The following is a 72089-nucleotide window of genomic DNA, read 5'->3' on the forward strand; positions in this document are numbered from 1 at the left end:
TCCCTCCTTGCTCCTTGTTGTTGTTGTTTGACCATGTGGCTGGTGGCCATTTTTTGCATCCAGTGTAGTGCTTCACTACTTATCTAGTTTTCAGCACTTACATAACATATCAGGAATGCACTTCTGAGTTCAAAGAAGACTTTTATTGTTGTTAATTCTTCCCCAACCGCTATTTCGTAAATGACGAATCAGTGGATTTCAAGCACACGTTAATGCACAGTTTGCAATATACACAGCAGGTTATATTTATAAGATATTGAATGCAAAGCAAAACAAATACTTCACCGTGTGAGAAACTATTTACAGCTTCATCTTTCTAGGGTCTGCAAGCTGATGACTCCTTGTCAGCTGTGAGAAAGAGATTTATCTACCCACACGGGATGCTGGCAACTGGCGCCTAGTTCCAGCACGAAGTCAGGCAGATTCAAATCTAATTCTCTGAAGCCTGTGACATCCGTTACAAAGGTGTGCCCCATCCTCTCAGACTCGGGAAAACTACACAAGCCTTTGGAGATTGGCCAGATCTCCTAGACTGCTTCTCTTCCCAAGCTCAAGCGGAGAGAAAAACACTCAATGTACCCTCTCTTATCAGGTCTAGTCTACTGTGAGAAGAAAACAGCTTGGTTCATCTTGTGCAAAAACACAGCTTGGAAAAATACAGCTTGGATTCTCAACTGCAATGTCTAACTTCACGTTAAAGGCAATAGGCAGCTAACCTAAATATCAAATGCAATGTCTAAGGTCATGTCAAAGCCAATAGGCAGCTAAGCTGGATACAAAATGCAATGTCTAATATCATGTCAAAGCCAATAGGCAGCTGAGCTGAATACAAAATGTAATATATAATATCATGTCAAAGCCAATAGGCAGCTAAGCTGGATACAAAACGCAATGTCTAATATCATGTCAAAGCCAATAGGCAGAATACAGAATATAATGGCTAATGCAATGTCAAAGCCCATAGGCGGCTAAACTGAATACATCATGTCAAAGCCAATAGGCAGAATACAGAATGTAATGACTAATGCAATGTCAAAGCCAATAGGCGGCAAAACTGGATACAGAAAGTAATGGCTAATGCCATGTCAAAGCCAATAGGCGGTTCAACTGAACAAAACATACAATGTGCTACTGGTGAACATTGAGCAACTAATATGCGCAGTAGTGAAACACAAAGTCATTGGTCAAACATGATCAATAGTATCACATTCCATCCTTTGACCAATGAATTTCTGTTTTACATATCTCTTGTTTCAAACAAAAACAAAAAAAAACATCAGCACAAAAAAAACATTATCAGCAAGTCAGATTTGAATGATCAAAGCAGTCCCTGTAAAGCAATGGAAGTGGATTAACATATAGATGCCATAACCTTTCACATCAGATACGTCTACACAGAAAAGACTGATAGTGTCTCTAATTCAACAGTGTTAGCAATTTGATGTGGCATGAGTTCTACTCATGTAAAGGTGCACAGTCCACCTGAAAGGTTTGCTGGAAGGTAAGCAAAAGTCAGAGTTCCATACGAGAAGGGAAAAAAAAAAAAAAACACAGCTTAGTTCCAGTGGAAGAATGCAATCAAACAAGTTGAACTTGAACTGAAGGCGCCATTTGCGCAAAATGGATCCATGGTGATGGCACTTTACTCAGCCAGGTTCAGGTTGGGGGTTCGGTCCCTTCCCCGACCCCTCACTCACACACCCGAAGGGGGACCACACAGCACACTCAGGGACAGTGGCGAAACGTGGTAGGATCTGCAAAAGAAACAAGTATGACTTTTCTTGCAAATAACATTTGTCATTTAAACTGCACCCTTCCTCTTTCTTTCCCTGTTTTATAATCAGCAGGATGTTTTTGGGGCCCTTTATTATGATTTCTGCAGGTTCTGGAGGGTCACTTGGGGTTTCAGCCCACACCTCAGCACAGAGGTTTTTATCTGCTGCGCCACATCTTCCCTTTTCTTGCACTGTCAGAAGGGCTGGGGCAGACTCCTTCTTTACCAAACCTCCATTCACTGCATATTTGCCAATTTGGGCCATTCTGTCTCCAATTTGTATGAATAAATCAGATTATTTTCTAGTTATCAGCATAATTTCGATTTCTCCTTGGTAATTTGCAGCAATCACTCTCCCTAAAACCTGCTCAATTTGCCATTTCTGTTCTGGTAACTTTCCTCTCCCCAACTGCTCTGTGACTGCTTGCATGACAGATTGCTTTTGTGCATGCTGCACAGTTTTTATCAAATCTAGGGGAATGTGCATCTCTCTCATCTCTGCCCACCTGTAAGTGGCTTTTTCTTCCAGCTGTTCACATTTCTGGGGCACCCACTTAGCCATCCCCACTAAGGCAGAATTCTGGGTGTACACTTCTCTCTCTGAATTTTTCTCTTTAACATCTGAAAGGGAATTGAACCAGTTAGGTGCAAGCCATGTGGAAAACCAAACGGCTAAACCATTGGCAATGAACCAAGAAAAATGACACATCTCACGTAGCTCTTGCTTTAAAATCTGACACACATTGTACAACGCTGTTCCTTCTCCTGTGCCATAAAATAACATTTCAGTCAATAAATCATTAGTAAAACAAACATGCTTTTTATCTTCAGTGGACACGAATTCAAATGGTGCACACAATTTCACTAGTGACTCTTTTACCTGTGGTACTCTAGCCCTGTCTTGCAAGTACCAGATCCAATGTATGATCCTAGCTAGGGGCACTCTTTTCTTCCCTTGTTCTTGAATTACATGTACATCAGTGTTTGCACTAAATTTCACTGCGCAGAAACCTAAAGTCTGCATCATTTCATTTGCCAAATCACAAGCGCGCAGCTGCATATAATTTTTCACAGTGACCATATACAAAAGTGTTAGGATTTCACTCAAATGAGGGCTATTCTGTTTCCAAAAATCAAACAAGCTAATGAAACTCGGTGTCTCTTGCTTAGTGCAAACAGTAAGAAACTTTGAAATCCTTCGTTTTACTTGTGCATTTTGCAACGGTAACTCGTAAATCACATTCTGAGCTCCGTCGTTCTCATCCGTGTTATCAGTTAAGGAATGCGCTTTCACTGCCAAAAACCCTGGCTCACACAAAGGCTCAAAGCAGCTCGAAGCTGTCTTAACCCCCTCATTACTGGAATGGGAAAAGAAAGATTCTTCTAAAACAGCATTTTTATAACTTTCAGCATTATCTTGAATTAATGTATTCTGGCTAATTTGCTCACGTAAATTCTCATTTTCATGTTCCAACTGCCTACATTTCTCCTGCATTTCTCTGTAAGCAGATAAAGGTATCCAAACCTTTCTGTCATCATTACTTCCAAAAAGCACATTTTCTAAATATGCTTTATCGCAATAAAAACTATTTCTCAAAGCACTATCAGGCAGTTTAGCTACACATGCATTTTCAAACATGGTCTGCCGTGCTTCTGTAATTCTCCAAACAACAGAAATCAATTCACAGTTTTTCATAGCACCATCGGGCAGTTTAACAACACATGCATTTTCAAACATCGTCTGCCGTGCTTCTGTGAGTCTCCAAACAACAAAAAAAACAATTTCTGTAATTCTCCAAACAACAAAAACAATTACACTTTTAAAGTGTGCACGTAGAAATCCACTAATTCGTCAAACCCCTTAACCGCCTCTTAACCACCCCACTTCTGGTACCAAATGTAGTGCTTCACTACTTATCTCGTTTTCAGCACTTACATAACATATCAGGAATGCACTTCTGAGTTCAAAGAAGACTTTTATTGTTGTTAATTCTTCCCCAACCGCTATTTCGTAAATGACGAATCAGTAGATTTCAAGCACACGTTAATGCACAGTTTGCAATATACACAGCAGGTTATATTTATAAGATATTGAATGCAAAGCAAAACAAATACCTCACCGGGTGAGAAACTATTTACAGCTTCATCTTTCTAGGGTCTGCAAGCTGATGACTCCTTGTCAGCTGCGAGAAAGAGATTTATCTACCCACACGGGATGCTGGCAACTGGCGCCTAGTTCCAGCACGAAGTCAGGCAGATTCGAATTTAATTCTCTGAAGCCTGTGACATCCGTTACAAAGGTGTGCCCCCTCCTCTCAGACTCAGGAAAACTACGCAAGCCTTTGGAGATTGGCCAGATCTCCTAGACTACTCCTCTTCCCAAGCTCAAGCGGAGAGAAAAACACTCAATGTACCCTCTCTTATCAGGTCTAGTCTACTGTGAGAAGAAAACAGCTTGGCTCATCTTGTGCAAAAACACAGCTTGGAAAAATACAGCTTGGATTCTCAACTGCAATGTCTAACTTCACGTTAAAGGCAATAGGCAGCTAACCTAAATATCAAATGCAATGTCTAAGGTCATGTCAAAGCCAATAGGCAGCTAAGCTGGATACAAAATGCAATGTCTAATATCATGTCAAAGCCAATAGGCAGCTGAGCTGAATACAAAATGTAATATATAATATCATGTCAAAGCCAATAGGCAGCTAAGCTGGATACAAAATGCAATGTCTAATATCATGTCAAAGCCAAAAGGCAGAATACAGAATATAATGGCTAATGCAATGTCAAAGCCCATAGGCGGCTAAACTGAATACATCATGTCAAAGCCAATAGGCAGAATACAGAATGTAATGACTAATGCAATGTCAAAGCCAATAGGCGGCGAAACTGGATACAGAAAGTAATGGCTAATGCCATGTCAAAGCCAATAGGCGGCTCAACTGAACAAAACATACAATGTGCTACTGGTGAACATTGAGCAACTACTATGCGCAGTAGTGAAACACAAAGTCATTGGTCAAACATGATCAATAGTATCACATCCAGCCAGTGTGTCTTTGCCATAGGCTTGCACGTGTTCTTTGTTCTCCTTGCTCCTTGTTGTTGTTGTTTGACCATGTGGCTGGTGGCCATTTTGCGCATGAAGTGTGTGTTCCTTTGCCATAAGCTTGCATTGGTTTATTTGATACCAGTGTATTTTGATATGCTTGGGGATTGTTGTAGCATATATATATATATATATATATATATATATATATATATATATATATATATATATATAATAAAAGACTATGATTCCGATGACTATTGCGTATATTATTTCCTTTCTTTTTTTGCACTTTTTATTTTGTGCCTCATTTTTCCTTTCTTCACAAAAGGTGTTTTCTTCTTGTCCTCCCATACAAGCATTGGCAATTATTGATCATTTGTTTAAATTAAGTTTATATTTAAATTTTTTCTTATAATTATTTTCTTATAATGTTTTTATTTTAATTGTGTATTTCTTTTTCTTTTAATTTTTTCTTTTGATGCTTTATTAAATTCAATTTCTTGCTTTTTGTTTAAAAAAATGTCCCAGGACCATGTTTGTCAGTGAGGCAGCCACTGCAATCATGGTGACACCGATGAGTAGTGACATTGAATTGGATTTGTCTCTTTCACAAAGTAGTACCCAATCATTTCAGGAAACAGAGAAAAGTGGACAGCAGTTGCAGCCAGCAAAAGTAGATCTTACTGAATTTGGAACTGAACAGGAGGTTGAGATTCCTGCCAAGCAAGAACCTCCTATTTTAAAAACAATGGCTCCCGGATTTGCAGCAAGAAAAAGGAAGGGTACTACTCCATTATCTTCTCTAAGCACTACTTCTGATGATGATGATAGGGATATGGAGTGGACCCGGGCAGAGACCGGGAGATGCCAGAAGAGTCAATAGAAAAGAAAAGGTCCAGAAAGCCTTAGAATCATGGAAAGGGATGATGATGAGGAGGATGATGACGATGAGCCAGTCATCATGGAAGCTGGCACAGAGGAGTCTGGCATTGCTATCCAACCTGCTCCAAGGGGTGTGGCACAGGCAGCACCGCCAGCTCCCATATTTGTAAGGCTCCAGCTGAGACCTGCCCGAACCCCTACCTCAGTAGAAGTATGCACTGCAGAGACCCATGTACCCCCAGTTCTTCTTCAGGCATTGGCAGTGGCCCAGTAAGAAAGTACTTCACCCCAGTTTGGGACTTTTTTACAATTAGCAAACAGGAGGTGAACATTGCAATATGCTCCATTTGCCACAAGAGTGTTCATCGCGATTAGCCTAGTTCACATTATGGTACTGGAGGTCAGGTGACCCATATGAAAAAACATTATTCAATGCAGTGGGAGGAGCACCTTAAAATTGCTGAACGTGGTTGTAGTGGTGAAGGTGAGGAAAGCTGGGAACTATCAGCTACAACTAGTCAGATCACAGTGGAAGGTGAGGAAGAAGAGGGTGACATCCTCATGCAAAGCAGCCCTGTCCCCAGCAGTGCATCAGAATCACCTGTGTCAGCGACCTCACAACGGCACATGAAGATTCAGAGTAAGATGGAGATTCCACGGCTACAGTGACTACGCAGCAATAAACATTGAGTCTACCATCAACTAGTTCACAAAAGTTGCCTGCGTCAGTAGCCCTGAAAATAATAAAATCCAGTCTACTGTTATGGGCATGTTTAGGTAGGAGTGACCTTATGACTCCAACCACCCAATGGTACGTTTGAACAATAGGAAGCTGGCAGAAATGTTAGTGCTGGACCTCCTCCCTTTTTTTTTTGTGGAAGGAGTGGGATTCTTAGAATTTGCAGCAGCTATCAGCACAAAATGGAAGGTTCCAAGACAGATCTATGTTCCCAGAGTTGCTGTTCCAGCACTGCATCACAATGTGCTGCAATTGGTTGAACAAGCTTTGAAAGTGTTGTCCACACTATCCACCTGACAACAGTAATGTGGGCCAGTTGTCAGCTACTGATTAAATGTGCACCACTGCACACTGGATGTCTTTTGTGTGGGTAAACCAAAAGCTATCTACAGGTCTTGGCCCTGAAGACATTGTTAAGATCTTTCAGTGGCATGCAAAAGTTGCTAAGTTTTCCATGGAGAAATCACATACAGATGCAAACATCTTGGACAAATTTAATAGCAAGGTGTCTGAATGACTGCGACCCAGAGATCTCTGAATAGTATTTATTGCCACGGACAATGGCAGTAACATAGTCAAGACCATGGCAGATGGCTATCTTAGGGTCCTGTGTTTGGCACACTGCATCAACCTGGTTGTGAAGACTTTCTAAAAAAACAAGAGATAGTCAGCAATATACGGACCACCAACATACTGACCACCTGCAGATGAATCTGCACTAATTTCAGCCATTCTTGTAAAGCTTAGAAGATGTTGTAGATTATTCAGTGTGCTAACAGAGTAGCAGTTAAAGCCCTGTTAGAAATTGGGTCTTTGATTTGCAGTCAGGTTACCCCCTGTCCAAACAAGGACCCTCACTCTAGTCAGGGTAAGTCACACACAATCCAAATTATCCTATGCCCACCCTCTGGTAGCTTGGCACTGAGCAGTCAGGCTTAACATAGAAGGCAATGTGTAAAGTATTTGTGCAATAAATCATGCAATAACACAGTATAACACCACAAAAATACACCATACAGTGTTTAGAAAAATTTATAATATTTATCTGGTAAGATGCAGGTCAAAACAATCAAGATTCAATAAGTATACGTTGAGATATAACTGTAAAAATGATATAAAGTGTCTTTAGTCTTTTAAAAAGCAACAAATGTCTCTTGCAAGCACAAAGTACCTGGTTTGCGTTCAAATTCTCCGCAAGAGACCATAGAGGAGGAGATGCGTGGAAAACAGGGAGGTGTGCATCGATTTTTCCGGCACACACAAACAATGGGTTGGTGAGTTTTCACGCAGGGCAGGCTTTGTGTCAATTTCATGCGCGTAGACTGTGATCCTCTTCGGGTTGTGGGGTTTTTGGGCACCTCAGGGATGATGCGTTGAAATCCTGCGCGTGTAGGACGAAGTCACAGGGGCTGTGTCGATCCGGTGGGTGATGCATGATAATTTCTGCCGCACAGCAGGCGCTGCATCGATTCCTCTAAGGAAGTTGGGATGCGTTGTTCCAGCTCGGCTTTGCGTCGATCCAGTGGGATGTGCATCGAATTTCCGGTCACACTGCTGCCGCTGCGTCGTTCTCTTCTTCAGGAAATCAGGCTGCGTCAATCCAGTTCGGCATGCGATGATTTTCTCACTGCGATGCAGGCTGTGCGTTGTTTCTTGCAGGCTGTGCATCAATTTTTGCCACACAAGGAGTTCTTTTGCAGGAATGAAGTCTTTTTGGTCCTGAGACTTCAGGGAACAGGAGGAAAGCTCTATCCAAGCCCTTGGAGAGCACTTCTCAGCACAGCCAGAAGACAGCAAGGCAGCAGGGCAATAGCAGGGCAGCAGTCCTTTGCAGAAAAGCAGTCAGGTGAGTCCTTTGGGCAGCCAGGCAGTTCTTCTTGGCAATTTGCAGGTTCTGGTTCAGGGATTCTTCACCAGTGGTATCTTGTCCAAAAGTGTCTGTGAAGTAGAAGCGTCTACCTCAGAAGTGTCTGAGTTGGTAGGGTCAGAGACCCTGCTTAAATACCCAAATGTGCCTTTGAAGTTGAGGAGACTTCAAAGAGTGGCTTAGAAGTACACAAGGTCCCATTTCAGTTCCATCCTGTCTGCTAGGGTCCCAGTAGGGGGTGTGGCAGTCCTTTGTGTGAGGGCAGGCTACTGTCCTTTGACATGTCAGGCCCTCCACCCTCCCAGCCCAGGAAGACCCATTCAATATGCAGATGTATGCAAGTGTGACGGAGCATCCAGTGGTTGGGGTTTGTCTGAGTGAATGCACAAGGGAGCTGTCAACTAAACCTGGCCAGACAGGGATTGTAAGGCACAGAAGGAGTTACGTGCATAGAAATGCTCACTTTCTAAAAGTGCCATTTCTAAAATAGTAATATTAAATCCAACTTTACCAGTCAGCAGGATTTTGTATTACCATTCTGGCCATATTTAATATGACCTTGTTACTCATTTCAGATCAGAAGCTACCACTCAAACAGTATATGATGGTAGCCCTACTGTTAGTCTATGAAAGGAGCAGGCCTCACAGTAGTGCAAAACTAATTTAGGAGTATTACACTACCAGGACATGTAAACTACACAGGTACATGTCCTGCTTTTTGTCTACACAGCACCCTGCCCTATGGGTTACCTAGGGCCTACCTTAGGGGTGGATTATATGTAGAAAAAATTGAGTTTTAGGCTTGCAATACTTTTAAATGCCAAGTCGAATTGGCAGTAAAACTGCACACACAGGCACTGCAGTGGCAGGCCTGAGACATGGTTAGGGGGCTACTTATGTGGGTGGCACAACCAGTACTGCAGCCCACTAGTAGCATTTAATTTACAGGCCCTGGGCAGATGTAGTGCACTTTACTAGGGACTTACACGTAAATTAAATAAGCCAATTGGGTATGAGTTAATGTCACCATGTATATGGAGAGATCATATGTACTTTAGCACTGATTATCTGTGGTAAAGTGTGCAGAGTCCTAAAATCAGCAAAAATGAGGTCAGAAAAAGAGAAGGAGGAAGGGAAAAAGTTAGTGGGTGACACTGCAAAAAGGCCATATCCAACAGCTTTGATACAGAAGGTGCCAGTAAGTTAGAACTCAACCTATTATATGTTGGAACATCTGTTTAAGCAGTACACAAAAGAGCAATGACTATATCATTCAAATAGGAAGGGATGCAATTGGGAAATCTATGACCATGGATGCGGACAAATCGGTCCTAGTCAAATGCCTGACACAGATGCTGCTCTCTTTTGAGGTTTTTACGCAGGACGTTAGGGAGGAGGACAGTACGATGAACCAAGTTATCCCGCTGTCGCATCTGCTACAGGAGCAGCTAAAGAAGATGTCTAAAACTTTTGCACTCAGAGGTGTGAATACAAATTCAGAAGTGCATGCCTTGGTTGAGAGCTTAAGCTATTGCTTCACTTGTAATGCAAGGCTGCAAAATGACATTATCTTATCCGAAGAGTACGTCTGTGAAACCCTTCTTGATCCATGCTATAAAAAAATTGTCCCACTTTCATTCTTTTTTCTCAAGGGGATGCTTCAAAATACAAGAGATGGATTATTGAGCAAGCCAGAGAACTGGAAGAAGAATCACTGGAATTTAAAGTCCCACTCCACAGTTCTGGAGTGCGCCTTCCAGTTCCAGAGAAGGCAGTCTTGTCTCACAGCAGCCAACACCGGCAACAACAGCATCAGAAGAATCTGACCCAAATTCTGCATTGGCTTGGTTTGAAGTGGCAGGTCTTAAGTCCTGTGCAGAGATGAAGGCAAAAGAGGTCGAACAAGTGGCATCAACAATGGTACTTCAAAGGTTGTTATGGGAGTATCTGGATGCCCCAAAAGAGGTGTATTGGATCAAAACCTGCTGGAGTATTGGTACGGGAAGATGCGTTGTTGGCCACAGCTCAGCAGGCTGGCAACAACCTATCTGGCTTGTCCTGTAGCCAGTCTGTCTGCTGAATGTGTGTGCAGTGCAGCTGGTGCAGTTGTTACAGTGAGAAGGACCAGTCTATCACCTCAAAACATGGAGAGATTAATCTTGATCAAAATGAACCAGCATTTTATACCACTTGATTACACTGCTCCCAAAACACCACAGGAGGAGCAAAAGGATGATTGGTGACAATCAAGTGTGTTTGCTGACCAACTTCTGGCTGAACCACCTGAGTTTGAGCGTTAACTCTATTTCATGGCCTGAGTATGCCATTACCACCATAGATTTTTTAATTATTTCTCGTTAAACTTCTTTTTTTCTTTCTTTACAGATTTTTTTTTATAGCTAGTAGAACATTATGTTTGTGTCTGATTTATGCTTCCCCACCATTTTCTAGTCACATATATGACCAAATTAGACTTGGAGTCATGTGCAGTGATGAAGCCCACATATTCTCTTCAGGACAATGTAGTCAATGCCTGCCTCGCTCATATGCCATTACCTATCCTTTTTTTACATCAAGTAGCAGGGTTGCCCCAGAAGATCTCTGATTAAAAGACTGACAGTGCCAATGCCAAAGTCCAATATGTTGCTACCATCAAAGAGGAAATAGTATTTTGTAACAACTACTATTCTTGGATTGGAAGAGGTCATTACTAACTATTGCACGAGTGGTGATATACTGAGGGATTGTGAGTGATGATTGATGATGTATGTGGTGGCTGACAGTGAGGGAGAGAGTTCAACTAATTTGTAAAATTGATTTCAATGATTTGCAATGTTTGGGGGCTTATGGGTGATAATTGTTTTCTGAATGTTATTGGCCTTTCATACTCAGTGAAACTTACCTGCATGGTCCACTCCCTTTTTTTGGTTCCTCAGAGACCAGACCAGTCACTTTCGTTATCAAACACAAATCTACACAAAATACTCCAACTCTGTTTCTCTATTTCACTGCCCAGGTCTGGGAGGGAGCTACTCAGAATCAAGAGGAGGAGGATAGAATGATTCAGGGAGGTTGGAAGGTCTCAGAGTGAGACCACCTGAACAGCTAGAAGGAGAAAGTTGTTGCCTTCAAAGAGAAACCATGATCATGGCGAAGACTCTGAGTCCTAGTACTCACTAATCCCTGCGGCCTGGAGAGAGGTCTGTTGATTTGGAAAGTGCTGCTGGGTGTGTGTTTGCTGCACTGCTGGCTCAAATGTGAAACTCTTCCTGGTACTCCTGTCTCCTCATGAAGCTTACCTTTTGTCCTTCTCGTTTACTGTATAATACAGTTATTGTTTTTCAATACGCAGGCCTTCTCCTAGCCCTTTCCTGCACAAACAAAACTTGATGAAAGCTCAACAGTCCACCCAAGAGTGATGGACATTTCAAGAAGAATGGAAATTCTTCACCCAATTTGGCGATACAGCATAATTTTCCTTTTAACAATCATCATTTTTAGAACTGGGTGGGTTAACGTCAATCCTTCATAATTTGTATTTTTCAAACCTAGAAGACGTAACATTTAGAGATATACTATATTTGGTTTCTCTGGGGCTAAAGGATTGTTTGCAAAGCATTTAACTGAACTGTGTTATACTTATCCATTCATTGTTTCCTTCCACAACAGATTGATGATGGTGTGCTGCTCAGCGCCTCTATGAATATTGTTGTGGTTTCTTTTTTGTAGTGTTTGTCTATGTCACACCTTTCCCAAAATCAACTTTCCCATCCATTCATTAAACCTCTAACCCTCTTCCCCCAGGCTGTGTGATTTTTTGAAGCGTGACAATTTTACACTATAAATGGATCACACGCTTGCTGGAGCAGATGTGATGAAAGCAACACCAACTCATTGCATGACTTTCATTACCTAAGCAATATTCCACACCAGCCCCATCAACATCATTATTAAGGCCTTGCCTTGTGTAAACACTTTACCTTGTCCAACCACACCTGACTCTGAGCCCACTTCTCCTGACTCGAGAATTTCATTTCCTAAGTTTATTTTTCATGAAATACTATCTCTCCATTGCTCAGAAGAAGTTGATATTGTTAGTTTTTATTATCATACCGGGTCTTCTTTGTTGTGGGTCAAATACTGTCATTGTGGTTGTCTGTCCCAGTATTCCTAAAGTTATGATATAATATATGACCCACTAACTCTCCACCTAGTTGGCAGTGATGGATAACCCGTTGCTTAATCCTGCCGTTGGAGTTCATGTAGGTGGGACTGGCACTTCGTGTCTTCCCTGTTAGCGCGCTAGCCTGCTACTACTACTACTACCACCCTCTAAAGATAAGATGCCACCTTAGGAAAACTCTGCAGTAAGAAGACTTAGGTATCAGCCCTCGCTTCATCTATTCAGAAGAACTATGGATTGAAGTGAACTTGTTTAGTTAGTAATTAACTTCTACTGAAAACTATGTTGTTTCTGTGCATCTATATTTTTGTAGGCAAACTAGGAATGCAAATCATCCCCTAGTGGTCAATATAGTAACAGAGCACTGTAGAGCAAGGATATAAGTAAATGACATACACTATTTTTAGTATATTTAAAAAACAGACTACACTAAAAGAAAGCAGTTCAAACTAAAACACCAGAATAAACATTTGAGGCAAAAATGAAGTAAAATAAATTATCCCCTTTTTTTTACAAATTGAAAACAGAACCTTTCCACCTACAACAGGCCCACACCTCTCCCCAAACAAATGGCCCCGTACCCAAAATGTCTAATGAAAGTTCAAAGTGAAACCTGCTCCCCAACTACCTTCCCACCCTCTCTACCAACAAGTCCCTCCCACTAAAGCAAGAAATTAAAAAAGGACTCAGAAGAGGGCCTTGTCAATTTGGGTCCATAACTGGTCCAGGCTCTGCTCTCTCCTGGCAATCTTGCTCTCCATACTGTCCATCTGCTACAGGATGCACTCAAGTAATTACCCATCAGAGTGGGAGGGGGCAGCAAAAGGTCTAGTCAGGATTCCTGACAGCTGGCAATGGTGATGTAGTGGCCAAAATGCTGGAGGCTGGGGCTGGCATGCTGATGAACTGGGGCCCGGGTCACAGGCAACTATTTCCACCTCTTCATCCTCCAGGACCACCAGCCACCGGTATTCCACCTGAACAGTCTCCAGCTTTTGCAGTAGCCACTATCTCCTGCCTGGTGGGCGGTGCTGGTGGACCAGCAGGAGTAGCTGTATCCAGAAAAAGAAAAAAGACAATTTGTAAACAATGATTTGTGCACACACTAGTTTAAAATTAAGTTGTGGGTGGCACAGGAGCAGTACATTGCCGATCCCCTATGGACATTGGACTTTGATGTGTTTATGATTAGGAGAGTCACAGGACCAATTTTATTCATTTACCCACACATGCCTCTCATAGAAAGCACTAACTGTCTGGTAGAAAAGAATGAAAGCAGAATAAGACCAGATTAAAAAAGAGTGAGTTGATTGTTTTTCTTTTAAAGTCTTTTCTAGTAACTAAACAGACACTTTGAGTGGAAAAATAAAAACACATTACCTCTCATTTATGAGTAAGACATTATGCACTAAGTATGGAGTACAAGTAGATATGCTAGATTAATGGAGGCATGATAGCCAATGCTTCAGGTACTTTGCTACTGTGTGCAGCTGGGGCAGCTGTAGTTGACAATTATCTATTGTTAATTCCAATTGCCATGCTCTTCTCCAAATGCCTTTCACTTTCTACCCTGACTCCAAAAAGGCAGTTGAATAATAAATAATATACTATGTCACATACATCACATATAAAATGCATTTATTATTATCCTGTCTGCTGTAAGTAGATAGTGGGGAAAATTATGCACTGCACTGCAGGGAAAGGAAGCGGCTATTTAGATTGTATTTGGCATGTTCATCACATAGTATGTCTTACACCAAACTTGAAATCAACTCATATACTTAGTCCCACTTTACTCACTGGCCTCACCCACCCTAACAAAATATTTCCAACAAATTCATCCACTGGGCAGTCAGAAAAGGGAATTTGACTTACTGTACTGCAGGGAATGGTAGAGGGATTAGGTGGGTAGGTGGAGCTTTTCCTACAGACTAGAGGGGTGTCACTGATCATCGATTCGACATGTGCATTTGGTTTGGCTTATTCAGTTCTGCATTAGATGGAAGTCTAAAGGGAAAGATCTTAGGTGTAAAATACATCTGTTATAGGAAAACATGACATGTATTTTGGAATCACTTCATATGGCCATAAAAATGTGGCACATGCCAAGAAAGTTTTTTTCAAATTTTTTGGTAGGCTGGTATGGAAGGAGTTAGAAAAGAATAAAGGTGTGAAGTGCTAAGAGGTGACTGAGTGGGTAAAGGGAAACATACCATGTGTGGTTGGTTTACAATGCATTGAAAACATTGTGAATGCTGCATTATCTGTAGCAGACACACACTGCACAGCCGACACTGCAGTCACAAATTGAACCATACTGTATTTCTTGGTCATGGGTGGTGTAATGCCATGGGCAGGGAGGGGGTCGATGAATGATGATGGGTGGAATACATATCTGCCTCGCTTAAGAAATACTGTGAATCAAGGAATTAGAACAAAAATTTAAATACCCCTGCTTTGATAGCCATAAAACAAAGTAATCAAAACAGGTGAGCTCCCTTGTTTATTCACCCATGCAATTATTCAATCACCCTTTCATTCTTCCTACTATATTTACTGATAGCCACCATGATTTAAGCTTAACTTTCTCTCATCCATTCTTTCACCAAAATTTCCAATCCATTATCCATACATTCAGCATCCACCCTTTCTTTCAATCATCGTTTTACCCATCCATCTATTTACCCAATACTCACTTATGCATCCTTTCACCTACCCATGCATCCTTTCCTTTCATTCATTCCATCCATCCTTTCTTTTAACCTTCTGTTAATTTCTGTTTCCATCAAGCCATCATTTTTAGCGTACATTATGTGGGCTTTTGCTGAGTTGCAGATAGAAGAGGCCATAACTCATCCACCGCTGTAGCTGGTAAAGTGAGGGGTTAACGATCACAAGTCATGACAACACCCTTGTAGCTAGTGAGTATAATAGTAAGTGTCAATAAGAAAGCAATGTGACTTACCACTGCCCGTCCCTGTCACTGCTTCTCCCCCTCCAACCGAATCTCCTCCTGTAGTGGCACTTGAGCCGGCGGTATTTATACATTATTTAGATGCCAGATGCAACTTCCCTTACTTGTTTTAATCCAAAAAATACAAGTGCAGTACATCGCTACATTTCGGTTAGCACTGCAGTATCTTCTATCAAAAATATCACTCTGAGAATTTTGTTGGTTCACAATATTAAAAAAGCCAGGTAATCAAGCCACCAAAAAACATTTTGTAATGGAGGGACCTATGATGATGATGATGACTCTGAATCACTGAAGTACAATGAAGGTGTGGAATAATAATGGTAAATGAAAGACATATGTTTTTTTTATGGCAAATGCAATGGGACCTCATACTTTCCAGCCATGCTGCACTATCATGGTAACTGCTGGTATACTGTATAAATTAATTACACAGCACAACATTGAGGGTTGGGAGGGTGATCCATGACCATGGCCACTCTCTTGTTAACTGTTAGAGCATAAGCAAGAACAAGAAAGCCTTTTCAACAAACATGCATGGTAAATATTATTTCAAATACTAGCTTACTTGGGCTTGCAATCTTCAGAGTAGACGTGAGAGTATTGAAATATTTTCTTAGTCTTGCAGTACCACAAGATGTATAAAGGAGAGGGAAAGATTGCCACTAAAGGAGAATACATTTACAGACTAGCTCAGAACGCAAAAAGTCAGCTACCAAAAAAAAGAACATGAAATAAGGAAAAAAAAAGATAATGCGGGGATAACAGGAATTAAACAAAAATTGGATGAGGGAGTTGGAGATAAAAGAAGACAGTTTAAAAAAAATAACAAGGTAAAATTAAAAGTAGTATAGCAGTTGACAGAGGTAAAATTTAGGAAAATACTAATAATAAATAATAGGATTTACTGGAGTGAGCAGAGCCATCAGCAGTGGCTTTGGTGGTCAGCGCCTCCTCCTCCCCAGCTCTTTCCGGACCCGCCTCGGGGCTGCTCCTCTTATTGCGGGTAGAACAGGTCCTGCTCCTGTTCGAGGATATCTACCCAGCAGTGTGTCAACTGGTGGGTGGTGCATTGGACCTGGCTGGGGCACCGCACACACCTGCTCACCTTCTTCATTGTCAGGCCTGCCGCCTGTTGCCAGCATAGAGGTGAGGTGGCACTGCACGTAAAAAAGCAGTGCTGCCAACTCCACCTCACAAACGATTGGCTGGGGTTGTACCCCTTGGCAGCGCCTCTGTCCATAAGGTAGGTGGCTGCTGCTACTGGCTGTTCGGGGCGGCCTGATACCACCACTTCCCTTGTTGTCGCCCTGCGCTGCCATGGTGCTGGGTGGGGTAAAGAAAAGAAACAGGAGAAGTAAGGAAAATAGGAAGGATGAAATAATGAAGTAAAGGGGAACATAAACAAAAATACAAAAAGTCACAAAAAAAGCAAAAATAGGAACAAATCCCATAAAATACACAGACACAAAAATACACACTAATACAATAAATAAAAAGGAGGGGTGGATTAATTAGGAGGATGGAGGATTGAAAAGATTCACAAGGGATTCAAAAACAGGTCCAGCTCCTTGAACGGAGTGAGAAAACAAGGTGGGCGTGCCCATGCGAACTGCGTGGTGCTGTTCGCACATGATTTTAAATATACTCCGCATTGTGTTTGACATAAAACACAATGCAAGCGGGCACGATGAGGAAACTCCACCCACCCGTGGAACTCTGCGTATCGCGGCTGAGTTTTTGAACCACTTTTGCAGAGTTCTACATAGCGCGACTCCAGCCAGGCCTAGGGTACATGGGATGGTAGGCCCTGCTGAGTGCCAGAAATTGAAAAATATAATGGCTGATGACTTTTCAGAAGCCCTGTTAAAATTCAAAGAGAAAGATCTTAAGGTTAAGGGTCCAGGCTTATTGGTCGAGAATTTCAATAACTGGGTGAGGTCAGCCATTGAGGAGGTTGTTCCTCTGGCCCAAATCCACCCTAAGGGTAGGAAGAAACCCTCTGCCCCTTGGTTTTCCAAGGAGCTCAAGGAGCTTTAAAGGCAGTGTAGGAGGCAGGAACGCAGTTGGATACTGGCACCTAGATAGGAGGACAAAATGAAACATAGGGAGCTCATTCTTAAATACAAACAGGTGATTAGGAAGGCAAAAGCTGTGTATTTCTATCAAGGTTTAGGTCGTCTATCAACATCCTGAAGGAACGTTTTAGCACCAAGTGGTGGAGAACTGGAAGGCTTTTTGTAATAAGGTTGCAGAATCCTTCAAAGATAAGGTCTTGAAGATATTTGCTGATTTTCCTGTGCCTAGGGGCAGTCCTGGTAGTTTGCCTGTGGATAGTTATGGTAATTCCAGGTTGGTGGAGGGGGAGGATAGGGCTATGGCTCTCTATGAGGAAGCTGGGACCCCCGAACTGCTTAACCCCTAATGTTTAATTAGGTTCTCCCCATTGTTGGTGCCCAAAATTAAGACGTTCCTGAGGGGTACTACTTCAGTCTTCCCGGATGATCCCTGCCCACGTAGGGTCCTGCAGTTGGTCCCAGACTTGATTGTGGAGGCCCTGGAGAAGGTCTATTCTCAGGTTCTGGAGAACAGAGTTTATCCGCAGGGTAGGATGGAGGCTGTCATCATTCCTCTGAAGAAAACAACGGAGGGAGACTATAGTGATTTAAAAAAGTTTCACCCTATCTCATTGCAGCCTGCTCCTGCTAAAATTTTGGAGAAGCACATAAACCAGGAATTAGCCCAGTTTATCCTGCCTCAAGAATTCCTCGACCCCTCTCAAAACTGGTTCAGGAGGAATCACAGTACTGAATCAGCACTTATAGCAACTGCTGACTCAATTTGCAGGCAATTTGATCAGGGTGGTGCAGCTATCTTGGTGTTGTTAGACCTGTCTGCTGCCTTTGACACCATGGCCCTCAATATGACATTGGCGGTGGAGGACTGAACACTGACAAGTCAACTTTTAACAATTATCACCCCCCATACCTGCATTCCAACACATACCCTCACTCCCATCACACCACCACATCACAAACACCCCACCATCACATCTCACTAATCCCAATGCCAAGCCCTGTATGCTGTACCAATGCATGGGCACCCCTCACAGCCCTGCATGGACACTTATCACTAAAGCATGCACAGCAAAGAGAACTAATAATGCCACCATACACCAACATACACAAGTAAAAGCTGGCAGGGCAACACCAACCAAAGTGCGGAAGCCAGGGATGTACAATATGTCATACACATTAACCATAACACATCATTTACATCCCCACAGGTACCCCAGCCAATGTCACCGTAGACCGAGGTGCCAGTACTATCCAGTCCTCCAATAGAAGAGGCACACAGTGATGACAGTAACTCTGGACTTCAGGATCTGGACAATCTACCTGGCCCATTAGGGACCATTGGACAGCCGGTTACCCAAGCCCTGTCACAGACCACCACACAGCCTCCCCCATCAATATCTAACACCAAAGCACCCACCCAGAGTTCCCAAACATCTGTCCCCAGGACACGTCAATCAGCAGTGTGCCCACCTGTACAGGGACCCCAGGCTACACCTCGCGCCAAAGACAATCAGGGACCTGGGGTCAGTGGCAGTGGGCACACGGTTCAGGGGCCAGAGGCACATGCCTACAGGGACACTGGGAGGACTCCTGTGCACCAGGGGGAGGAGAGGCCCAGGGAACCGACTCTCCAGGATGTACTCTCCAAGATCCTGGGAGCCTATCAACATTCCCAGGGCACAATCGACCAGATCCTAGACAATGTACAGGAGAACAGGCGGCTGAAGGAGGGACAGTACCAGGGGATCAGGGAGGACTTGCAGGCCATCAACAACACCCTGATCTCTATAACAGGGGTGCTGGCAGACATGGCCAACATTATGAGGGAGGCAGTCTCACACCAGTGGGCCCCTGGCACTAGCCAGTCATCTGAATAGCCTTCCACTTCTGCTGCCGCTAGTGACCAGAAGGCCCTGCCACAGGATTCACAGGCCACTAGCACCCCTCCCCCTGCAGAAAGTGAACCACCCCCAAACATTCCCTGCGATCCAGACAGAAGCCAGAGACACTTGCCAAGATCCCTTCCAGGAAATGAGACCCCCCTGTGTCCCACTCAGTCACCCTGTCCACCTTGAACTGCCATTGCTCCTTTTCCTATGTCCCCTTGGACAATGCACCTGTGCTACAGACTGGAACAATACCCCGAACTTTCCTCCATCATCACCCATCCCTTTGCACTTTCCCTTCTATATGTTAACACCCCTTGATAAAAATCGATTTCTAGTATGTCATATATTTCAAATATGTATTGATTAAAACAGGTACAACCAGTGCAATTGAACTGTACATAGAATTAATTACCTGTAGCTGGCTATTGTGATCACACCAGGAGTATTTGTCAAATCACCAACATCTGCTAAATGAATAGCCAGAGGGAACATTAAGTGGACATAGAAGTAGGAAATACCAGCATGCAAATGCCACACAGAATACACCCAAAGTCATTGAAATGTAAAGTTACACTGTCTCACCTGTGTGTCATTGGAAGTACTGACGGATTACAGTTGTTCTGTTGCCCTCATCCTCTGACTCCTCATCCTCACTGTCCACAGGGTCAACTGCTGCCACAGGGGCATCTCCAGTCTCCTCCTCCTGCAGAAAAGGGACATGGCATCTGAGGGTCAGGTTGTGCAACATGCAGCATACCACTACTATCTGGCAGACCTTCTTGGGTGAATAGCGCAGGAATCCATCTGTCAGATGGAGGCACCAGAACCTGGCCTTCAGGAGGCCAAAGGTTCTCTCAATTATCCTTCTGGTTCGCCCATGTGCCTCATTTTAATGTTCTTCTAACCTTGTCCTGGCATTCCTCACAGGGATCAGCAGCCATGATAGGTTTGGATGACCAGAGTCACCTGCAAATATTGAGGGACAACATTTAGCCACACACTATCCTATATGGCCAACACCATACCCATACACCAACATATACTGTGTGGGAACCAGGGTTCACCTATAAGCCACAACCTGTGCTTCTGTAGTTGGCCCATCACATTTGGGATGCTGCTATTCCTCAGAACAAAGGCATTGTGCACCTGACGTGGGTGATATACTGGCCCGCCAGGCACACCATCTGCACATTCATAGAGTGGAAACTCTTACAATTCCTGAACACCTGTTCATTCTGGTGGGGGGAGGGACAAATGCAATATGTGTTCTGTCAATCGCCCCAATTATACTGGGGATATGTCTCATTGCTTAAAACTTGGCCTTCACAGTGGCCAAATCCTCCACCTGGGGCAATGCAATGTAGCTGCACATGTGTTTTATCAGGGCAGACAACACTCTTGTCAGCACTATTGAGAACATTGTCTGTGACATTCCTGCTGTGAAGCCCACTGTCACTTGGAAAGAACCAGTTGCCAGGAAATGGATCAGTGATAGAATTTGCACAAGAGGGGTGATCCCAGTGGGATGACGAATAGCAGATATCAGGTCAGGCTCCAATTGGGCACACAGCTCTGTGATTGTGGCCCAGTCTAGTCTATAGGTAAGTATAATGTGCCTGTCCTCCAGTGTAGCCAAGTCCACCAGGGGTCTGTACACAGGGGTATGTCTCCATTTCCTATTCATCCGCAGCGGTAGGAATCTAAGGGACAAAAGAGTGAGGAGGCTGTCACAAACTGAACAATGGAGCCACAACAGTAGTCTGCAATCTGTAAACATGTATTGGGTCAGTGTGATTTGTCCAGTATATGCCTGTTTCTCCTGTGACACAGCATTATTCCAATGACCTGGCCCCCCTGAAATGGTGTCCGCCAGTCCTGTGTGGAGGGACGGATGGAAGTGAGGTAATGCCGCTGACATTGTGACCCGTGGCGGCAGGAGGTCAGGAACCACCTTGCAATTCATCATTAGTTAATATTGGGCCGTATGGAGTACAGTGGCCAATGGTGATCTACGCCGGTGGTGACGGTATGCCCTGCTGCGGACGTGACCGCCATTTTCTATCTGATTCCTCACTTGTTTCCTGACCTTCCATAGGAGAGGACCTACACTGCATGTGTTGCTGTGACCTGTGTCTGGAACCTACCATGGCCCGTGTGACCGGGGAAAGGGCCCCAGCCTTCACTTCTGAGGAGTTGGAGAGACTAGTGGATGGGCTCCTACCCCAGTATGGACTGCTGTATGGGCCTCCAGACCAACAGGTGAGTACATTGTGGGCATGATGCATGTGGCATAAATTTATGGAGGTGTGTGTGAAGGCATTGTGTATGTGGGGAGGGATGTCCTCCTGGCTGGGTACACATTGAGAGCTGGGCTATGTGTATGCCAATAGTGCTGGAAACGGGTATAGTGGACCATTTGTGTTACTGGCTGGACTGTTTGTCTAATGGTGTTCTCCTGTCTGTATTGCCTCTGCAGGTCAGCGACCATCAAAAGAATGGTATATGGCGTGCCATCACCAAGGAGATGCAGACCCTGGGGGTCTATGGCAGGCGGTGCACCCACTGTTGGAAATGGTGGAAGGAGCTGAAACGCTGGGCACGGAAGACCGCAGAGGCCCAGCTGGGGATGGCCTCCCAACGAAGAAAGGGTGCCCGTCGAACCCTGACCCCCCGATGGCCCGCATACTGGCAGTGGCCTATCCCGAGCTGGATGGGCGCTTGAGGGCAACACAGCAGGCACAAGAGGGTGAGTACAGTGGCCATCATTGAGGAAACAGCTGGAGGGGTGGTATCAGGGTGGTGGGTGTGTGTCAGTGGCCCTAGGCCAGGCCAGACATAGCAGTGTAGGTCCTCTGGTGGCTAAGGGTCTGAAGGGTAAATACTGCCTACTTAGCTTGTTAGCATCCACTGCTGGTCAGGGCTGCGTGGGTCCCTAGTGTACTGCAGTTGCGGTGTGTGCTCCTTGTCATGCCTTGGTGGCTAGCAATATCACTGGTAGTGCAATGCATAGTGCATAGGCCTGTACCCTGTGTGTGAGGGTGCTGTGCATGCCAACGGTGGTGTTGGTGCAGTCATTGACCCAGTGTATCCTTTGTCTCTCTCCCTCTCTTCTTGTTTGGTCATCCTGTCCTTATGTGCATTAGCATCATCTGGCGGAGAAGCAGAGGCACCGGTGATGGAGGGCGCTGCATCCCACAGGACCCAGGAGGCAGAGTCCACCGACGCTGAAGGTACCAGTGGGACAGAGGGCGAGGGGAGCACCACGGCGGAGACTGGAGGGGACAATACAGACTCAGATACCTCCTCCGAGGAGAGCTTCCTGTTGACGGCAGACACCTCTGTGACCACCCCAGCTACAGGTACAGCCGCCACCCCCGTACCAGCACCGCCCTCCCAGCAGCCCCTCAGCGGGTTGCCCGTGACAGCTCACCCAGGAGGGTGGGCATCTCCTTCACCCCAGGCACCTCAGGCCCTCCCCCAGTGAGCCCTGCTGCACTGAGTGAGGAGGCTATTGACCTCCTGAGATCCATATCTGTAGGGCAATCAACCATTGTGAATGCCGTCCAGGGGCTGGCAGCCCAGTGGCAACAGTCTAATGCATTAATGGAGGGCATTCACAGTTGATTGGACGCCCAACAGAGATCGATCCAGGCTCTGGCCTCCTCTCTGATGGCAGCCATTGTCCCTGTTTCAACCGTCCCCCCTCCAGCTACCACTTCCCAGTCCCAGTCTCCTCAACCCCAACTCTTCCCAAGCACACAGCCAGATGAGCATTCACACAGGACAATACCCAAAAGTGTCACAGGCAAACACAAGCACCACACTTCATCCGCAGGCACTCACACAAACACCATTCAGTTGCAGACACAACAACATCTGTATCCTCCTCCTCCACCTCCCATCCAGTTACGTCCACACTCACACCTGCATGCACTACATCATCATCCACTACCTGCATAATCAGCACACCAAGCAGAACCCACACCTCACTGGCAGACACCTCCACAACATCCATGCACACGGCCCCTGTGTCCTCTCCCACCATGTCTGTCCCCACCACTAAAGTACACAAACACAAGCACTCAGACACCCAACAGCCATCCACCTCACAACAGCATACAACCCATTCATCTGCACCCAAATCCATCAGACAAACACCTCCAACAAACACTCCCTCATCCTCCACTCCCATTTTTTCTCCCTTTCCCACCCCAATTTCCCTAAAATGCTTTTCCTTTCCACCATTGACTTCTTCTCTACCCCTACCCCATTCCTCCACGTATGGCCAGGGTATCAAGAACCCAGCCAAGCACCTCAGCCAAACAGTGCACGGGCCCAGTTCCATCAGCACCTACTTGTCTTGGAAAGGATTCCAGGCCACAAATAATGAAGGGGAAGGAGTCTGCACCAGCCATCAAAAAGGGAAAGGAGCCTGCTTAGCCAGCAGAAAGGGGAAGGATCCTGCACCAGCGAGGAAAAAGGGGAAGGAGCCTGCACTAGCAGCTGTCACAGAGCCCCCACCACCAGCCATGGTTGTGCAGCCAACAGTGAGTGCAGTGGCTGAGCAGGAGCCTCCCACTACCACCACGGTGCAGCGATGCCATCAGAGGGTGCAGGGGCTGAGCAAGAGCCTCCCACTACCACCACCACCAGAGTGCAGCCATCGGAGGGTGCAGGGGCTGAGCAGGAGCCTCCCACTACCACCACCACCACAGTGTAGCCATCAGAGGGTGCAGGGGCTGAACAGGAGCCTCCCACTACCACCACCACCACAGTGCAGCCATCAGAGGGTTCAGGGGCTGAGCAGAAGCCTCCCACTACCACCACCACCACCATAGTGCAGCCATCGGAGGGTGCAGAGGCTGAGCAGGAGCCTCCCACTACCACCAACACTACAGTGCAGCCATCGGAGGGTATAGGAGGCCCTGGCTTATAGTGGCCACCTTGTGGTACTTACACCTTGTGCCAGGTCCAGTTATCCCTTATTAGTAGATTATAGGTGTTCTAGAAGCTTAGGCTGATAGAGGTAGCTATAGCAGAGCAGCTTAGGCTGAACTAGGAGACATGCAAAGCTCCTACAATACCACTTATATCACTTAGCACTATATCATAAGAAAACACAATACTCAGAGTTACTAAAAGTAAAGGTACTTTATTTTAGTGACAATATGCCAAAAGTATCTCAGAGGATACACTACTGTAGGAGGTAAGTAATATACACAAAATATACACACACAAACCCAAATTAGGTAAGTAACAATTAGAAAAGTAGTGCAAACACTGTAGAACACAATAGAATGCAATAGGGAAAAATAGCCCATGGGCAACACAAACCATATACTCCAAAAGTGTAATGCGAACCACGAATGGACCTCAGGCTTAGGGTAGTGTGTAGAGGGTCACTAGGAGTGTAAGAAAACACTAAGGGTGTCTAAAATACCCCACCACAAGACCCTGAAAAGTAGGAGTAAATTTACCCTACTACACCAGAAAGACAGTAAAGTCGAGATAGGGGATTCTGCAAAGACAACAACTGACTGCAATGCACTGAAGACGGATTCATGGACCTGAGGACCTGCAAAGGAAGGGGGCCAAGTCCAAAAGTCACACAAGTGTCCAGGGGGGGGAGGAGCCCACTAAACCCCAGATGAAGGTGCAAAAGGGCTGCCTCTGGGTGGAAGAAGCCAAAGATTCTGCAACAACAGAAGGTGCCAGGAACTTCTCCTTTGGTCAGAAGATGTCCCACGAAGTGCTGGAGGACACAGATTGTTTATACGCAGAAATACCACAAACAAGCCTTGCTAGCTGCAAGAGTCGTGGTTGAGGTTTTTGGGTGCTGCAAGGGCCCAGGAAGGACCAGGAGGTCGCTCCTTGGAGGAGGAGACAGAGGGGGTGCTCAGCAACACAGAGAGCCCACGCAGAAGCAGACAGCACCCGCAGAAGCACCCGAACAAGCACTTAGAAGATCTGAGGATGGCGGTCGGCTCAGCAACACAAAAGAAGGTCCCAAGGAGCCGGAGGTCAACTCATTGAGTTGGGCAATGCAGGACGGAGTTCTGTGGACCTGGGCTAGGCTGTGCACGAAGGAAGCCTTGCAAGAGTGCACAGAAGCCCTAGCAGCTGCAGTTCAAGCATTACACAGGATTGCTGTCTGGCGTGGGAGGCAAGGACTTACCTCCACCAAACTAGGACAGAAGGACCACTGGACTGTGGGGGTCACGTGGATCCAGCTCCTGTGTTCCAGGGACCACGCTCGTCAAGATGAGAGGGGACCATGAGGACCGATGAAGCAGAAGTTTGGTGCCTGCGGTAGCAGGGGGAAGACTCCGTCAACCCACTAGAGATTTCTTCGGGATTTCCAGTGCAGGGTGAAGGCAGACAGCCCTCAGAGCACGCACCACCAGGAAGCAGTCGAGAAAGCCGGCAGGATTAGGCGCTACAATTTTGCTGGTAGTCTTCTTGCTACTTTGTTGCGGTTATGCAGGTGTCCTGGAGCAGTCAGCGGTCGATCCTTGGCAGAAGTCGAAGAGAGAAGTGCAGAGGAACTGCTGACTGCTGGTCAGGGCTGCGTGGGTCCCTAGTGTACTGCAGTTGCGGTGTGTGCTCCTTGTCATGCCTTGGTGGCTAGCAATATCACTGGTAGTGCAATGCATAGTGCATAGGCCTGTACCCTGTGTGTGAGGGTGCTGTGCATGCCAACAGTGGTGTTGGTGCAGTCATTGACCCAGTGTATCCTTTGTCTCTCTCCCTCTCTTCTTGTTTGGTCATCCTGTCCTTATGTGCATTAGCATCATCTGGCGGAGAAGCAGAGGCACCGGTGATGGAGGGCGCTGCATCCCACAGGACCCAGGAGGCAGAGTCCACCGACGCTGAAGGTACCAGTGGGACAGAGGGCGAGGGGAGCACCACGGCAGAGACTGGAGGGGACAATACAGACTCAGATACCTCCTCCGAGGAGAGCTTCCTGTTGACGGCAGACACCTCTGTGACCACCCCAGCTACAGGTACAGCCGCCACCCCCGTACCAGCACCGCCCTCCCAGCAGCCCCTCAGTGGGTTGCCCGTGACAGCTCACCCAGGAGGGTGGGCATCTCCTTCACCCCAGGCACCTCAGGCCCTCCCCCAGTGAGCCCTGCTGCACTGAGTGAGGAGGCTATTGACCTCCTGAGATCCATATCTGTAGGGCAATCAACCATTGTGAATGCCGTCCAGGGGCTGGCAGCCCAGTGGCAACAGTCTAATGCATTAATGGAGGGCATTCACAGTTGATTGGACGCCCAACAGAGATCGATCCAGGCTCTGGCCTCCTCTCTGATGGCAGCCATTGTCCCTGTTTCAACCGTCCCCCCTCCAGCTACCACTTCCCAGTCCCAGTCTCCTCAACCCCAACTCTTCCCAAGCACACAGCCAGATGAGCATTCACACAGGACAATACCCAAAAGTGTCACAGGCAAACACAAGCACCACACTTCATCCGCAGGCACTCACACAAACACCATTCAGTTGCAGACACAACAACATCTGTATCCTCCTCCTCCACCTCCCATCCAGTTACGTCCACACTCACACCTGCATGCACTACATCATCATCCACTACCTGCATAATCAGCACACCAAGCAGAACCCACACCTCACTGGCAGACACCTCCACAACATCCATGCACACGGCCCCTGTGTCCTCTCCCACCATGTCTGTCCCCACCACTAAAGTACACAAACACAAGCACTCAGACACCCAACAGCCATCCACCTCACAACAGCATACAACCCATTCATCTGCACCCAAATCCATCAGACAAACACCTCCAACAAACACTCCCTCATCCTCCACTCCCATTTTTTCTCCCTTTTCCCACCCCAATTTCCCTAAAATGCTTTTCCTTTCCACCATTGACTTCTTCTCTACCCCTACCCCGTTCCTCCACGTATGGCCAGGGTATCAAGAACCCAGCCAAGCACCTCAGCCAAACAGTGCACGGGCCCAGTTCCATCAGCACCTACTTGTCTTGGAAAGGATTCCAGGCCACAAATAATGAAGGGGAAGGAGTCTGCACCAGCCATCAAAAAGGGAAAGGAGCCTGCTTAGCCAGCAGAAAGGGGAAGGATCCTGCACCAGCGAGGAAAATGGGGAAGGAGCCTGCACTAGCAGCTGTCACAGAGCCCCCACCACCAGCCATGGATGTGCAGCCAACAGTGAGTGCAGTGGCTGAGCAGGAGCCTCCCACTACCACCACGGTGCAGCGATGCCATCAGAGGGTGCAGGGGCTGAGCAAGAGCCTCCCACTACCACCACCACCAGAGTGCAGCCATCGGAGGGTGCAGGGGCTGAGCAGGAGCCTCCCACTACCACCACCACCACAGTGTAGCCATCAGAGGGTGCAGGGGCTGAACAGGAGCCTCCCACTACCACCACCACCACAGTGCAGCCATCAGAGGGTTCAGGGGCTGAGCAGAAGCCTCCCACTACCACCACCACCACCATAGTGCAGCCATCGGAGGGTGCAGAGGCTGAGCAGGAGCCTCCCACTACCACCAACACCACAGTGCAGCCATCGGAGGGTATAGGAGGCCCTGGCTTATAGTGGCCACCTTGTGGTACTTACACCTTGTGCCAGGTCCAGTTATCCCTTATTAGTAGATTATAGGTGTTCTAGAAGCTTAGGCTGATAGAGGTAGCTATAGCAGAGCAGCTTAGGCTGAACTAGGAGACATGCAAAGCTCCTACAATACCACTTATATCACTTAGCACTATATCATAAGAAAACACAATACTCAGAGTTACTAAAAGTAAAGGTACTTTATTTTAGTGACAATATGCCAAAAGTATCTCAGAGGATACACTACTGTAGGAGGTAAGTAATATACACAAAATATACACACACAAACCCAAATTAGGTAAGTAACAATTAGAAAAGTAGTGCAAACACTGTAGAACACAATAGAATGCAATAGGGAAAAATAGCCCTTGGGGCAACACAAACCATATACTCCAAAAGTGGAATGCGAACCACGAATGGACCTCAGGCTTAGGGTAGTGTGTAGAGGGTCACTAGGAGTGTAAGAAAACACTAAGGGTGTCTAAAATACCCCACCACAAGACCCTGAAAAGTAGGAGTAAATATATCCTACTACACCAGAAAGACAGTAAAGTCGAGATAGGGGATTCTGCAAAGACAACAACTGACTGCAATGCACTGAAGACGGATTCATGGACCTGAGGACCTGCAAAGGAAGGGGGCCAAGTCCAAAAGTCACACAAGTGTCCAGGGGGGGGAGGAGCCCACTAAACCCCAGATGAAGGTGCAAAAGGGCTGCCTCTGGGTGGAAGAAGCCAAAGATTCTGCAACAACAGAAGGTGCCAGGAACTTCTCCTTTGGTCAGAAGATGTCCCACGAAGTGCTGGAGGACACAGATTGTTTATACGCAGAAATACCACAAACAAGCCTTGCTAGCTGCAAGAGTCGTGGTTGAGGTTTTTGGGTGCTGCAAGGGCCCAGGAAGGACCAGGAGGTCGCCCCTTGGAGGAGGAGACAGAGGGGGTGCTCAGCAACACAGAGAGCCCACGCAGAAGCAGACAGCACCCGCAGAAGCACCCGAACAAGCACTTAGAAGATCTGAGGATGGCGGTCGGCTCAGCAACACAAAAGAAGGTCCCAAGGAGCCGGAGGTCAACTCATTGAGTTGGGCAATGCAGGACGGAGTTCTGTGGACCTGGGCTAGGCTGTGCACGAAGGAAGCCTTGCAAGAGTGCACAGAAGCCCTAGCAGCTGCAGTTCAAGCATTACACAGGATTGCTGTCTGGCGTGGGAGGCAAGGACTTACCTCCACCAAACTAGGACAGAAGGACCACTGGACTGTGGGGGTCACGTGGATCCAGCTCCTGTGTTCCAGGGACCACGCTCGTCAAGATGAGAGGGGACCATGAGGACCGGTGAAGCAGAAGTTTGGTGCCTGCGGTAGCAGGGGGAAGACTCCGTCAACCCACTAGAGATTTCTTCGGGATTTCCAGTGCAGGGTGAAGGCAGACAGCCCTCAGAGCACGCACCACCAGGAAGCAGTCGAGAAAGCCGGCAGGATTAGGCGCTACAATTTTGCTGGTAGTCTTCTTGCTACTTTGTTGCGGTTATGCAGGTGTCCTGGAGCAGTCAGCGGTCGATCCTTGGCAGAAGTCGAAGAGAGAAGTGCAGAGGAACTCTGGTGAGCTCTTGCATTCGGAATCTGAAGAGAAACCCACAGGAGAGATCCTAAATATCCCTCAGAGGAGGATTGGCTACAGAGAGAGGTAAGCACCTATCAGGAGGGGTCTCTGACGTCACCTGCTGTCACTGGCCACACAGAGCTATCCATTGTGCCCTCACACCTCTGCATCCAAGATGGCAGAGGTCTGGGACACACTGGAGGAGCTCTGGGCGCCTCCCCTTGGGAGGTGCAGGTCAGGGGAGTGGTCACTCCCCTTTCCTTTGTCCAGTTTTGCGCCAGGGTGGGGCTGGGGGGATCCCTGAACCGGTGTAGACTGGCTTATGCAAGGAGGGCACCATCCCTTCAAAGCATTTACAGAGGCTGGGGGAGGCTACTCCTCCCCAGCCCTTCACACCTATTTCCCAAGGGAGAGGGTGTAACACCCTCTCTCAGAGGAAATCCTTTGTTCTGCCTTCCTGGGACTGGGCTGCCCAGACCCCAGGAAGGCAGAAACCTGTCTGAGGGTTGGCAGCAGCTGCCCAGAAAACCCCAGAGAGCTAGTTTGGCAGTACCCGGGCTCTATGCTAGAGGCCCGGGGATGCATGGAATTGTCCCCCCAATACCAGAATGGTATTGGGGTGACAATTCCATGATCCTAGACATGTTACATGGCCATGTTCAGAGTTACCATTGTGAAACTACATATAGGTATTGACCTATATGTAGTGCATGCGTGTAATGGTGTCCCGCACTCACAAAGTTCGGGGAAATTGCCCTGAACGATGTGGGGGCACCTTGGCTAGTGCCAGGGTGCCCTCACACTTAGTAACTTTGCACCTAACATTCACCAGGTGAGGGTTAGACATATAGGTGACTTATAAGTTACTTAAGTGCAGTGAAAATGGCTGTGAAATAACGTGGACGTTATTTCACTCAGGCTGCAGTGGCAGGCCTGTGTAAGAATTGTCTGAGCACCCTATGGGTGACAAAAGAAATGCTGCAGCCCATAGGGATCTCCTGGAACCCCAATACCCTGGGTACCTAGGTACCATATACGAGGGAATTATTAGGGAATTATTAGGGTGTTCCAGTGTGCCAATGAGAATTGGTAAAATTAGTCACTAGCCTGCAGTGACAATATTCAAAGCAGAGAGAGCATAAACACTGAGGTTCTGGTTAGCAGAGCCTCAGTGATTCAGTTAGGCACCACACAGGGAACACATACAGGGCATACTTTATGAGCACTGGGGTCCTGGCTAGCAGGATGCTAGTGACACAGGCAAAAACAAACATACATGCAAGTAAAAATGGGGGTAACATGCCAGGCAAGATGGTACTTTCCTACAGAGGGTGCAGGGGCTGAGCAGGTGCCTCCCACTACCACCACCACCACAGTGCAGCCGTCACCGGCGGGAGACGCCATATGATCCAGCCTCCATGGGTTGCTGTGCAGCCTGACCCCACCAGAACCTGTGGGAAAGTCACCAACTTGAGAGACTGTGACCTTGCACTTCCCAGGACCAAGCACAGGGCAAGATGCCCCCTCCAGAACCAGTGGGCAAGTCACCCACTCGAGAGACTGTGGCCTTGCACTCCCCAGGACCAAGCACAGGGCATGTTGCCCCTTCCAGAAACAGTGGGGTAGTCTCCCACTTGAGAGGCTGTGGCTGTCACGTACTGCGCTGGACATCTCACCTCTGGATTTCGGATTGGCAAATACACTATGGGGGTTATTCTAACTTTGGAGGAGGTGTTAATCCGTCCCAAAAGTGATGGAAAAGTGACGGATTTACCACCAGCCGTATTACGAGTCCATTATATCCTATGGAACTCGTAATACGGCTGGTGGTATATCCGTCACTTTACCGTCACTTTTGGGACGGATTAACACTCCTCCAAAGTTAGAATAACCCCCTAAGTCTTCTACAGGTCCTGGATACTCCCAGATAAAGGCGACCCCTTCTAGTAGCCACAGTGCCTCTTGACAGGCTACGCCAAATCAGACCGTACCCTCCAGAAGGAGTCCCAGAGGGAAAAAAAACCAACAGTGGGGAAAAAACCTCTAACAGGAACTCCTGAAGGAAAACAAGAAAAAACAAGACTTGACAACAGGAAACAAAAATAGGCAATATCCAGGGTAAAAGGCAGGAAAAAAAGAACAGGCAAAAATATCCCAAGGCAAAAGCAGGAACAAAGAACAGGCAAAAATCTCCCAAGGCAAAAGCAGGAACAAAGAACAGGCAAAAATCTCCCAAGGCAAAAAGCAGGAACAAAGAACAGGAGCGAACAGCACAACCAGAAGGAAGTGTTTGCAACGCAAGGAGGAACAAGACTGACTGACTTATATACTGAGAAAAGGGAAGTGACATCACAGGAAAGGAAAGTAACACCATCTTGGATTGGGAAAAGCCCATAGACCAGTATAGGAAAAAGAAAGTAGTATAAAAGAGAAACAGAGCATGCTGGGACAAAAACACGAAGAAGACAAGAGGGACACAACATGGATAGAGACAGGCAAAAGGACCAACAAAAAACTCACCACCAACAACAAAAGAAGAAAAAAGGCTACAAGTAAGTGTAGCGCGACCGGGAGTGAAATATATGCTTCCAGAGAAAGCATAGTCAAAAAACACGGGGAACGGCGCTCAGAATATCGGTAGCGCGTTCCGCCCGCGAGGACAGAAAGAGACGCAGCGTCAGAGCGCGTCGTTACAGTGGCCTTGCACTCTCCAGGACCAAGCACAGGGCATGTTGCCTCCTCCAGAACCAGTGGTCTTGTTTCTGCATCTGGCTGAGGTGCACCCCCTTCCCTCTGAGGTGCCTGCCTATTTTCCAACTGATGCCCCTGCAGTGTTCTCTCCGTATTGGTTCAGGGAATGAGTGGGGCCTTGGACTTTGCCCTGTGGCCATGTGGCCCCTGTTAACTGAGGACTGGGCAGTGTCCCTTTTTTGTACATTTGTATATATCTGTTGCATTGCCAAATCGAATTATTAATTTTGATGGTGATCTTATTACAATCACTTTAGTCAATTCCTGTTGTCCTTGCATTATTCAGCCAATTGACGGGTATAAATTGTTTTTTGTGCAGCTGGTTGTGTATATGGTATGTGTGTATGGGGTGTGTGTTGTGCGTGCCTTTGTCACTCTTGTTTTCCTCCCCCCCTCCCTTGTGTGCTATGGGGCTGTATTCACTGTTGTCGTCTTCGCCAGCGTTGGTGTTCGTGGTGGAGCATAACGTGGAAGATCATCGGGAATACTTGCAGTTCTGGTTCCATGGTGGCGTGGTTCTTCCCTGTGTCTCCAATGGTGAGTCCTTTCACTTATGTGATGTGTTTCCACCAGGATTTTGATGGTGTTGGTACAGCTTTGGAAAAGGTGGAGGATTGCCATGTCATAATATGGTGGGCTGACCTTTGTCTTCCGCCTGGCTGTAGACGGCTACCGCCGTGGTGACTGTTGTTTCTGCCCTGGCGGTCGGTGTTATACGTTCGCTGTCTTTCAGAGATAACACTGCCATGGTCATAATTTGGAAGTACTTTCCGCCAGCCTGTTGGCGGTATTACTGCCACTTTATCACCGACCGCCAGGGTCATAATGAGGGCCCGTGTCTCCATCTTTGTTGGTGCAAAGGCTGCGTCAGACTGGGTTGAAGGACGAGGCACCCAATTTGTTGGAGTTATTCCTGTCAGACAGGATGTTAGAAATTAGGTCTTTGGTTGGCAGTCAGGTTGAGCCCTGTCCAAGCAAGGACCCTCACTCTAGCCAGGGCAAAGGAGAAACACACATTGTTAACCCCCACTCACCTCCTTGGTAGCTTGGCACGAGCAGAAAGGATTAACACTAGACAATGTGTAAAGTATTTGTACCAACACACACAGTAATACAGTGAAAACACAAAAAAATGACTCAACACCAAGTTAGGAAAATATGCAATATTTAACTGAGCAAAACAATACCGAAAGAGCCAAAATTCCAACATACACAAGCAAAGTTATGAATTTTTAAGAGATTAAACTTCAACAAAGCGCTTAGAAACACACATGCTTTGAATTGGTGATATGACAGCATTATGATGGATTTTTTCCCAACAATCCAACATTAATGGCGCCAGTCACGGTGTCACACGGACGTCCAGGTACAGTAACTTGTGAAAATGAGGAAACAAGCTGGTCCATGGAGTCAGGGATCGCGGCGTTGCTGAATCCAGTGCAGCGTCAGTTCTGGTGCTCGAGAGCGAAGAATCGGAGGTATCATGAAAAGGCGTCGGGTCATTGCTGCTGACTGGTGGAGGTGAGGAGGCATCAGTGCAAAGGGCTGGATCAGTGACCTTCCGGCAGAGTCGTTATCTGGCGGTCACGGCGAAGTCAGATGTCATGGACGTCGGTGACATGGCACTTTGGGACTCACGGAGTCGTGGACTTCTGCAGAGCTGCTGAAGCATCGGGTCTGTGGGGTCGTTTGTGAGAAAGTAGCATCTTTCTAGCTTGGTTACCCCCATTTCTGGCCTGTTTGTCAGTGTGTTTGACTGTGTCACTGGGATCCTGCTAGTCAGGACCCCAGTGCTTATGGGTTGTGGCCTACTTGTCAGTATGTTTCACTGTTTTTGTCAGTGTGCTTGACTGTGTCAATAAGATACTGCTAACCAGGACCCCAGTGTTTATGCTCTCGCTGGTTCCAAAGCTGTCCTTACATACTGGTAACCCAGTACTTTGTACCAAATTGGCATACTGGTGCCCTCTTATAAGTCCCTAGTATATGGTACCCAGGTACCCAGGGCATTGGGGTTCCAGGGGATCCCTATGGGCTTCAGCATTACTTTTGCCACCCACAGGGAGACCATGGAAAGGCTTCTACAGGACAGCCATTGCAGCCTGTGTGAAATGATGCATGCACCCTTTCACAGCCATTTTCACTGCACCAGGTCACTTATAAGTCACCTATTTGGCAGGCCTTCAGACCCTGAAGGTTGGGTGCAAAGTACCTGTGTGTGAGGGCACCTCTGCACTAGCAGAGGTGCCTCCATATCCTCCAGGCCCATTTTCCCGGACTTTGTGAGTGCGGGGATGCCATTTTAAATGTGCACTGGACAGGTCAATACCTATGCCCAGCTTCACAATGATACCTCTGAATATGGCCATGCAAGGTGTCTAATAACTTGGAATTGTACCCCAATACCGATTCCAGTATTGGTTGCACAACCCCATGCACTCTGGGGGCTCCACAGTGGGCCCCCAGTAATGCCATAGCAGCCTTCTGAGGTTTTCCAGGCAGCCCCAGCTGCTGCCACCTCATTGACAGGCTTCTGTTCTCCTGGGGCTTGAACAGCTCAATCCCAGGAAGGCAGAAGATATAATTTCCTATAGGAAAGGGGTGTTACATCCTGTCCCTTTGGAAATAGGTGTTGCAGGCATGGGAGGGGTAGCCTCCCAGAACCTCTGGAAATGCTTTGAAGGGCACAGATGGTGCCCTCCTTGCATGGACCAGTTTACACCAGTTCAGTCCCTGCTCTGGGGCGAAACTGGACAAAGGAAAGGGGAGTGACCATTCCCCTGTCCATCACCACCCCAGGGGTGGTGCCAGAGCTCCTCCTGAGTGTCCCTGGGTTTTGCTATCTTGGATTCTAAGGAGGTGGATCACTATGGGAGCATCTCAGTGGCCAGTGCCAGCAGATTATGTCAGTGACCCTCTCCTGATAGGTGCATACCTGGTTAGGTGACCAATTCCCCTCTCAGGGCTATTTAGAGTCTCACCTCTGGGTGTTTCTTCAGATTCGGATTGCAAGACTCCAGCAGGAATCCTCTCCATCCTTTACTTCATCTTCTACCGATGGAACAACCGCTGACTGCTCCAGGAACTCTACAAAACTGCAACAAAGAAACTAAGACAACTTCTGCAAAATTGTATCTTCAGCTCTTGCCAGCAACTGCAACAGTTTCCAGGTTGTGCATCCTCTGAGGACTGGCTGTCATCAGCCTGCATCAGAAGAACCAAAGGAATCTCCCGTTGAGAGACGGAGTCACTTTCCTGCTTCAGAAGGCACCTCTCTGCAGTGATGACTGGTGGCTTAGGTCCCCTCTCCAGACGACAGGCATGGATCAAGCAACACGGGTGGTGGACTAAAGTGACTCTGATAGTCCCAGCGTCCAGCTGTCCAACTCTGGTGCAGGTAAGAGCTTGCCTACCCACGCAAGACAGTACTCCAGTGCACCGCGTGACTTGCAGTTGCCAAGGCTTGTGTGTCTTCATGCACAGCACAGCACTCCATCCTGTTACGCTCAGCTACCTGAGTGGTTCTACAGTGGCATGGGAATCCTTTGTGTAGTGCTGCTTGGGCCTCCATTTTCACCTTCTTTGTCCCTGTGCTGTGGGACTCCGGTGCACACTGCCTGGTCTTCTGAGGGCTCTCTGAGTTTCTGAGAGCCCCCTCTCTCTCCCTTTCCTGGGTAGAGGCCACTAGGTCCCACCTGGTCCCAGGCAGCACCATTTTCCGCTAACCGCTAGTTTTGCATGTGCCGAGGCTTGTTGGTGGAATCCAGCGACACAAACCAGACTGCATTCATCCATCCAGCATGGGACATCTTCTGCACCAACCAGGCACCCGCATCTGTCTCCTTTGGTGCAATACTGACTTTGGCCCTCATTACAACCCTGGCGGTCATTGACCGCCAGGGTTGTTTTGGCAGATTTCACCACCAGCAGACTGGCGGTGAAATCCTTGGCATTACGACCGCGGCGAAAGCACCGCGGTCACACCACCGGGACCAGCGGTTTCCAGACACTTTAGTCCCGGGGATTACGAGTCCCCCTCCCGCCAGCCTTTTCATGGTGGTTTGCACCACCATGAAAAGGCTGGCGGAAAGGGGAGTTGCGGGGCCCCTGCCACGGCCCGTGCAGCTTTTCACTGTCTGCTATGCTGCCATTTGGAGCCGGATCCTGTGTTGCAGCCCAGTGGGAATCTCATAATGGCCGTGGAGCAAGTGCAGCTGCATTGGCGGCCGCCCAGCGGTCAGACCTTGGCGGGCGGCTTCACCAGCCTGCCAAGGTCGTAATGACCTCCTATGTCTTCTCACCAGTGGTTCTTCTTTTGCACCTTCATCCGGGTTAGTAGGGGTTCCTGTTCTCCCTGAACTCTTCAGTGCTTCTTGAACTTGGCCCCTTTCTTCAACAGGTCTTCAGGTCCAGGATTCCTTGGTTGGTGTCTTGCAGCCTCTTCTGGTTCCTGCATAATCTTCTATCATGACTTCTTGTGTGTCCTGAGGAAACTTTTTGTGTTTTACTTCTGCTTTCCTGGGCTATGGGGTGCGGTCTATTACGTACCTTTGGTGTTTTCTTACACTCCCAGCGCCCCTCTACACACTACACTTGCCTAGGTGCGAAACCGTCTTGTCGCATCCCACTATTTTAGTATTTGGTTTGTGTTTCCCCTAAGCCCTTTGCAACCTATTGTGATTTTCACTGTTTGCACTGTTTACTATTTACTTACCTGTTTTTGGTTAGTAGTGTATATATTGTGTATATTACTTACCTGCTAAGGGAGTATAGTCTCTAAGGTATTTTTGGCATTGTGTCACTAAAGTAAAGTACCTTCATTTTTGTAACACTGAGTCTTGTCTTTCATGTGTGTAAGTACTGTGTGACCTCAGTGGTACTGCAAGAGCTTTGCATGTCTCCTAGTTCAGCCTTCGCTGTTCTGCGTACAGCTACCTTTAGACAGCCTGGCTTCTAGACACTGACTACATTTCAGTAATAAGAGATAACTGGACCTGGTAAAAGATGCCAGCACCTATGGTACCCACTACAAACCAGGCCAGCCTCTTACATCTTTGCACTCCAGCAATGACCACAGCTTCAGCTGCAGGTGGTGTCACAAAATCCCGCTGCAACACAGTCCGGAGTTGTCCACAGCTGGTACACTTGTTTTTTCAATATTTTCCACCAGCTTCTTCTTTTAAGGGCCCAGGGACTGGGTAGGGCACCACTTGGCAGGGCAGGAGTCACAGTAGAGAGTCCAGGTGCTGGCAGAGGAAGTCTTTGATGGCCCAGAGACTTCAGAACAGGGGACAAGCTCAGTCCAAGCCCTTGGAGATACATCTCAAGCAGGAATGTACAACAAAGTCCAGACTTTGTCCCCTTTCTCAGGTAGAAGCAACAACTGCATGATAGCCCATCAAAGCCCAACAGTCGCAGACAGGGCAGCACTTCTCCTTCAGCTCTTCTCCTTGCAGAGGTGCCTCTGGGAACCTTGAAGTGATCTAAAGCCTAGAGTTTGAGTCCAATACTTATACCCCTTTCTGCCTTTGAAGTTGGCCAAATTCAAAGAAAAGTCTCTGTTGTTTACAGGATCCTGCCTTGCCTAGGCCTGGCCCCAGACACACACCAGAGGGCTGGGGACTGCATTGTGTGAGGGCAGACACAGCCTATTCAGGTGTAAGGGACCACTCCTCCTTCCAGCCTAGCCCAGATGGCCCATCAGGATATGCAGGTAACACTGTCTAGTGGAGATGCGTAAACAGCCCAACTGTTCATGAGACCCATACAAAGAATCCACAAACAGGCAGAGTCACAGAATGGTTTAAGCAAGAAGCTGCCTACTTTGTAAAAGTGGCATTTTCAAACTAACAATCTCAAAACCAACTTCACTAAAATATGTATTTTTAAGTTGTGTGTTCAGAGACCCCAAACTCCAAATTTCTATCTGCTCTCAAAGGGAAACTACACTTTAAGAATTTTTAAAGGCAGGCCCCATATTGACCTATGAGAGGGACAGGCCTTGCAACAGTGAAAAACAAATTAAGCAATATTTCACTGTCAGGACATTTTAAACACATTACTACATGTCCTACCTTAACCATACACTGCACCCTGCCCTTGGGGCTACCTAGGTCCTACCTTAGGGGTGTCTGACATGTAAGGAAAGGGAAGGTTTATGCCTGGCAAGTGGGTGCACTTGCCAAGTCGAATTTCCAGTTAAAACTGCACACACAGACACTGCAGTGGCAGGTCTGAGCCATGTTTACAGGGCTACTTATGTGGGTGGCACAACCAGTGCTGCAGGCCCACTAGTAGCATTTGTTTTACAGGCCCCAGGCACCTCAAGTGCACTCTACTATGGACTTACTAGTAAATCAAATATGCCAATCATGGATAAGCCAATTACATACACATTTTGTAAAGGAGCACTTGCACTTTAGCACTGGTTAGAAGTGGTAAAGTGCCCAGAGTAACAAAAAACAGCAAAATCAGAGTCCAGCACACATTAACAACCTGAGGAACAGAGGCAAAAGGTTAAGGGAGACCACGCCAAGGATGAAAAGTCTAACAAAATGAATGAGACGAAGTCTATAGTTGGGGGAAAGTGCAAGTCCCTGAGTGCAGCAATAGTGCCATTGTTCGTTGGTTAGGGGTGTTTTAAGCCTAAATCCAATGCAATCTTGCTCTTCGGAATGCGTATTGGTGCCGAGGTCTGCATCCCTGCATAAAGCTGTGTTATCAGTTTGCGAGGGGATGTTGTAGTCAGAGTCGCCTCAAGCACTTGAAACGGAGGATGATGGGTGTTAAATGCATCTTAAACATATTTGGTGTAACAATTTACTTATTTGTTTTAGAGATATGACAACAGCTATTTTCTTGTGTCATCTGGGTGTTGAATGGTCACGTAACATATATGATATTGTATACTACCTATTTCCATTAAGAAAATAGTGATATATATGTTCTTTTGAGTGTGTACTTATATGTACTTTATCATATTGTTTTTCATTAGCATCTACATAGTACTTTCTTACCTCCTGCGTGGCTCAAAGGTCACTGACTTGTCGAGAAAGTGGCTGCAGCATATGTATTATTTATGTAGTTCTTACTAACCCTGACAATCTCACACAGTGCTACAATTTGCATGAAGTTCATTGCTTAAAGGGTGCTGGCTGTTGGTTGGCCTCAATGATATAGATTTTAGAAAGTGAGCATTTTCTTGCTTATACCATTTCTGTGACTCTGCCTGTTTGTGGATTCCCTGTCTGGGTCAGTTTGACAGTTGGGCTGGTTGCACCTCACACTAGACAGTGACACAAAGGGAGCTGGGGTGTAGCCTGCATATCTTGATGAGCCATCTGTGCTAGGAGGGAGGGGAGGAGTGGTCACTCACACCTGAAAGGGCTGTGCCTGCCCTCACACAATGCAGTCTCCAACCCCCTGGTGAGTGTCTGGGGCCTGGCCTGGGCAAGGCAGGATTTCACATTCAAAAGGCCTACTTCAATGGAGAAATTGGGTATAAGGGCACCCAAAACCACAGACTTTAGAACACTTCTGGAAACCAAGAGGAACCTCTGCCTGGAGAAGAGCTGAAGAGCTGAGGACGAAGAGCTGCCCTGCCTGTGACTGTGCTATGTAGAGCTATCCTGCAGTTGCTGCTTCTGCCAGAGTAAGAGGGCAAAGACAGGACTTTCTGTGTGTTCCATCTTGTGAAGATCTCCAAGGGCTTGATTTAGAGCTTGCCTCCTGTTGCTTGAAGTCTCAAGGACAGCAAAGACTTCTCTCTGCCAGCACCTGGAGTCTCTGGAGAGACTCCTACTCTGCCCTGTGGTGCGCATCCAGTTCTTGGGACCCTGAAAGGAGAAGCTGGCAGCCTAAGAGGAAGAAATCCATGCACAGAGCGCCGTGCGGGGAAAAGATCGTCGTGACTCCGATCTGCGGCTGAAGAAACGGTGTGCCGCCGGCTTCGCAGCTGAAAATCGACGATCGGCTGAAATGAAACTGAAGAATCGACGCATGGAGCTGGAGAAATGGCGTGCAGCATCACTGACGGAGGCTGGGAGATCGCAACCCGCGCTGAGTGGTTTTCAGATCATTCTGGATATGTGGCTGGATATGTGACTCAAGCACCGCTGTGCTTGTAAAAACAATGCAAGGCCTGCCCGGACCCGAGAGTGCTGACTGGATCGACGTATCGTTCTCCTGCAGAGAGAAGAAATGATGCGCCCTGACCAGACGTAAGGAGAAAAGACGCAAGGTCTCGCTCGTGAGTGAAATCGATGCATCGCAAGCCCTTTTTGACGCACACTCGTCCATGCAGGGTTATTTTTGACACACCCAAGGTACATTTTCACGTTAACAGTGTTAGTGTGTTTTAAACTATAAAGACTCTTTTTGCTTTTTAACTGATAACTTGACTTGTGTATTGTGGATTTTTGTCGTTTTGGTCTTGTTTTGTTTAAATAAATATTTCCTATTTTTTTAAACCTGTGTTGTGTCTGTAGGAAAGTCCTCCTTTTTGCCCTGGTCACCGCCACATGTTTTGGACAGGCACTGGTGGTTACTGACTCTTGGCTGTGCCCTGGGTACTGCTTACCAGCCCAGGGCCAGTGCTCTATGTAAAGTGGATATGCAAAATAAGGCTAATTATAATGGCAACGTTAACCTACCTATAAGTCCCTAGTATATGGTAGGGCATGGAGGTTTAGGGTGCACTGCAGAGGTACCCAGTGTCATTTTAAAGGCAGGCCTGCCTTGCTGGTTGCTTTTAAATTAAAGTTACATGCAAATTCGACTTTGGACTTAAAAGTAGTTCCAAAGGCTTAAACTACCTTATTTTTACATATAAGTGACCCCTAAGGTGTGCCCTATGTGCCCCTAGGGCTGGGTGCCAGGTAACTATAAGCAGGGATCTTATAACAATAGTTTTATAAGCCCTGGTGAGGTAAAACAGCCAAATTTGTTTTTTCCTCATTGTAGTGAATGGCCTCCATAGGCTAGAAAGGGGAGACTTTATTTTAATTTTAAAAGTCTCCTTAAGTAACAGATACCAAGAGTTTAGTATCAAATTAATTGTTATAATAAATCCCACAACTTCCAGTTGTTGGATTTAATATAACTTGTTCAGGTAAAAAGTTTGAAACTTTGCCTAAAAAGTTGCCAACTTCAGCCCTGCAGTGTTTTTGCTGCTGTGCTCTGATTGGCCAGCCTCTGGCAGCCTGGCCAGGCTACCTTGATGAGCTGTGAAGTGGCCTGGCTTCACACAAAGAGATGTGCCTGTGGGAGGAGATCTCCCCTCAGCAGATGGTGAGGCAGGAAGGGGGAGGGCAGCCAAACTGGTCTTCAAAGGCAGAGAAGGACATTTGGAGCAACCCAGCAACCCCACATACTGCAAACCCAGACAATTAGGTGCCCCCTTGATTAGATTAGGAGAGTGCAGGAGAGGGATGTGTTTAGGATTTTTAGCCACACTAGTGGGTGGGCTCAGCCAGATGTAAACTCCAAAAATCACTTTCAGCCATGATGGATTTTTGAGGAATGTTGCTCCCTGGGATTGATTTTTGCCACACTTCCCAGGAAGTGGTCATCACAGGGGGAAGGACCCTGCACCTGATTGGAGTATCAGGACCCCCCCTGTTTTTCACCCAGGAGCAGGGATAAAACTGGCAGACCTTCACCCACACCTCAGATCCCCATCAGATTCCAACAAGGAAGAACTGCAGGAGAAGAAGGACTGCCCTGCTGGACTTCTGGCCTGCACCTTGACCCTGCACTCTGAAGGACTGCACATTGGGCATCACCACAAGAAGGACTCTGCCTGGCTTCAGCTGGTTCAAGGAGGGACTCCCTGTTTGCTACAGGTGAATAATTGCTAACCAGAGTCCCCTGCACCAACTCCTGAAGAAATCAACCAGCTGACCACTGTCCAGTGGCCAAAAAGGAGATTGCGCCAGGTGCATTCTGGAAGTTGTAGTCCACACCCCCAAGGATCATCTCAGAGCCTCTGGCACCTTGGGGTAAGCTGTGGACCCCAAAAGAACCTTAAAGGAACACCTGGAAGAAGATCCAGAAGTTTGGAGAACTTTTGAAAAAAAGCTCCATAGAGGGACCGACCCGCCGCGGCAACTCTAGCCGGCTTGCCTCTACTGTGACCCAGCCTGACTTGCAGGTTTGTCCTGGTGAAGAAAATCTCCAAAAAAGAGACTAAGTCCGAACGTAGGAAGTTGACCGGGACCTCCCAGCCAGCGTATCCGAGGAGGGATCCAAGGATGTCGGATCAAGATCCAGGTTTGCCCCGGTTGAAGGATTTTCACCTCGAAAAAACGACTAATTCTGAAGGTAAAAATCTCCACCAAGGGTTCTTGCGACGCGTATCCGAGGAAGAGTTCCAGGAGGTCAGATTGGACTGGCAGGTCGTCCCTCTGAAGAAAATCTTTAGAAAAACAACTAAGTCAGAAGGTAAACTTTTGACCGAGGCCTCCCGCGGGCTGTAGCCGAGTCGGGCTCCATCGCGGTCGGCCTTAAACTTTGACTGTGCCCTGGTCGAGGTGCGACCAGATGACCAGAATGGCGCTTTTTGTTTCTAGGAGCTAGAAAACAATAATTCTTTAAAAATTCATATCTCCGGTTCCCCTTACCCGATTTTATTTGTTTTTGTGTCATTTTAAAGATAAAAATATAATCTATTTTCATAAATTGGATATAGATTTTTAAACTGTTTCCTGTGTTTTATTTACTATTTTGTGATATTTGAATGCTTTACACTCTGGGGGTCATTCTGACCCCAGCGGGCGCCGCCCGCCGGGCGGAAACCGGCCAAACACCGCCCCACGGTCAAATGACCGCGGGGAGCATTTTGACTTTCCCGCTGGGCCGGCGGGCGATCTTCAAAAAATCGCCCGCCGGCCCAGCGGGAAAGCCCCAGCAAAGATGAAGCCGGCTCCGAATGGAGCCGGCGGATTTGCTGGGGTGCGACGGGTGCAGTTGCACCCGTCGCGATTTTTAGTGTCTGCTATGCAGACACTGAAAATCTTGTTGGGGCCCTGTTAGGGGGCCCCTGCAGTGCCCATGCCAGTGGCATGGGCACTGCAGGGGCCCCCAGGGGCCCCACGACACCCGTTCCCGCCAGCCTGGTTCTGGCGGTGAAAACCGCCAGAACCAGGCTGGCGGGAAGGGGGTCGGAATCCCCATGGCGGCGCTGCATGCAGCGCCGCAATGGAGGATTCCCTGGGGCAGGGGAAAACCGTCGGGAAACCGCTGGTTCCCCTTTTGTGACCGCGGCTTTGCCGCCACGGTCAGAATGCCCCGGAAGCACTGCCAGCCTGTTGGCGGTGCTTCCTCTGCCCTCTGCCCTGGCGGTGAGACACCGCCAGGGTCAGAATGAGGGCCTCTGTCTCCTAAGTTCAGCCTTGTCGCTCATTGCCAAGCTACCAAGGGTTGAGCTGGGTTTAAGTTACTGAGACCTAACTGGACCTAAGTGGAGGTTAGTGGCCTATTGCTAAGTGTAGGTACCTACTTGCCCTTACCAATAACCCATTTTCCAACAGTGTCATTTTGTAGTGTTTTCATTAAGTTATTGTGTGTGTTGGTACAAATACTTTACACCTAGCACTCTGAAGTTAAGCCTACTGCTCTGCCAAGCTACCAAGGGGGTAAGCAGATAATGACAAAAAGCTAAAACACCATTTCCAGGATATGTAACAGTCATTTACTATCCATAGTCCCCATGTAAAAATTAGATATTCCCACTTTATGAAAAGGAACAACTAGAATGCAATGGAATCATGAAAATATAAAGGTACATGTAAGAGTTCTTTACCACCCTTCATCCCCACATAGAAAATTGTTATGCTTGTTACCCCAAGAGGAATAAGTAAAACACTATGCTTTGGATACATAACAGCCATTTACCAGACATAATCCTCTTTGTAAAAAAATGCTAATCGCTACCTTCCATGAAGAATCATCAAAATACAATGCAAGGTATATGCAACAGCCAGTCAACATTCATCATTCTCCATGTAGAAAATAGATATGCCAATTTTGCTGAGAGGAATCAGTAAAACACTGTGCCTGAGATATGTAACAACCATATACCACGCATATTCCTCGGTGTAAAATTGTTTCCAACAGGAAACATTAGAGCATAGAAACAAATATATTCAACAACTGTTTAAAGTCCATAATTCCTTGTGAGTAAAATAGCTATTACCATTTCCTTACATTAATAATGAAAATGCAGATCAGGAATATGGAAAATCCATTTAACACCCATCTTCCTCAATGTAGAAAATCTCTATCCCCATTTTCTACCTGGAACAATCCAAATACAATCCCAAAGGTATCTTAGGGCTATAAAACGGCTATAAAACCCCACGATCCTCCTTGCAGAACACAGCTATGCACATTTTCCTTTATGATTTACTAAATAACAGTACCAAGTATATATAAGCCATTTAATGTCCCTTATGCCTGATGTACAAAATCCCTATCCTCATTCCTACCTCGTACACTCCTAATACATTCCCAAATATATTCAATGACATGTAACACTCAGAAGCCCCATGTACGCCACATCTATGTCCATTATCCTTCAATGTTTACTAAATAACAGTACCATGTATGTGTAAAAGGCATTTAACGGCCATCATCCCCGATGTTGAAAATCCCTACCCCCATTGCCTATATGGAACAATCCTGATACATTTCCAAATATAGGCCCTCATTACAACTCTGGCGGTAAATCCCGCTTACCGCTGTGCAAAAGACCGCCAACATACTGCTGCACCTGTGGAAATCCGCTACAGGTATTACGACCCACAGCTCGGAATCTGCCACAATACAGATACCCACACAAGTCCGCCAAATACACACACACTTACAAACCATCACCACATTGGACAATTCGAAATACACACACCTGATACACACACACACACACCACACCCACACACCCAATCCAATATAAAGCACACACCCACATCACCCACAAACCCTTACTACCAGAAATTTAAAGCAGGCCAGAGAGATACACCACCTTAAACAAAAGCAGCATCCACAGACACACAGCACCACCACTTACACAACATCCACACACCTCAAACAACTCACACAAACACATCCCCTCACACATCACAACACACAACACCCCACACATCACCCACACCACATCATGGCACCTCAACAACACCCCAGGTTCTCTGTGGAGGAGCTCAGGGTCATGGTGGAGGAAATCGTCCGGGTAGAGACACAGCTATTCGGATCACAGGGGCAGCACACCTCCATTGCAAGGAAGATGGAGCTATCGCGCAGAAGTGTCGACAGGGTAAATGCAGTGGGACAGCATCCAAGAACAAGACATCAGGAAGAGGTGGAACGACCTACGGGGGAAGGTGCGTTACGCGGAGGACTAGTGGTGGACCCCCACAAATAACAACATGGGAGGAGCAAGTCTTGGCAATACTGCATCCTGAGGGCTTCGCAGGAGTAGCAGGAGGACTGGACTCTGGTAAGTCATATCTTTACTACTATATTCCCCCCACCCTACCTGCATGCCATCACATACCCCACCCTTACCCTCACACCCATCACCCCAACAACCCACAGATACCCCACCAACACAACCTACACATCCCAAAACCAAGCCCTGCATGTAACACCAATGCATGGACACCCATCACCAAAGCATGTCCACTACCGATACCCACACAGACCCCAAACCAACTATCACACAAGGACCAAGCCAAGAATGCAAGCACTGGAGTAGAGGGTCACTCACCCATTGCACACAATGGCACACACAGATGCAATAACTATGCTTTTACACTCCTACAGGACCCCTACCCAATGTCACCGGACAGGAGGTGCCAGACATATCCAGTCCCCCCACAGAAGAGACCCACAGTGATGACAGCAGCCCTGCACAACTGGATAAAGATGACCTCGGGACTGTCGGTTCCCCTGACACTGTCGCAAGCCACCACAGAGCCACCCCCCCAGGAAACACCAGCACAGCACCTGCCCAGCAGGCCCATCCCTCTGTCCCCAGGACACGTCAATCAGCAGTGTGCCCACCACTACAGGGAACCCAGGAAACCCCACTAACACAGGACGATCAGGGTCCTGGGGGCAGTAGCAGTGGGCACACGTTCAGGGGACAGAGGCACAGGACAACAGGGAAGCTGGGAGGACTGCTGTGCGACAGGGGGAGGACAGGCCCAGGGAACCCACTCTCCACGAGGCCCTCTCTAACATCATTGGAGCTTACCATCATTCCCAGGAGACGATGTCAATGGTACTGGCCAAGTTTCAGGAGACTCAGCGGCTGCAGGAGGAACACTACCTTGGGATCAGGGAGGACTTGAAGTCCATTAACAATACCCTGGTCACCATTGCAGGGGTGCTGCAAGACCTTGTCAACACCAGGAGGGACACTGTGGCACAACAAGGGGCCCCTGACACTAGCGTGGCGATGAACAGCCCTCCACCTCTGCCGGCGCTAGTGGACAGGAGGCACCGCCACAGGAACATGACACCAGCACCCCACCCCCTGCAGATGGAGAACCACCCCGCAAACGGTCCCTGAAATCCAGGAACAAGACAGAGAACATTGCCAAGACCCCCGCCAGGAAATGAGACCCCCCTGAATGTCACCCTTCTGTCCCACTCTGTTACCCTGTCCATCCTTAAAGTGCCATTGCTCCACTTCCTATGCCCCTTTGGACAATGCACCTTTGAAACAAATAGACTGGACTCTGCCATGGACATTCCTCCACCATCACCCCAGCCCATTTTACAACCCCCTCCTTTTATTTGCACAGTAATAAACACACTTCAATCACAAAACAATCTGGAGTCAGTTTGTGCTTTCACAAATGTGTAATTGCAATAACCATGGAATATAGCAATGTCAATTTACTTGTGCACATACCAATGTAACACAGCTGTAGGCCAGGAGGAAACATAGCAGAGGGCACAAAGTGGGACCCACATCTGTGAAATGGAAAGGCAAAGTGACAAGTCAGGGTCATACACTGAGTGAAAATGACTGACTTATGCTAGCTCCAACAATAGTATGAGATGTGAGAGGCAGTGACCTCTTCTTACCTGTGTCTCACTGGAAGTATTGCATGATTATGTTGTTTCGGTTGTCAATATCCTCTTCTTCTGCCTCCTCTTCTTCACTGTCCACAGGCTCCACAGCTGCCACAAGACCACCATCTGGCCCATCCTCATGCAGAAAAGGCACCTGCCGTCGCAAAGTCAGGATGTGCAGCATACAGCAGACCACGATGATCTGGCACACCTTCTTTGGTGAGTAGTATAGGGAACCACCTGTCATATGGAGGCACCAGAATCTGGCCTTCAGGAGGCCAAAGGTGCGTTCGATCACCCTCCTAGTTCGCCCATGTGCCTCATTGTAGCGTTCCTCTGCCCTTGTCCTGGGATTCCTCACTGGGGTCAGTAGCCATGACAGGATGGGGTAACCAGAGTCACCTGCAAATATCGAGGAACAACTGTTAGACGTCCTCCAACCCTTAGGGACAACCCCATACCCAGACACCTATTCACACTGTATTGGGTCCTTGGCCTCACCTATTAGCCACACACGGTGCCTCTGCAGTTGCCCCATCACATAAGGGATGCTGCTATTTCTCAAAATGTAAGCGTCATGCACTGACCCAGGAAACATGGCATTCACATGGGAGATGTACTGGTCTGCCAAACACACCATCTGCACATTCATCGAATGGTAGCTCTTCCGGTTCCTGTTCACCTGTTTACTCCTGCGTGGGGGTACTAATGCCACATGTGTCCCATCAATGGCAAATCCTCCACCTGAGGGAACACGATGTAGCTGCGCATGTGTTTCAGCAGGGCAGACAACACTCTGGACAACACGTTAGAGAACATTGGCTGGGACATCCCTGATGCAATGGCCACTGTTATTTGAAAGGAACCACTTGCAAGGAAATGGAGTACTGACAGGACCTGCACTAGAGGGGGTATCCCTGTGGGATGGCGGATAGCTGACATCAGGTCTGGCTCCAACTGGACACACAGTTCCTGGATTGTTGCACGATCAAGTCTGTGTGTGACCAGGATGTGTCTCTCTTCCATTGTCAACAGGTCCACCAGGGGTCTGTACACCGGAGGATGCTGCCATCTCATCACCTGCCCCAGCAGACGTGCCCTATGGAGGAGAACAGCGAGCAGAGAGTCAGCCAACACTGAGGTATCACAAAATGTTATTTTCTGAAAATGTATTCATCCGCAATGTGCCTGTCGCTGTGTGTATTCCAGGCCTAGATAGGTGTGACGCAGTTATTATTAATGCCATGTGGCCCCCTGAAATGGCGGCTGCCTGACCTGTACGGTGGGACAAGGAGATATGAGGTAACTGCACTGGCGTTGTACACTGTTGCGGTGGGCAGTCGAAGACCGCGTCGCAATTCAGCATTGGTTAACATTGGGCTCTATGGGTCCGAGGAGCCAATGAAGATGTACGCCGGTGGTGACGGTATGCACCGCCGCGGACGTAACCGCCATTTTCTGTCTGTTCCCTCACTTGATACCTGACCTTCAACAGGAGAGGACCTACACTGCAAGTGCTGCTGTGACCTGAGTCTGGAAGCGATGATGGCTACAGTGTCTGGGGAAAGGGTCCCTGCCTACACTTGGGAGGAGTTGGAGAAACTAGTGGATGGGGTCCTCCCCCAGTACACACAACTGTACGGTTCTCCAGACAAACAGGTGAGTACACTGTGAGCATGCTGAATGGGCAATGCCTGCTTTGAGTGGTATGGCTGGAAGAAACGGGGGGGGCTGAGACCTGCATGTGCGGATGGTGAGTGTATGTGCATCATGGCATGGGTGGGAACTGGTGGGCAATGAGTATGACGGTCCGGCCGGGTGAGTAATGTCCTTTCCTCCTGTACCATTCCTCTAGGTCAGCGCCCACCAGAAGAAGGCTATTTGGCATGCCATCGCCAAGGACGTCCTGGGGGTCTACCACAGATGGAGCACCCACTGCCTTAAAAGATGGGAGGACCTGCACCGCTGGAGCAAGAAGACGGCGGAGGCCCAGCTGGGGATGGCCTCCCAACTTGGAAGGGGTGCCCGTCGCACCATGACCCCCCTGATGTTCCGGATCCTGGTGGTGGCCTATCCGGAGTTGGATGGGCGCTTGAGGGCATCACAGCAGCCAAAAGGGGGTGAGTACACTCTCATTCAGCTGACTCTGCGCGCAATACGAGGTGTCTGGGTGGGGGAGGTGGGCAGTGGGTTCCCCTAGGCAGGGCGATCTTGGTAGGCAAGGTCCCTTGTGAGGCAGGCTATGTGGCACCCCAACCCCACTGGTGGTAAGAGCCATCTACACCTAGTCAGGCTCCTGTGACTTCCAGGTGGACAGCAGTTGGTCTGAGGCCTCGTACCCCATGGGCATGTGAAAAATCTAGGTACTATAAGTGCATGGCATAGTGCAGAGGGCTGCTCCCTGTGTGTTGTGTCTGCCAACGGTAGTGGTGTTGCATGCACTGAACATGTCTTTCTTCTGTCTTTCCCCCCCCTTTTTGTGGTCTCCCTGTCCTTGTGTGCAATAGCATCAACAGGCGGAGGAGCATTAGCACCGGAGCAGGAGGGAGCTGCAACCCACTCGGCCCTGGAGGGTGAAGCAACGGAGTCTAAAGCCGCCAGTGGGACAGAGGGCGAGGGGAGCTCCAAGGTGGGGACAGGAGCAGAGACCAGCGACAGTGACTCCTCCTCTGATGGGAGCTCCCTTGCGGTGGCAGGCTCCTCTGTGCCCACAGCATCAACAGGTACAGCCGCCACCCCCACTACCAGCACCGCCCTCCCAGCAGCCCCTCAGCCTCTGTCCCGTGCCTGCTCACCCAGGAGGGTGGGCATCTCCTTCGCTCCAGCCACCTCAGGCCCTGCCCCAGTCAGCCCTGCTGCCCTCAGTGAGGAGGCTATTGACCTCCTGAGATCCCTCTCTGTTGGGCAGTCGCCCATTCTGAATGCCATCCAAGCAGTTGAGACGCATTTGCAACAAAAAAATGCATACCTGGAGGGCATTCATTCTGGCCAGGCAGCCCAACAGAGAGCATTTCAGGCTCTGGCCGCAGCACTGATGGCAGCCATTGACTGTCAACACCAGGGCAGTGCGGGCTCTATTGCCGACTAGAATGCAAAAACCCAGCACTCTCAAAACAACGTAATTTATGCATTGTGCTGATATGTTGTTGTTTAACCTTTTGCATTGCAGAGTTTAATCCTGAAGACTTATTTTTAATGTGTTTACAAATACTGTTCATTTGCAATGTATTGCTGCAGGCTTTCAGAGTGTGTTAGGGTGTGGTCCCTTTCCAGGGCCTTCCAGAGACTTTCCCTGCAACATGCCTGGGTGTGGTTGTGGGCTGGGCCAAGACTCTATAAAAGGGAGCCAGCCCAGCTCCAAGTGCTCACTATTCAGAGGTCCCGGTGCAGAGCAGCAGCTACTTCCTGAGTTCCTGTCCCGGTGGCCTATTTGATCTTCCAGGCCTCTGCCCTTCATTCTTCATTGGTGATCCTTGTTCTGGGCGGTAAGACGGTGGTTGGGCTGACCTCCCCACGCCGTTATCGAGAACTTTCATATTCTTGGCCTAATTCCTTAATGATTAACAGATTACTTTGTGCGCTACCATTTCTTGACATTTGCATGGTGGCTTGCGAATCGGCAAGACGCGCAATTCATTTAAATGCTGATTTGATCTTGTTGTTCATTGCGCGCTGCCATTTCTTGACATTTGTATGGTGGCTTGCGAATCGGCAAGACGCGCAATTCATTTCATGATGATTTGACTTTGTTATTCATTGCGCGCTACCATTTCTTGACATTTGCATGGTGGCTTAAGAATCGGCAAAAGACGCGCGATTCGTTTCATGGTGCTTTAATCTTGTTTTTCATTGCGCGCTGTTATTTTTTGGCATTTACATTGTGGCTTACGAATCAGCAAGATGCGCGATTTGTTTAATGGTGATTTAACCTTGATATTCATTGCATGCTACCATTTCTTGACATTTTACATGGTGGCACTCGAATCGGCAAGACGCACGATTCTCTCTTCGAGCTTAATTCATGTTGTTCATTGTATGCCATTTATTCTAAGACATTTATTAGGTAATATTCGAGTTGACAAGTTGTGTGATTTGTTTCCTGAATCCATATTGTGTTATTCATGGTGCACAATCCTTTTATGGTGTTTACTATATATATGAAAATCTGCAATGTGCGCAATTCGTGTTGAAACATTTCAAGAGAACACAGAAGACCAGAGTTTCTAGATGCAATATTGCATGGTCCTAGTATGCATTCTCAAAAAAGGATTCATATGAGTGGTTTAGAACTTATTCAGAATGTTTTCCTGATTCTCATGTAAAGGAAAATACTTGAATTTGAAAGTTTCATTTAATCCACCTTGATTCCCTTACAGGTATCCGGCCATCTTGAAACGTAGTCATTTTAAGCCTAATTTTTAGGTTGTTCATGTTTTCAGAATGACTAGGCTTAGAGTCATAGTCTAGTATTGATTTCATGAGATGTAATTTTCATATTGTGTGTTTTAACCTTTTTCTTAGTACAGGTCTCCTTCCGAACTGTTCCCTTTCTAATCCCCTCTTCCCCTCTTGAACTCTCTTAGCCTCTGTGATTTATCTGTCAGAGTCTTGGAGCTGTTCAGTGGTGGACGTGTTGAGAACATGCGCAGACCCCGAGGATCTGGTGACTCTGACAGAATAGTGAGCCCACGAATTATTATCCTCCTTGTTTGTGGTTGTTCTCAGCATGGCACGCTGGACGAGTTAGTCAAGGCTATCACCCAGCTCCAGGCAGAGGTGGTATCATCCAAAGAATTGACAACTAGCCTAGCTGAGAGAGTGAGTCAGTTACAAGATAAGGTAGAGAAGAAGGAACAAAGTCCCACAGGTGTGTCTTGGCCAGGTACTTCTTTTCAGACTTCTGGAAGCAATCCGACAAGCATTTCCCTCAATGTCCCTTCTGCAATTCCTTTAGCTCCCCAGAACGTTTTTCAGGTGACCCTTTGAAAGCACAATCTTTCTTGGTTCAAGTGGAACTACATTTCACCTGTAGACCACATACCTTCTCAGATGCCCAGTCCAAAGTAGCTTTCTTGTTATCATATCTGTCTGGGGATGCAGCTACCTGGGCAATACCTCTTGTGCGTAAAGATAGTCCCTTGTTGTACAACTGGAGAAATTTTGCTGGTGAGTGTGAGAGATTTTTTGATCGTAGAACTGTAACACAGTCAGCAGATCGTGAATTATTAGATTTACGCCAAGGGAATCAGGACCTAGGGCCAGATGTAGCAACAGTTTTTACCCCTTCTGTGTCTATGGGAAAAAGTGTTCGTACATATGGCCCCTAGTGTCCTATCTAGCCAACTTTAACCGGTTGGTTGCCGAGACATCCTGGCCTGAAGAAAAACAAGCGGTCTTGTTTTACAAGGGACTCAAAGAGGAACTAAAAGATATCTTAGCGCAAATCTACCCACAACCTACAGACTGTCAAGAAATAATAAACCTTGTCTTGAGGCTTGATCATCGTTTATCAGAATGTAAAGGAATGCGCAAAAATACTGAAAAATATTCATGGCATGTAAATGATAACAGAGACTCAAGAACTCCGAAAGAAAGAACGCCGGAACCGATTGCAATTGGAACCATCAGAAGACCTTTGACCAAAGATGAAAAGGACCTACGCAGAAAAAATGGACAATGGCTTTATTGTGGGCGGAAGGGTCATTTTGCCAAAGATTGCCCAATCAAACCAAAGAGCAAGCAGTTCAGAAGGTCGCAGCCAATGCACCAGTCGAGTTGGAAAACTAAAACACCCAAGATGCAGAGAAGGGTTGCTCTTGGGTGTCACCGTGGACTCTTCACAAGCTAGACATCTTAAACTGGAAATAAGAGTTCAGGTGAAGAAAAAGATCTATTTAAAAAAAGCTCTAGTCAATTCTGGGGCTACTGGGAACTTTGTTAACGCCCAATTGGTTCGTGCATGGGGGATCCCATGTATTGAAAAGAAGACCCCAGAAATCATCCAGGCAGTCAATGGCAAACTCTTGACTGGAGGTCCAGTAACTCTTCAGACTATTCCCTTATCGATGATTTGTGAAGATAAGAATCAAAGAAAGAAACATAAAGAGAAAATCATCCTTGACGTGATCCATGCTCCCCAATATGGGATTATCCTGGGCTTGCCATGGTTAACTCATCACAATCCAGAGATCAATTGGGCAGAACGAAAAATCATGTTCTCATCTGTGCAATGTGAAGAACAATGGGCCTGATTACAACTTTGGAGGAAGGTGTTAATCCGTCCCAAATGTGACGGATATACCACCAGCCGTATTACGAGTCCATTGGAACTCGTAATACGGCTGGTGGTATATCCGTCACATTTGGGACGGATTAACACCTCCTCCAAAGTTGTAATCAGGCCCAATGTCTCCAAAAGATTCAAGTACGAAAAGTCTGCAACTCTTACATAGCTACTGCTGCGGAGAAAGAAATTCAGCTGCCCAAACAGTATTCATCTTACAAAGATGTATTTGATGAGAAAGGAGCAGAGACCCTACCTCCTCATACATCTGATGACTGTCAAATTGATCTAGCCCCAGGTGCGATACTTCCCAACTGTCATGTGTATGCCCTGTCTGAACATGAAAATCAACATTTACGAAAATACCTAGATCAATTTTTGGAGAATGGTTTAATTCGCCCCTCTAAGGGGGTCATTACAACCCTGGCGGACGGTGTTAAAGCGGCGGTAAGAGCGCAAACAGGCCGGCGGCAAAAAAAAGGGAATTATGACCGTGGCGGAAACCGCCAACAAAGACAGCCACTTTAAGACTCCGACCGCCATGGCGGTACAGACAAACAGCGCGGCGGTCACCGCCAACAGACAGGCGGGAGACAAAGTACTGCCCACAGTATCACAACCAACCAATCCGCCACCTTTTCTGGGGCGGATTCACCGTGGATAAAAACACGGCGGAAACAGCCATTTCAATGGGAAAACGCTCACCTCTACACACTCCATGAGGAACGACGACACCATGGAGCCGGAACTTCAAATACTCCCTGCGATAGTCTTCCTGCTCCTGTACGATCATCAGCTACGCCGGCGCCAAAGACAACGGTGAGTACTGCACCTACGACATAAGGGAGGGGGGAGGCAAAAGTCAGGGACACCCCCACCCCAACCCTCACCCACTACAACACACACACCAATGCACATCCAAACATTACAGTAACAACCCCCAAACCCCCCGGAAGAATGCAAAGACAAAAGGAAAAGAGTGCAACCATTGTAATATATCAAAATACAGTAACCAAATATATACAGATATATATATACACAATCAACAAAATATACATCACGAGTAGGAGTGCAGGTAATGCACCATTCAATGTCTGTGGACCACTGGGCCCAAAATGCATGGGCGAGGCCCACATACGATACCTGAGCAAAACGGAGAGAACACTGCTGGGGCATGAGATAGAGATACAACAGGCACCTCAGGGGGAAGGGAAGGGGGGGCACCTCAGCCGGATGACAGCACCACGCCAGATCCACGAGGGGGCTCCATGCTCATTGATGTATACTGGGGAGTGCAAAGGCACAGTCTCTCAAGTCTCAACAGTGGGTGGGTTGCCCACCGTTCAATCCTGGGGAGTGCAAAGCCACAGTCTCTCAAGTCTTTACAGTGGGTGGCTTGCCCACTGTTCAATCCTGGGGAGTGCAAAGCCACAGTCTCTCAAGTCTCTACAGTGGGTGGGCTGCCCACTGTACCATCCTGGGGAGTGCAAAGCCACAGTCTCTCAAGTCTTTACAGTGGGTGGGTTTCCCACTGTTCAATCCTGGGGAGTGCAAAGCCACAGTCTCTCAAGTCTCTACAGTGGGTGGGTTGCCCACTGTACTATCCTGGGGAGTGCAAAGCCACAGTCTCTCAAGTCTTTACAGCGGGTGAGTTGCCCACTGTTCCATCCTGGGGAGTGCAAAGCCACAGTCTCTCAAGTCTTTACAGCGGGTGGGTTGCCCACTGTTCCCTCCTGGGGAGTGCAAAGCCACAGTCTCTCAAGTCTCTACAGTGGGTGGGTTGCCCACTGTTCAATCCTGGGGTGTGCAAAGCCACAGTGTCTCAAGTCGATAACAGTCTCCACTGGTTCTGGAGGGGGACTGGTGCCCAGAGTGCTTCATCCTGTTAAGGACAGGCGGAGTGGATGCTGTTCTCCACTGGTTCTGGAGGGGGACAGGTGCCCAGAGTGCTTCATCCTGTTAAGGTCAGACGGAGTGGATGCTGTTCTCCACTGGTTCTGGAGGGGGATTGGTGCCCAGAGTGCATCACTCTCCCCGTGACGGTCCCAGTTCCATCACTGCCCCTGCCGCACATGGGCTAGCGGTGCTTGAGTTGGCGGTGCTTGCCCTGTTCAGCGGTCCATGCCATGGCGGTCCTTGCCCTGTTCAGCGGTGCTTGACTTTGCTGTCTCTGACCTGTTCAGCGGTGCATGCCATGGCGGTCTTTGCCCTGTTCAGCGGTGCTTGACTTTGCTGTCTCTGACCTGTTCAGCGGTGCATGCCATGGCGGTCTTTGCCCTGTTCAGCGGTCTTTGCCCTGTTCAGCGGTTCTTGACTTTGCTGTCTCTGACCTGTTCAGCGATGCATGCCATGGCGGTCTTTGCCCTGTTCAGCGCTCTTTGCCCTGTTCAGTGGTCTTTGCCCTGTTCAGCGGTGCTTGACTTTGCTGTCTCTGACCTGTTCAGCGGTGCATGCCATGTCGGTCTTTGCCCTGTTCAGCGCTCTTTGCCCTGTTCAGTGGTCTTTGCCCTGTTCAGCGGTGCTTGACTTTGCTGTCTCTGACCTGTTCAGCGGTGCATGCCATGGCGGTCTTTGCCCTGTTCAGCGGTGCTTGACTTTGCTGTCTCTGACCTGTGCAGCGGTGTTTGCCATAGCGGTCCCTCATTGCCCAGCAGGGGTGTGGCTGCCGGGGCCCTCCTGGGCACTGAGTCTGGTGGTGGCCTCCTGGCCAGTGACGACGGGACTGCCCTCCTGGGCACTGACTCTGGCGGTGGCCTCTTGGCCATTGACGATGGGAATGCCCTCCTGGGCACTGACTCTGGCGGTGGCCTCCTGGCCAGTGATGATGGGACTGCCCTACTGGGCACTGACTCTGGCGGTGGCCTCCTGGCCAGTGATGATGGGGCTAGCGGTTGCCTCCTGGGCAGCGGGGATGATGGCGGGCTTCTCCACCGTGCTGCTCTTCCCAGACTTTGGCGCTTTCTTCTGCCCCTTCCCCACCTTGGGAGGAGTCACAGCTGAGTGAACAGTCCCCCGGGACCCTTGTGAGCGGCTTTGCCGGCTGGAGTCTTCCCCCTATCCCGTCGGGCACTGTCCAACTTCTGGTGCTTCACAGGTGGGGGACTGGCTGTGTTGTTGCTCCGTGTCACACTGGCTGCCCTGGTGCCCGGTGCACTCCACATACCTCTAACAGGCACCACTGGTACCGGAGATGTTTTGGCTGAGGTGCTAGTACGGGACCTATGAACTGGAGGGGGGGGTGGTGGGAAAGAGGTCAAGGTTGCCCAGGAAAAGTTTCTGACGAACACTCGGACGGGTTGCTGGAGGGGTTCTGGGAGTGGAGGAAGAGGAGGTGGTTGTAGGAGGTGTAACTTTTGTCAATTTGGGTGCAGGTGCATGCGCTGGAGGCTGTCGTGAGGTGGATGGATGTTTGGTGGGTGTGTGCCCGCTTTTGTGTACTTTGGGAGGGTGCGTCACAGACACACTGGGAGAGGACACAGGGGATGTGTAAATGGTAGTGGGGGTGGTAAGTGCAGGTGAGCGGGGTGTGCTGGTGGGTGTGCTGGTGCGGGACATAGTGGCTGTAGTGGTAGTGCATGCAGGTGAGAGTGTAGACGACACTGGGAGGGAGGAGGGAGAGGACGAGAAGGGGGACACAGTGGAGGCAGTGGATGTTGCTGTGTCTCTATGTGTGTGATGCTTGCGTGAGTGCCTGTGGGATGTGTGGTGCTTATATTTGCCTGAGCTTACCTTGTGTGTTGAGGTGTGTGCAGGCTGGTCTGATGGTGTGCTTGGGATAGGCTGGGGTACAGGGGATTGGGTCTGGGTGGAGGAAGTTGGAGGGGGGAGGCTAGAGACAGGGACAATGGCTGCCATCAGTGCTGAGGCCAGAGATTGCAGGGTTCGATGAAGGGCAGCCTGACCAGAATGAATGCCCTCCAGGAATGCATTACTGTGTTGCAACTCCCTTTCTACACCCTGGATGGCATTCACAATGGTAGACTGCCCAACAGTGAGTGACCTGAGGAGGTCATGGCCTCCTCACTGAGGGCAGCAGAGGTGACGGGGGAGGGGCTGAGGTGCCTGGGGCGAAGGTGATGCCCACCCTCCTGGGTGAGCGGGCACGGGGCGAAGGCTGAGGGGCTGCTGGAAGGGCGGTGCTGGTTGGGGGGGGTGGCGGCTGTACCTGTAGAAGTGGAAGGCACAGATTTTTCCGCCACCACAAGGGAGATCCCATCGGAGGACGAGTCTGTGTTGCCGGTTGCTGATCCTGTCCCCGCCGTGAAGCTCCCCTCGCCCTCCGTCCCACTGGTGTATTCAGAGTCCGTGGTGTGGCCCTCCATGGCCATGTGGGATGCAGCTCCCTCGTGCTCTGGTGCCACTGTACCTCCGCCTGATGATGCTGATGCACAAAAGAACAGGGAGAGCACAAAAAGGGAGGGGGGGACGACAGAAGAAAGACAGGTTGAGTGTATGGCTTACCGCAACCGCTGGCGGACAATACAGACACAGCAGCCCCCTGCACTACGCTGCGCTGTTGGGCTGTACTGATGCAGTTCCTGGGATATGGCCTACATGGCTATGGTGGACATCAGCACACATAGATGACACAGGGGCATGTATACCTGTACTTGGCACTCTACACAGATGGGGTGGAGTGCCATATGGCCTGCATTACGGAGGGGCCTAGCCTAGTGAACTAACCCTGGCCTAAGGAAACCCACAGCCCTCCTCCCCCACCCAGACACCTTCACTGCACGCAAAGTCCGCTGAATGATGTTGTACTCACCCCCTTGTGTCTGCTGTGATGCCCTCAAGCGCCCATCCAACTCAGGGTAGGCCACCGCCAGGATCCGGAACATCAGGGGGGTCATGGTGCGACGGGCACCCCTCCCACATTGGGAGGCTATCCTCAGCTGAGCCTCCGCCGTCTTCTTGCTCCAGCGGCGAATGTCCTCCCATCTTTTACGGCAGTGGGTCCAGACGTCCTTGGCGATGGCACGCCAAATATCCTTCTTCTGCTGGGCACTGACCTACATGACATGTACAGGGGGAGATGAGAAGTCATTAGCAACTGCACTGTCGAAGTGAGTGGACCACATCCCTACACTTGCCATGTGGCACATCCATTCGCAGTCCTTCATGCTCGCAGAACTCTGCCCCCTTCCTTCTTACAACCAGCCCTCTCCACCCAGGCATAGCCCATACAACTTGCTCCCTGTGTACTCACCTGTTGGTCTGGAGGACCGTAGAGTAGCGTGTACGGGGGGAGGACCCCGTCCACGAGCTTCTCCAACTCCTGTGCAGTGAAGGCAGGGTCCCTTTCCCCAGACGCACGAGCCATTGTCTCCTCGAGACCGAGGTCACAGCAGCACTTGCAGTATGGGTCCTCTCCTGTCGAAGATCAGGTATTGAGTGATTCAACAGATAGAAAATGGCGGTGATGTCCGCAGCTATCACATCTGCGGCGGTGAGTATCATCACCCCCGGCGCACTTCGTCATTGGCTCCTGGGACCCATAGGGTCCAACGTCAACCAATGCAGCATTGCGCAGCGGTCTTCGACCGCATACCGCGACGGTGTACAACGCCAGCACAGTTACCTCACATCCCATTGTCCCACTTTAGAGGTCAGACAGCCGCCATTTCAGGGGCCCACGTGGCTTAATTTTCAACTGAGTCACACATACCTAGGCCTGGACTAAACACACATACAGACAACTTTGTGGATTATGTTTCGTGTTCTGTGTAGCTGTGGGTACATAACTCTGAGTTGCTTGACTTTGTGGTCGCTGTTGTCCTTCCTAGGCACCGTCAGCTGGGACATGTGAGGAGATGGCGGAATCCTCCGGTGTACTGACCGCTGGTGGACCTGTTGACAATGGAGGAGCGACATTTAATCATCACCTACAGGTTTGACCATGCCACAATCCAGGAACTGTGTACCCAGTTGGAGCCTGACCTGATGTCAGCTATCCGCCATCCCACAGGGATCCCCCCTCAAGTGCAGGTGCTATCAGTGCTCCATTTCCCAGCAAGTGGGTCATTTCAAACAACAGTGGCCATGGCATCAGGGATGTCCCAGCCTATGTTTTCCAACGTGTTGTCCAGAGTGTTGTCTGCCCTGCTGAAACACATGAGGAGCTACATCGTTTTTCCTCAGGTGGAGGATTTGGCTACTGTTAAAGGTGACTTCTATGCCCTTGGACATATCCCTAACATCATAGGTGCCATTGATGGGACCCATGTGGCTTTGGCCCCCCCCCACAGGAGTGAACAGGTGTACAGGAACCGGAAGAGTTTTCATTCGATGAATGTACAGATGGTATGTTTGGCAGACCAGTACATCTCTCAGGTAAATGCTATGTTCCCTGGCTCAGTGCATGACGCCTACATCCTGCGGAATAGCAGCATCCCTTATGTGATGGGTCAACTCCAGAGGCACTGTGTGTGGCTATTAGGGGATTCTGGTTACCCCAACCTGTCATGGCTACTGACCCCAGTGAGGAATCCCAAGACCAGGGCAGAGGAACGCTACAATGAGGCCCATGGGTGGACTAGGAGGGTGATCGAATGCACCTTCGGCCTCCTGAAGGCCAGATTCAGGTGCCTCCATATGACAGGTGGAGTCCTGTCCACTAGCGCCGGTGAGGGTGGTGGGCAGTTCATCTTCCATGCTATTGTCAGGGGCCCCTTGGAGTGCCACGATGTCCCTCATGGTGTTCTGTATGTCCTTCAGCACCCCTACGATGGTGCCCAGAGTGGAGCTGATGGTTCTGAGTTCCTCCCTGAACCCCAAAATACTGGTCCTCCTGCATGTGCTGGGTCTCCTGAAACTTGGCCAGGACCGTAGCCATCGTCTCCTGGGAGTGGTGGTATACTCCCATGATGGAGGAGAGGGCCTCGTGGAGAGTGGGTTCCCTTGGCCTGTCCGCCCCCTGTCGCACAGCAGCCCTCCCAGTTCCCCTGTGTTCCTGTGCCTCCGTCCCCTGGACCGTGTGCCCACTGCCACTGCCCCCAGGTCCCTGTTGTTGTTGGGGGGGTGGGTTATCCTGGGTTCCCTGTAGTGGTGGACACACAGCTGATTGACATGTCCTGGTACGGAGGTATGGGCCCGCGGGGTGGGTGCTGTGCTGGTGTTTCCAGAGGGTGGAAGGTCTGTGTTGGGCTGTGCCTGTGCGAGGGGAACGAACTGTCCCGAGGCCCACAATGGTCTGGGCTGGTCATCTGGATCCAGTTGGCCGGAGCTGCTGTCATCACTGTGGGCCTCTTCTGTGGGTGGGGTAAAGATGTCTGGACCCTCCTGTCTGGTGACGTTGGGTAGTGGTCCTGCAGGGGTGTAAAAGCATGATTATTGCATCTGTGTGTGTCATTGTGTGCAATGGGTGGGTGAGCGTGTACCCCAGTGCTAGTATTCCTGCGTGGGGGCTTATGTGATGATGGTTGGGGGGGTGTTATGGGTATGTGCAGTGGGCATGCTTTAGTGAGGGGTGTCCATGCTTTGTTGTGTCATGCAGGGCTTGGTGTTGGGATGTGTGGTTTGTGTTGTTAGTACATTAGTGAGGAGTTGGAGTGATAGGGGAGGGGGTGAGGGTGGGGGTCTGTGATAGCATGCAGGTAGGGTGGGGGATATGATAGTCAAAATTTGACTTACCAGAGTCCATTCCTCCACCGACTTTTCCGAGGCCCTCAGGATGCATAATGGTAAAGACCTGCTCCTCCCATGTTGTTAGTTGTGGGGGAGGAGGTGGGGGTCCGTCGCTAGTCCGCTGTACTGCGATGTTGTGTCTTGAGACCACGGAACGCACCTTCCCCCGTAGGTCGTTCCACCTCTTCCTGATGTCGGCCTGATTTCTTGGGTGCTGTCCCACTGCGTTGACCCTGTCGACTATTCTTTGCCATAGCGCCATCTTCCTAGCTATGGAGGTGTGCTGCACCTTTGATCCAAATAGCCGTGTCTCTACCCGTACGATTTCCTCCACCATGACCCTGAGCTCCTCCTCGGAGAACCTGGGGTGTCTTTGCCGTGCCATGGGGTGGTGTTGGTGATGTGTGGGGTGGTGTATGTGGTGATAAGTGTGGTGATGTGTAGTGGTGTGGTGTTTTGTGCGTGGATGTTGTGTGGGTGATGGTGTTGTGTGCCTCTGTGTGGTAGGGTTGTCTATGCTGTGCATTCTCTCTGGCCTTCGTCAATAATTTTCGGTCGTAGAGGTTTGTGGGTGATGTGGGTGTGTGTTTTATATTGTATTGGGTGTGTGGGAGTGGTGTTTGTATGTGTATCAGGTGTGTGTATTTTGAATTGTTCAATGTGTCGTTGTTTTGGAGATGTGTGTGTATTTTGAGCGCGGCGGTGTGTACCGCCAATGGAATACCGCGGTTGAAAGACCTCCGCGTGGATTCGTGGGTCGTGATAGCATGGGCGTATTTCTGTTGGCGTGACGGTGTCAGTTTTGCTTTCGCCAGTTTATCACTGACCTTTGGTGTGGCGGACTTGTGTGGGTGTCTGAATTTTGGCGGATTCCGAGATGTGGGTCATAGTAGCTGTGGCGGATTTCCGCGGCCGCGGCGGTGTGTTGGCGGTCTTCTGCCCTGCGGTAAGTGGCTTTTACCGCCAATGTTGTAATGACCTCCTAAGTCTCCTTCAGCTTCGCCTTTGATTTTTGTTGCAAAAGCTAATGGAGAACTTCGAACTTGTATCGACTATAGGGGATTGAACAAAGTCACCATCAAGAATAAATATCCTTTACCCCTAATTCCGGTCTTATTGGAACAAGTGAAGAGAGCAAAAATCTACACGAAGCTTGACCTTCGAGGTGCTTATCATTTGGTCAGAGTGAGAGAGGGTGACGAATGGAAAACAGCGTTCAAGACAAGATATGGCCTTTTTGAATGCACCGTCATGCCTTTTGGTCTGTGTAATGCTCCAGCAGCATTTCAATTTTTCTTGAATGACGTTCTTAGAGAGTACCTCGACATATTTGCCATAGTATACATCAATTACATTTTGATCTACTCAGACAATGAAAACGAACATGTCCAACATGTCAAGAAAATTCTTGCAGCCCTTCGAAAACACCATTTATATTGCAAACTAACCAAGTGTGAGTTTCATGTTACCACAGTTGAGTTTTTAGGGGTTATTCTTACCCCTCAAGGTATGGTGATGGCAGAAAAGAAAGTAAAAGCCGTATCTGATTGGCCCACCCCAAAGACTGTTTGTGATGTACAATGTTTCCTGGGGTTTGCAGATTTTTACCGGAGGTTCATAAATCGTTTCTCCCAGACAGTGGCTACAATCACTAAGCTATTAAGAAAAGAAAGAAAAGTTTGTATGGTCCCCGGAAGCTGACCAAGCCTTCTCTACTTTGAAGGAAGCTTTCTACACTACCCCAGTCTTGACTCATCCTGATGCGAATCGACCTTTCATAGTGGAAGCTGATGCTTTAGATGTAGCAAGAGGAGCCGTCTTATTGCAACGAAATAAAGACACTGGTCAACTCCATCCTGTAGCTTATATGTCTCGGAACTTGAACGAAGCCGAACAGAACTATGTCATTGCTGAAAAAGAGCTTCTGGCGATTCGTGATGCCTTTAAAGAATGGAGACATATTTTGTTGGGTTCCAAATACACTGTCACAGTATATACTGATCATCGTAATCTTCAATTCATGAGTTCCACCAGACTTTTGACTCCTCAGCAATTACGCTGGATGCTGTTTTTTGCCGAATTTGATTTTGTAGTAACCTTCCGGCCTGGTAAAGATAATCGCAAAGCTGACGCCTTGTCACGCCAAGAGTCTACCACATTGCCTGCATTTCAAGCCTCCAGAGCTATCATTGTTCCTGACAAAGTTCTATGTATCATAAAAACTGAAGATTTCTTTGAAGAAATTCGCAACTCTTTCACTGTTGAGAAATGGCAAACATGGGCCCAAGCAGACCCCAAAAGGTCAATCAAGCAAGGATACCCTTTCACGACGCTCGTTTGTTCGTTCCCACTACCAAACTTCGCAAGATAGTGTGTCATTGGTTGCATGTTATACCTTCGGCAGGTCACCCAGGTACTCCTAAAACTCTTGAACTGATCCAACGCTATTTTTGTTGGCCTACCCTAAAAGATGTAAAAGCAATGGTAAACAACTGCGAAGTCTGTGCTCGCACTAACACAAGTCATTCAAAACCAAAAGGGTTGTTACATCCACTTCCAACCCCAATTCATCCATAGGAGCACATTTCTTTAGACTTTATTACCAGTCTGCCAGTGGTTCAACAGCATTCAGTAATTCTGGTGGTAGTAGATAGTCTCACGAAATATGGACATTTCATTGCCTGTAAGAAATTGCCCACTTCTAGTGAATTGGCAACTATTTTACTGAACAGAGTGGTTCGTTATCATGGACTGCCAAAAGTTATCCTCTCCGATCGGGGGTCGCAATTTGCCTCCAATTTCTGGAAGACATGGTGTAAAACACTCCAAGTGACATCTACACTATCTACTAGTCACCTTCCTCAAACAGATGGTCAAACGGAGAGACTCAATCAGAATTTCAAACAATACCTACGTGCCTACGCTGAAAAGGCACTTCATTCTTGGACATCTATGCTCTGGTTAGCTGAGTTAGCTTACTATAACTCATTCCACACTTCTATTGGCGTTACACCCTTTTTTGGTTTATTTGGCTATCATCCTGACACCTTGCCCATCACAATTCCTCAAGAAAGTTCTCTTACTCCAGCTGTGTCAGAAACCATTCAGCATTTGCATCAAACCCAGAAACTGATTCAACAGCATTTAGAAAAAGCCAAACAAAAATACAAAAGGCATTATGACAAGAAACATTGTGACAAAGTGTGGCTTTCCACAAAACATATAGATTTCAAGAAGAAGCACATGTTTAACCCCAAATTCATAGGTCCTTACACTGTCCTCCAGCAAATCAATCCGGTGACCTATAAACTACAATTGCCCAGATCCTTACGGATTCATCCACACTTCCCTCTTGAAGAAGTCCAAAAGGTCCACCCTTTTCAAGCTCCTGTTCTAGTACAAGGGGAAGAAGAATACAAAGTTAAGAAAGTGTTGGATTCTAAACTGAGAGGGCGTAATCTATGGTACTTAATCTCATGGAAAGGTTATGGTCCTGAAAGTAACTCATGGGTTTCCGCATCTGATGTTCATGCTCCAGTACTTGTGAGATGCTTTCATTGTCTTAATCCAGGCAAACCAGGCCCTACAGCGCGTCTGGGAGAGGGGAGTACTGTCAACACCAGGGCAGTGCGCGCTCTATTGGCGACTAGAATGCAAAAACCCAGCACTCTCAAAACAACGTAATTTATGCATTGTGCTGATATGTTGTTGTTCAACCTTTTGCATTGCAGAGTTTAATCCTGAAGACTTATTTTTAATGTGTTTACAAATACTGTTCATTTGCTATGTATTGCTGCAGGCTTTCAGAGTGTGTTAGGGTGTGGTCCCTTTCCAGGGCCTTCCAGAGACTTTCCCTGCAGCATGCCTGGGTGTGGTTGTGGGCTGGGCCAAGATTCTATAAAAGGGAGCCAGCCCAGCTCCAAGTGCTCACTATTCAGAGGTCCCGGTGCAGAGCAGCAGCTACTTCCTGAGTTCCTGTCCCGGTGGCCTATTTGATCTTCCAGGCCTCTGCCCTTCATTCTTCATTGGTGATCCTTGTTCTGGGCGGTAAGACGGTGGTTGGGCTGACCTCCCCACGCCGTTATCGAGAACTTTCATATTCTTGGCCTAATTCCTTAATGATTAACAGATTACTTTGTTCGCTACCATTTCTTGACATTTGTATGGTGGCTTGCGAATCGGCAAGACGCGCAAATCATTTCATGATGATTTGACTTTGTTATTCATTGCGCGCTACCATTTCTTGACATTTGCATGGTGGCTTAAGAATCGGCAAGTCGCGCGATTCGTTTCATGCTGATTTGATCTTGTTGTTCATTGCGCGCTACCATTTCTTGACATTTGTATGGTGGCTTGCGAATCAGCAAGACATGCGATTCGTTTCATGATGATTTGACTTTGTTATTCAGTGCGCGCTACCATTTCTTGACATTTGCATGGTGGCTTAAGAATCAGCAAAAGTCGTGCAATTCATTTCATGGTGCTTTAATCTTGTTATTCATTGCGCGCTGTTATTTTTTGGCATTTACATCGTGGATTACGAATCGGCAAGACGTGCAATTTGTTTAATGGTGATTTAACCTTGATATTCATTTCGTGCTGCCATTTCTTGACATTTTACATGGTGGCACTCGGATCGGCAAGACGCACGATTTTCTCTTCGAGCTTAATTCATGTTGTTCATTGTATGCCATTTATTCTAAGACATTTATTAAGTAATATTCGAGTTGACAAGTTGTGTGAATTGTTCCCTGAATCCATATTGTGTTATTCATGGTGCACAATCCTTTTATGGTGTTTACTATATATATGAAAATCTGCAATGTGCGCAATTTGTGTTGAAACATTTCAAGAGAACACAGAAGACCAGAGTTTCTAGATGCAATATTGCATGGTCCTAATATGCATTCTCAAAAAAAATTATTAATATGACTGGTTTAGAACTTATTCAGAATGTGTTCCTGATCCTCATGTAAAGGAAAGTACTTGAATTTGAAAGTTTCATTTAATCCATCTTGATTCCCTTTCAGGTATCCGGCCATCTTGAAACTTAGTCATTTTAAGCCTAATTCTTAGGTTGTTCATGTTTTCAGAATGACTAGGCTTAGAGTCATAGTCTAGTATTGATTTCATGAGATGTAATTTTCATATTGTGTGTTTTAACCTTTTTCTTACTACAGGTCTCCTTCCCAGCTGTTCCCTTCCTAATCCCCTCTTCCCCTCTTGAACTCTCTTAGCCTCTGTGATTTATCTATCAGAGTCTTGGAGCTGTTCAGTGGTGGACGTGTTGGGAACGTGTGCAGACCCCGAGGATATGGTGACTCTGACATTGTCCCTGTGTCCAGCCTCTCCCCTCCAACCTCCTCCACCCAGACCCAATCCCCTGTACCTCAGCCTATCCCAAGCACACCATCAGACCAGCATGCACACACATCAACACACAAGAATGGCTCAGGCAAACATAAGTACCACACATCCCACAGGCACTCACACAAGCACCATACCCATGCAGACATACAAACATCCACTTCCTCCACTGTGTCCCCCACCTCCACGTCTCCCTCCTCCCTCCCAGTCTCATCTCCACTCACACCTGCATGCACTACGTCCTCAGCCATTACCTCCATCACCAGCAAGCCCATCACCACACACCACTCACATGCACTCACCACCCCCACTACCATTCACACATCCCCAGTGTCCTCTCCCAGTGTGTCTGTGAGCCCTCCTCCCAAAGTACACAAACGCAGGCACACACCCACCCAACAGCCATCCACCTCACAACAGCCTCACTCAAATTCAGCAGACGTACACCTCCTACAACCACTACCTCTTCCTCCACTCCCAAACCCCCTCCATCTACCTGTCCCAGTGTGTTAAAAAATATTTTACAGGCTAACATTGACCTCTTCCTTACACCTCCCCCCCGTCCTTCCCTTAGGGCCAGGCTTTCCAGGTCCCAGCCCAGCACCTCAGCCACCACATCCCCAGGCACAGTGGTGCCAGCAACTGCGGGGTCATCAAGTGCGCCACCCATCAGGGCTGCCAGTGTGCCACGTGGCGAGGGCAAGGACATTCCGCCACCTGCCAAGGTGAAAAAGGTGCCCACATCCCAGAGGGAGAAGCCGAAAGCACCATCCAGCAAGGGCTCTGTGAAAACGAAAGGGGATAGTGGCAAGACAACTGCGCCACCATAAAAGGTGGGGAAGGGCCAAAAACAGAAGGGCAGGTCAGGAGAGGGCATGGTGGCACCGACTGAGGGACCAGTGTCACACCTTCTGTCCACATCCACGCCAACCTGTACGGCGGCGAATACCGCCACCTGCACCGCCACATGCACCCCCACATGCACCGCCACCTGCACCGCCTCTGGTACGTCTACAGCCGCTGCGACAGTCCCCAGCCTCTTCCCCAGTGGGCAGCCATCCGAGGCTGCAGGAGACATCCTGCTTTCTCCCTCAGCAGGTGCTGACACAGACCCCACCGCCAGCACCGCCACCAGAAACACCGGTGCACGCACCGCCGCCACAGACCCCACCGCCAGCAAGGCCGCCACAGACCCTGCCGCCAGCTCCGCCACCACAGACACCACCCCAAGCACCACCAGCGGCCCCACGACATCCTCAGATAGTGGCACCACCGCTGACATGCCTACCATCCCCAGTGGTCAGTCGTCCGAGGCTGGAGGAGAGTTCCAGGACCCTGGGCAGCTTCCATGAAGCATTACTGTCATCACTGTTGGCACCTGCAGGTGTAAGGCAAAGCCGCAGAAGTGTGGGGTATGTCGCTGCCTCCATGTCGTATCATGCTACCTGTACCTCGCCAATGTCATGCTACGCACACCCAGGTGAGTGAATTGTACCGGCCACACTGCACGTGGAGCACCCTGGGCACAAAGCCCCCTCCAGAACCAGTGGAGAAATACATCCACTACCCTTGTCCTCAGCAGGATGAAGCACTCTGGGCACAAAGCCCCCTCCAGAACCAGTGGAGAAATACATCCACTACCTCTGTCCTTGGCAGGATGAAGCACTCTGGGCACAAAGCCCCCTCCGGAACCAGTGGAGAAATACATCCACTACCTCTGTCCTTGGCAGGATGAAGCACTCTGGGCACAAAACCCCCTCCAGAACCAGTGGAGATTGACATCCACTTGAGAGACTATGGCTTTGCACTCCCCAGGAAAAAAAGCAGTTGGCAACCCACCCAGTGGAGAGACTTGACAGACTGTGGCTTTGCACTCCCCAGGATAAAGCAGTGGGCAACCCACCCACTGGAGAGACTTGAGGGACTGTGGCTTTGCATTCCCCAGGATAAAGCAGTGGGCAACCCACCCACTGGAGAGACTTGAAAAACTGTGGCTTTTCACTCCCCAGGATACCTCAATGGGCATGGAGCCCCCTCGTGCATCAGTGGCGTCGTGCATTCATCAGGCTGAGGTGCCCCCCTCCCTCTCCCCCTGAAGTGCATGTCTATTTTCGATCTGATTCCCCAACAGTGTTCTCTCCGTTTCCAGTCAGGTATCATGTGTGGGCCATGCCCATGCATTTTGGGCCCAGTGGTCCACGGACAATGATTAGTACACTATCCGGACTTGTGTAGTTGGTGTACATATTTGTATATACTGGATTTTGCACTTTGATAATGAGATTTCACATGATTACATTTGTTAAAATTGTTTCCTTTTGTCCTTGCGTTCTTCCAGGGGGTGGGGGGAGTGTATATGTAATGTTGCAGTATGTATTTGTGTGTATGGTGTTGTGGGTGAGGGTGGGGGTGGGGGTGTTGCGTGTTGCGTGTGTGTCACTCTCTTCCCCCCCTCCCCTGTGTTGTAGGTGCAGTACTCACGTGGTCGTGGTCGTCACAGCCGTCTTTCGTGCTCCTGATAGAAGAGAAGGAAGACCAGCATCTGCAGTATCTGCAATTCGGGCTCCATGGCATCCTGGTTCCTCATGGGGTGTCGAGAGGTGAGTGTTTTCCCTTCTGTGTACTGTTTCCACCGTGCTTTTGATAGCGTTGGTTCTGCCCCGGAAAAGGTGTCGGGTTGGTGTGTCATAATAGTGTGGGTGGTACATTGCCTTCCGCCTGTCTGTTGGCGGTTACCGCCGCAGTGTTTGTTTGTACCGCCATGACGGTCGGAGTGTTAAAGTGGCTGTCTATGTTGGTGGTTTCCGCCACGGCTGTAATCCCTTTTTTTTCCGTCGGCCTGTTTGAGGTATTACCGCCGCTTTAACACAGACCGCCAGGGTTGTAATGAGGGCCATAGTCAATTACAAAGTAACACCCATAATCCACCATGCAGAAACAGCTACAGATTTCCTTCAACATTTTCTAAATTACAGAACAGTCATGTATAACAAACATTTAACCCTGATTATCCCCATATAAAGACTATGGGGGCAATTTTGACTTCAGCGGATGTTTTTCACCGTCCGCCTAAGTCCCGCGGTCAGGTTGCCCCCAGTGGGGCCGCCTTCCTGCGGGCCCCCTCAGGAGTTTCCCACTGTGTCATCAGGAAACAGCTCACAACATTGATGCCGGCACATAATTGAGCCAGCGGCAATGCTGTGGTGAGTAGGGTGCACCAATACCCGTTGTGCTTTTCACTGTCTGCAAAGCAGACAGTGAAAAGCACGACCGGGCTGGCCATGGGGGCCCCTGCACTGCCCATGCCAAGTGCATGAGCAGTGCAGGGGACCCCATGGGGCATCCTGCATGCCGTCTCCACCAGCCGTTACATGGCGGTGCTACTGCTATGTAAAAGCTGGCAGGGTGGGGTCATAATCCTCATGGCGGCACTGCTTGCAGCTCTGCCGTGGAAGACTCAGCCTGCCAGCATCTCCAATCCCTCCTGTGGAGGGAAACTGGCGGTGCTGGTGGTCCGACCATGGCGCAACCACCACAGTCCTAATGTGGCAGTCAGACCACCACCAAAGCAGTTGGACCACCGCTTTGGCCGCGGTCAGACAACCATCGATACCCTGGCTGTCTCAAGACAGTATATGACCCCCTATATATGCTCATTTCAACACAAATCACTATACTACAGTGGTGAGTATTTGTAATAGCCCTTTAACCGCAATCATCCTCCATATAAAGAGGATCCCTGTGTCTATATCCTCAACATGAGTCAGGTGGCAGGATACTCCTGTGGGTGATTGTGTGCTTTAGAAATGCACATGAACTAACATACCATAACATAACATAACATAACATAACATAACATAACACTAAAATACAGTGACAGGTATATGCAACAGCCTTTCATCCCCCATGTAAAACATAAGTATGGCCATTTCCTCAACATAAATCACAAAAATGTAGTGAGAGGAATAGGTTTCAGCCATTTAGCACCCATCCTCCCCCATGTAGAAAATCACTACGGTCAGATGTATGAAAGGATTTAACATTTCTTAACACACCAAATCACAATTTTGTTCCAATCGGAAATGCTAATTTGCCTTTTTAGATGTACAAAGGCCAACAGGGAATCTCAAAATGTGATTTCTACCTGTTAGACTTCTTAAGAACCTGTACAAAGCATTTCTTAAATATGAAATGGGCATTTAGGAAATGCTTTTACCATGGACTCCAAGTTGATGGTAACCATGTGCAAGTTTAGAAAATGCATTAAAAATGCATGTTTTAAAGTGCCATGCAGTGCACAAATGATCCTAGGGCATCTGTGAGCTTTACACGTGCACCAATTGTTCTAGGGTGCATCAAGGTGGGCTGTAGGCTCTAGGCACCCATGGGTTTTCATTTCCTAATTTGTGATTTCCTATTAAGAAATCAAAAATTTGGAAATTAAAAAACCATTTGCACGTATGGACCTTTTGACTTATAGGAAAGAATGGTGTAGCATTCCTTAAATAGCGATTTCCTTTTAGCGATTCCAAGTCTGTAGGAATCGCTATTAGGAACGCTATATTTTTGTACATTCCAATTTGCATTTCCTAAATAGGGATTTCTCAGGATTCAATACTTAGGAAATGCAAAATAGAAATTTTGTACATCTGGCCCTATGCCCACTAACTAAAGAAGAATAACGAATATTCTGTGGTCATAATATGTAGGAGCCAATTACACCAATAATTCTTCATGTAAACATTATCAATTCTAATTTTCCTAAAAGGAATAATAAGACTATAGGGGGGAACGTATTCCACAGCCCTTTCAAGCCCATAATCCCCCGTGAATTAATTAGCTATTACCATTTCTTTACAGGAATCCTGAAAATACAGTGCCACATATATCTAGCAGCTATTTAACACCCATCTTTCCCCTTGTAGAAAATGACTATCCTCTACCTACCTGGAACAAAACTAAAACAGTCCCAGATATATTCAATGGCTATTTATTGCCCATAATTCCACATGTAGAACACAGGTTCACCCATATTCTTCACAATTATTTAAATACAATGGCATGTATAGGTAACAGCTATTTAAAACCCAAAGAAAATCCAACCACTCATCCCAAGAGGAATAAGTAAAATACAATGCCTGGGATATGAAGCAGCCATATACCACCCATAATCCCCAATAAAAAAATGGTCTATTCCTATTTTCCTTAGAGGATCCATTAGAATAGGGGGGAAACCAACCAATTCCTCTTTCGTATTGTATATCGTGTGTCCACTACCACTGCAAATAGGTGCATTGCAGATGTTTGTTATTGACCAACGTAACAAATCAGCATATGAACACCCGAAATCC

The sequence above is a fragment of the Pleurodeles waltl genome, chromosome 11 (assembly GCF_031143425.1).
Source record: "Pleurodeles waltl isolate 20211129_DDA chromosome 11, aPleWal1.hap1.20221129, whole genome shotgun sequence".
In the NCBI taxonomy this organism is placed as follows: Eukaryota; Metazoa; Chordata; class Amphibia; order Caudata; family Salamandridae; genus Pleurodeles; species Pleurodeles waltl.